Here is a 72,089-nt window from a genome sequence, read left to right as displayed (position 1 = left end):
TGGAACTTCAAGGCAACAAGAGTGGAAACAATCCAGGTGAGATAAGAGAGTGGCTTGAACCAGGCTGGGAGGTGGTGAGAAGTGGGTACATCCCAGGTGTATGTGTAAGGTAGACTCAGTGGGATTTCCTGATGGGTTGGATATGGGGTGTGAGACGAGAAGGTAAGGATGACTCCCTGTTTTTCTGTCTGAGCTCTGGAAAGGCAGGGAAGAGGGGAACTGGAGCAGCGCTGGGGGAGGGGCAGGGATCACAGTTCGAGCTGGTGAAACTGAATGTTAAGTATTGGGGAAGATGTGGAGAAATTGGAACCTTGTACACTGTTGGTAGGAGTGTAAAATGCTGCAGCTGCCATGGAAAATAGTATGGGGGGGTTCTCAAAAAGTTAAAAAGAAAATTTTCATATAATCCAGCAATCCCATTTCTGGGTATTTATCCCCCAAATATGGAAATCAGGATCTCAAAGAGATTGTTAGCACTCCCCTGTTCATTGCAGCACTATTCCTAAAAACCAATAGTTAGGCTGTGTGGATACAACCTAAATATTGCCTGACGGATGAATAGATAAAGAAAATGACTCTACATACAGTGGAATGCTATCAGCCTTGAAGTGAAGGGACTCCTGCTACAGGTGACAATGCAGGTGAACGTTGAGGACATTATGCTCAATGAAATAAGCCAGTTACAAAAAGACAAGTGCTGCATGATTCCACTTATATGAAGTGTTTAAAATAATACTATTGTAAAGTATCATTTTTAAATTCTTAAAAACGGCATTTTAAAACTAATTTAAGATCACATTTTAAGTAATAACATTTTAAAAAGTGGTCATAGTTTATCATATACTACTGTGTGGGCTGGTCAAGGTAAATATTATCAACTAGAGTTTATCATTTTAAGAACAAGAGTACAGGTGTCCTCCCTGGAAGGCAGTGCTTTCCCCATGACACAGCACAGGGAGCAGACCAGCTGTGCCTCAGAGCTCAGTTCCCCCAGAATCCACTTTGTGCCCAATTGATGTAAACACTGCTGGTTAAGCTGTTATCAGGAATAGTAATAAAATGTGCCTAAAAGAATATGGGAACCAGGTCGATGTATAAACTAAATGTTTTATATAATAAAAGAACATTTCAACATGCATAACTAAAAGATGAACCACAGACATAAATACAGACATGTCCTGACTATGCAAAGTACAATGATAATTTTGACTATTTATAACATACCTACAATCTGCTCAGAAATTTACATACCATGCTGCTCATTATCGCTAACCACCTGCATAGCTGGGGCTATTGCCCTGATTATGCAGACCTTGAAACTGAGGTTCAAGGAGGTTTGTAACTAACTAGCTAGAAAGTGGTCATGGTGGATTACTGCATCTGACAGCAAAGCACGTGTTTTTTCCCTTTGCACCTTGATACTTTACAAAGAAAAAAAAACAAAGAAAGAAAGAAAAGACAAAAAGAAAGAAAAAAAGAAAGAAAGGGGGAAAAAGAAAAGAAAAAAAAGAATAAGTGACTTTCTATTCACTACTCACAAAAATCTTCCCGGGAAAATAAGAATTGCTCACCTAAAGAATATTGTGCTGCTTAAAGGAAAATGGATAAAGGTGGTTCAGCATCTGCAGTGTTGAAAGCATTCTGTTCATTCTGGAGAGTATGAGACAGCCCAAAAGAAGTCGGAGAAACAGTGGTCGACAAGAGGTATGTTCAAACACTTTATGAACTCAGCAAGTAACAGTGTAGCTATTTGAACAGTTCTCTTCAAAAATCACTACCAAGTGTTACTATGTAGTAGCCGAAAGAGTAAAGCTTGGCCTTGCTGTATTTTTTTTTAACAATTTGCACAATTCTGTCATCTACCCAGAGAAGTTAGCGTAGGCAATATTCAGTCAGCAGGGTACCAAAATCTAGGCGGAAAGGGTCAAGTTTCCATCATGACATTATACCACATTATATGGCTCTTTCGGCCATAATGTCAGTGATTATATATTGGCTACATGCCTAAATGCTGGTTCGCATCTATAATGTAAGCACATATCATACTAAATAGTGTCTTTGTGCCAACGCCAAGAGGTATTCAGTACTTGATGCTTTTCCCTTCCTGAGACACAAAGAGCCTGATTCTGTTCTCCAGTCCACAGGTGTAACATTGGAAAATGCCTTGAAAATGCCACCCGTGTGTTTGCCTGGGAAAATAACTGATTTTTTGAGCTATAAAAATATACTGGCTTTTCCATATGAGTGGGTGGATGGAAATGTATCTTTTCCAGCTGATATGTTTATGTTCTTGAAACCTTGAAAACATTTCAAAATAAACAGCCCTAAATACTTAGGCTAATAGGCTGAAATGTTTGTCATACTGATTGTTTTGCATTGAACCTTCACTGGTACACATGAAGGTTAGATTAATCCATTTCAGTACATTTTTCAAAATGTCACTGGCTGTGGATGCAAGGCCAGGGAAAACTCAAATATATTCTTAAACTCAAGCGCAATGATTTCGTGGCAACGAATTTCAAAAATTTCAAAAAACATGGATGGGAGATGGTAATCATGCTACACACGCCCCCTCTACCCACTTGGAGCGTCACACAACTGTGAAGCATTACAGCACCTGGCATTCACTATGTGTAGTTGAACTTGGACTTAAACTTTATCACAAAAAAATGTCCTTGGTAACAGCTTGGGTTTACAGAAAGCTTATTTCACTTCTCCGGAGCTCAAATGAAACAGTTTTAGAATACTGTACTTATGAAAGGAAACAAAAGGCCTATTTATTATTTGATACTGTGAACCGAAAAGAAAAGATATAAGCGGCATTTAATCGCCCATCTTTCTTTTCTCACTCTCCTCCACCAAAGCAGCAGTGTCATTATCTGGGCATTCTTGGTTGTAAGTGGTCAAAGAGGTGATGTCGATGACCTCTCATATGGACTGGTTTGGCTGTGACTTATCCTCTGTCTTCTGTTATGTGTCTTGTTCTCTCAGGAAATTGACAGAAAGGCATTTACATCTTAAAGCACTGTGGTAACTTACTAACTGTAGCCACATGTTATTTGTAACTCCACTCACCAAGAGGTGGAGCCTATTTCTCCTCCTCTTAAATTTGGGATGCTTGTGACTTGCTTTGCAGAATAGAAGGCAGTGGAAATGCGTTGTGTGTGTTCCGAGCCCAGTGTCAAGGTACCTTACTGCTTGTTCTCCTGCCGCTAGGAACAATTTTGCCACCATGTGGACAAGCCCAGGCTGGTTTGCTGGACGATGAAACACCACATGGAGAGAGGCCCAGCTGTCTCAGCCTTCCCAGCCGAGGCCCCAGACATGTGAACGAGCCTTGCCAAGAAAAGCCAGACTGGGAACGGCCCAGAGGGTACTCCAATGAGCTCTGCCCAAATTGCCTAAGTTTGGGGTAGCTTAGTACCTGGCAGTAGATAACTGTTACAAGCACCATCAGAAAAAGCAGGGATGCCCCAGCCCAGCTCTCTTACGGTGATTCCCTCTCCTCAGTCATCCTTTCCATTGGAGGGAGACTGTCTGTAACAGGTTCGTATCTGCCACAGGTGATTATACCGGCAACTGCTTTATCTCCCTTAAGGAGACAAGATTAATTGTGATAATCCAAATGTTTCTCTAGATAAGGTGTGCTGGCCAACAAAAAATTAACTCTAGTCTGTTCTACAGATTAAACCAAAAGGAAAGCATTCTCCTGGGTTGAAAGAACTACAGATTAAGGGTCCCCAGTAATAAGAATCTCCAAAGAATCAACAGAAATGCCTCACAAAATAAAGACTAAGTGTTAAAACTGCCAGGACCAGAGAGCACAAGGCTCTCCTAGGAAAGGACCAGGAAGACTTTGCTCCCCCCCTCCCCCCAAACACTGACTCACCACACCCTGCTTCGTGCTCCGTCCGATTTTGGATGCAATGGGGAGCAGAGCTCAGAGGAGAGGAAAGGCTGGCGCTCCATTTCCTTAGCTTCCGTGCAGAAGACTCCGGTTTTCAATTAACTCAGATTTTAAAAGGTGGTTATTGTAGCGAGGATGTGGCATATTTGAGGAATCTGGTCCTCAGCCTGAAGGTGTTCCTCTGCTTTCAGGCAGAGCGCCTGAGTTAGAGCGTGAGGCAGTGGCTGGGGGCGGTTTAGCACTGGTGTGCTACCCACTTTGGCTCAACGTTTGCTTTTGGTGTCCTGAAACTGCAATTTAAAAAGAATCACAGAATCACCTGACTCTCAGAGACGGTGAATTCTTTCTGAGCTTACTCATCTTGAAAATATTCCTAGGAGCTATAGGTTTTCTGACATCACATCAGTCCTATATGTCAGAGAACCAGGCAGTAAGAGGAAGAAGATATTATAGGATGACACCCAATACATTCTATTCGCAGGACCGGTGGTGGCCTGGGCTTCACTCAACATCAATGCTACTTACCTTTAGAAAGAGATACAAATAAATCACAGATTTAAATGTGAAAAGTAAAACCATAAAACTTTGAGAAAAAAGATGACATAGGACAAAATCTTCAAATTTTTATACTTGACACCAAAACTGTGATCTGCGAAAGGCAAATTTAATATATTAGACCTCAACAAAATTAGAAATATTTGCTCTAAGGACCCCATTAAGAAGATAAAAAGACAAGCTATGTAATAGGAGTAAAGATTTGAAAACCACGTAGCCAACTTATATCTGGAATATATAAATAAGTCTCAAAATTCATCATGAAAAAATATCCTATTTGAAAATAGGTGAAACACATGAACGTTTGACAGAGATGACAAATGAACACATGGAATACTGTTCAAATCTGTCAGTCATCAGGGAAATGCAAATTAAAATCACAATGAAATACTATTACACACCTATCAGAAGGGCTAAAATAGACAATAGTGTTAATGCCAAACGCTGGTGAGGATACAGAGAGACTGAATCACTCATATATGTCTGGTGAGGATGTGAGACGGTCCAGGTGCTCTGGAAAACAATTTGGTAGTTTCCCCTAAAACTAAACCTGCAACTACCATACAACCAGTAATCACACTCCTGAGGAATGAAAACTCATATCCACACAAAAATACGTACACAGATGTTCATAGCATAATAGCTGAAAACTGGAAACGACCCAGATGACCATCCGTGGTGAGAGAGAAACTTCCGTCCACAGAGTACTACGCAGCAGTCGCAAGGAACAAACAGATCAAAAGAATCTCCAGGGACTTATGCTGAGTAAAAAAAAAAAAAAACTCAAAATGTTACATATGGCATCATTCCTTTTATATAATACTGCCACTGTGGACTTTAATAAGCCTTTGTGTCCCGAGTAGAGTCCAGATTTTACTCTCCAGCCAGCATCCCTTTTATCTACCCCTCCTTCTCAAATCTTTACTTCCCTCCTTCTGGATTGCAGCCACCCAGTATCAGTTGACCTGAAGACTGCGGTCAACCACATGGGTAGTCAATTAGCCATGCCTTGTGATGAAGACCTAATAAAGACTCTGGACACTGAAGCTCTGTCGGTACCTCTGGTTGACAAAGCTGTGCACATACTGTTTCTCATGGATGCTGGAAACCAGTGCCCCCTGACCCATGGGGAGAAGACAACAGAAGCTCTGCATTTGGTACTTTTCCCAGACTCTGCCCTATATGCTGCTTTTTCCCTTGGTTGACTTTAATCTGTAGTAAATTAACTGTGAGTATAAGCTTTGGGTGAGGTCTGTGAATCTTTTCAGTGAATTATCAAACCTGAGGATGGTTTCGGAAACTCCCACACTTGCAGCTGGTATCAGAAGTAAGGGCAATCTTGTGTGGAGGCCTAAACTTTTTTGTGTTCAATGCCACTTATATTTCTTTTAGACCTGTTCAAAAGGAATTTGTCCAAATTTCTTCAGAAGAGGGCACACAAAATAATAAGAGGGATACAGTTAGAAACTGGGATGAGGTCTGAGGGGAGATCTCTAACTTCCCTAACCCCCTAACTTCAGAAATAGCATCATCACTTGCCATGCAATCACCCTGTTCAATGCAAAGTGTAACCAGTACCTAACCCAGAGGCCAAAGAGAGCTCTTAGATTAAATTGATAAGTCTTTAGCCAGACTGATCAGGACAAAAAGACAGAAGACAAATGTAAATAAATAAACAATACCAAGGATGATTTCTTTCTCTACTAAAGAAATTACATTTGTAGTTAAAAACTCCAGGCCCAGATGACTTAAATTTTGGCAAAAATTTCCAAACATTTAGGGACAAAATAACACCAATTTAAAATGACTTCTTCCAGAAACTACAGAGGAAGGAATACTTATCAACTCATTCTGTGAGGCTGGGATTACCCTGATACCAAAGCCAGACAAAGACATCACAAGAAAATTACAGATCAATATCCTTCATGATCATAGAGTCACAACTTCTTCACAATTTTTTAGAAAATCAAATACAATTTCCTATCTATCTCTTGACCAACTGGCCTTTATCCCAGGAAAACAAGGATGGTTGAAAAGTCAAAAGTCAATGTAATTTACTGTACTATCCAACGAGAATGGAAAGTTATATGAACATTTCCATATAGGCAGTAAAAGGATTTGAAAGAATCCAACACCCATTCCTGATAAACTCTCTGCAAACTAGAGGTAGAAGGGAACTCCTTCAACCTGATACAACACATCTGTGAACAGCCTACAGCTAACATTGTGAACGATGAAATGCTTCCCCCCAATATCAGAAACTGTGCAAGAATGTCCACTATCAACTCGTCTATTCAGTATCATACGTGAGGTTCTAATCAATGAAGTAACTCAAGAAAAAGAAATGGAAGACATCCAGATTTCCAAGGCGGGGAGAAAAAAGATTTTAAAGCCTGTGCACTTAGAGAAATCAAAGAATACCTAAATTAAGGAGAAAATATATTTTGTTCATAGATCAAAATAGTTAATATTATTAAGATATAAATAAAAACTTCAAATTGATCTATAGAATCAATGAAATGGTCAACATTTCTACTGGTTGTAGAAATTGAAAAAGTTCATTTAAAAAAAAAAGAAAGAAAAAGTTCATTTTAAAATTTATATGGAATTGCATGGGCCCTAGAATGTGATATTGTGATAATGTGATAAAGATGATGGACTTAAACTGTTTTAGCTTTATGATAATTAAGCCACAGTAATCAAAATAGTGTGGTATTGATGTTAGACAAACAGATCAATGGAATAGATTCTAAGAACAGACGTACACATACATGGTAAATTTATTTTCAGCACAAGTGTCAAGGTAATTCATCAGGGAAAGGATACTCTTTTCTCCAAACAGTGCTAGAACAACTGGATAGTGATATGCAAAAAATAACCTCAAGCTTTACTTCACACCACATGAAAATGACTTTAAATGGATCGTATATGTACATAAAAGCACAAACCCCAAAAACACCCAGAGCAAAAATTAAGAGAAAACTTCGTGACCTTGGATTCAACAAAGAGTTCTTAAGCGTGACACTGAAAGCATGAACTATAAAAAGAAAAATCGAAACAATCGGACCTCATCCAAATTTAAAACGTTTGCTCTTCAAAAGACAATGTTAAGAAAATGAAAAGGCAAGCCACATACTAGAAGAAATTATTTGCAAATTATTCTTGTATGTATAAAGAACTTGTATGTATGTATAAAGACCTGTAAGTATAAAGAACTCTTACAACTCAGGAATAAGAAGATAAACCAATTATTTAAACAGGCAGGAGATTGAACAGATACTTAGGCAAAGAAGATATACAGATGGCAAATAAGCACATAAAAAGATGCTCAACATCATTAGTTATTGGGGAATTGCAAACTAAAACCATGAGGCACCCCTACATACCCACTAGAACGGCTAAAACTAAAAGGATGGACTATACCAAGTGTTGGCAAAGTTCCACAGCAAATCTCACGCACTGCTGGTAAAGGTATAAAATGTCACCACTACTTTGGAAAACAGTTTGACTGTTTCTTAAACAGTTAAACATACATCTACCATACAACCAGGCCATTCCACTCTTAGGTGTTTATCTAATGAGGGGAAATGAAAGCACATGTCTGCCCAAGAACTTGCACATGTGTTCATAGCAGCTTTATTCATAATAACCAAAAACTGGAAACAACCCAAGTGCCCATTAACTAGAGAATGGATAAATCAATTATGATTAACCTACACCAAGAAATGTTACTCAGAAATAAAAACAAATGAACTATTGATATAGAAGTGTATGGATGAATTTTTGGATAATTGTCTGGATTAAAGCAACCAGGACCTTGCCTTGGAAAAAAAGGGTACATACAACATAATTCCATCTATACAAAATTCTAGAAAATTCAAACTCATCCATAAGGACAGAAAACAGCTCCGTGGTTGCCTGGGGCCAGGACTAGATGGAGGGATGACAAAAGAGCACAAGGAAGCTTTTGGTCATTATAGAACTGTTCATTATTGTGATAGTGGTGATGGTTTCACAGCTGGACATATGTGTTAAATTTTATCAAATGCACGCTTTAAATATATGCAGTTTATGTATGTCAGTTATACCTCAACAAAACTGTAGAAAAAGAGAATTATTAGTCACTATCTTTGAGTAAAAAATTAAAATAAATACATGCATCACGCATGAAAATTTTAAAAAGATTATAGCACATTGTGGTGGGTGATGAAGGTGGCTGATTTTGCCTGTGAAAACTCTCCCTTGAGAACGGACTCGGCGAGAGGTACACTCCCAGTCCAGAAGACAGGTGAAGCCAGAGGCCAGTCAGTGTGGTAGAGAAGGTCAAAGAGCAGAGGTAGGGTCAAGGAGGAGAATGCAGACCTCTTCGTGGACTGAGGGGCGAGGTCAGGCGAGAAGCAACATTCGAAATGAACCCTGGAAGACTGAAATAGATCAGGAACGAATACCTGATAGACTGACCATATGAACAAACGCACAGGTGTGGACGTGCTTTCAAGAAAGGGTTTAAAAGCAGTATCTGTCCTCTAGGTAGCATAAGCTTTGCTCTAGGGATATTTAGATCTGTAGTCATATTACTAATCAAATATTTATTTTTGATTTATTTTTTAACATGAGCCTATGTGTCCTCATTCTTTGTAGGATGCTGGTCCTTTTATAGGCACTGCTATGTATATGTTGCAAACATTGTAGTATCTGTTCCTATAGCGATAAGAACATAGTCCCTGGGGAAGTTCTTTCTAAATCCAGGTCCTTTCAAGATAGTTAAGTAAGACTAGTGTTCCCTTTGGCTGTGAAGGTACCCTTGTAGCTTCCTTTAAGTACTCAAAGCATTTTAATATAAAGTTCATTTTTTCAATTATATAAGAATTGCTTGTCCAAATAAAATATTTGCAATATACAGGAAGAAGGAAAAATCTCTCACAGGCAGGCCACACTAAACGTCCACTGTTGATATTTTGGTGTTTACTTCAAGGATTTTAATGCACTCCTTAACACAGTGGTGACTACAATACATGTCCATGTTGTTTCTTGCAAAGAATATTTGTATGTCCATAAGGGTAATTAATTAGGTGACTGGGTTTATCTCCACTTTAAATCTAGGAATTACATCCGCTCCAGTACAACGGACTAATCAGTGCATTATATTGTTAAGAGACGATTTTCACATGGATGTTTGCTGGCTAAAGGACAAAAATTAAAGCAGTATTAGTTACAAATAGCGTTCAATATTAACTTATTCAATAGTAACTATGTAAAATCAGCTAATGGAGAGTTAAGCATTAGCAAGACCTGTTCTGAACTTGACAAGAATCATCAGCTTCCTGATAGTCAACTTTGGGCTGAAGAGGTTTTTCAAAGGAAATGTGCACATTTGACGAATGCTAATTACATGGTTCCAGATCTTCTTTAGCCAATCTACTGGCAGCTGTTACCCAAGTTATTTCATAAACATCGGAAGCAGCTGTCAACATTCTGAGGGGGAAGCTCTTCAATCAATGAATTGACAGAAATGCAATACTTAGATTTTTCTGAGCAGAAGGCAAGAGAACATAATATACATCTATTTAGTGATGTAGCCAGCAATGAAAGGGAAAGATTGATACTGCCATTGTGTTTTCAAGTGTTATAGAACATTTTCATGTTCGTGGGTGTGGAAAAGACATTACGAGATCACACAATTTGGGGGAGACCCGCAAAGTCAAATGTGATGTTTGAATGTCCTAAGGACACAAAGCAGTGCAATCTTACTTCCCATCAATAAGAATGCTTCTAGTGGTATAAAGCAACACAGTAAATCATATTTTAATTAAAATTTTAGTACTTGTTGATGTTATTTGTTTATTGTCTCAATAAAACATTTTTAACAGATGACATCTGGACACTTTGCTTAATTTCTCTCTCTTTTTTTTTTTCTCTATAAAATTCTTTAGTAAATCTCATTGTCAAAAAAGGCATCAGAGTGACAGCTCTGGAAAATGAAGCCTTTTTTTCAGCCTCAGAGTCCGTGTGTTCAGAAAGGAGCTGCTTTCATGCTGCTCTGGCCTCAATTCCAGGCTAGAAAAACGACTGCTTAAGAGAAGTTTCGGGTCACTTTTGGCCTTGATCTAGCATTTGCTTCTTTGTCAAGTTTGCAGCCTTAAGAGCAAAAATGAGTGTCTGTTATAGCAGTGCTTTCTGGAGCCTCATGTGTCTGAAATTGGATTGAATCCACTTTGTCTTTCCATTCTCAAGTGGTCCAAAAATGATTCTTGAACCACCATGACTTACTTAAAAGTAACCCAGTATTTTCTTTCCAAGAATGGAAGAAAAACCCTGTCTGCTTGCATGGGCATGTCATAATTTGTCCCATGCCAGTAGCCAAAGGATCTAATCAGGGTGTGTCAGTTTGCACAAGTCTGCCTGGTTAAGTCATCCTGGCAGAATACATATACCCACCCATCTCTGCAAATTTGATACTGATGATCAAATATATGAAACTGTTTTGCTGTTGGTGCTGTCCCTTAATAGATGGAAATATCACTCATGGCATGATATCTCTGGGTACTTTTTATGTATTTATTTATTTTGGGCTGTGTTGGGTCTTCGTTTCTGTGCGAGGGCTTTCTCTAGTTGTGGCGAGCGGGGGCCACTCTTCATCGCGGTGCGCGGGCCTCTCACGATCGCGGCCTCTCTTGTTGCGGAGCACAGGCTCCAGACGTGCAGGCTCAGTAGTTGTGGCTCACGGGCCCAGTTGCTCCGCAGCATGTGGGATCCTCCCAGACCAGGGCTCAAACCCATGCCCCCTGCATTGGCAGGCAGATTCTCAACCACTGTGCCACCAGGGAAGCCCCTCTGGGTAGTTTTTAAAAACACACAGAATAATCTTTTAACTTTCAAATGAAGATTAAAAGTAGAAAGTCCTCTTTGGTGACTCTGTGCCTTCTTCAAGCATTGCTGAATAAGTTTATTTGTTTTCTTCCAATTAATGTTTCACTGTGTTATTTTCTCTTTCATTTCTTATCTCACGTTCTTGTACCGATAGTTACTCTATGGGGCCACCAAGGAGCTGTGACCTCATTGGGTTCCTAGAAGCAGATCCTGAGACAAGAATGTATGTGCGAATGATTTTTTCAGGAAGTGCTCCCAGGGGGAACCAACCAGGGATGAGGTAGGGGTGGGGAGAAAGACAGAAGGGGCAAAAGGAAGCAAGAGTGTGATCTCAGGCCAAGTTTGCTGGAGAGAAGAACCAGCCTGACCTGGCAGGAGAACTGGACTGTAAGTTTTACTTCAGTTTATCCCAAATGGAGGCAAGAGAGCTGGGCTCTCATTGGCCCCACCAGTTAGCCGTTGGTTAAGTCTCCCCTGAGGAGAAGTGAACTCCCAGGCTTTTCCTGCCTTCTGTACTTGTGGCCACAGTGGCTTCCCCAGACCTGGGGCAGACCTCCAAAGAAAGGCACAGATGTGAAGAGGTCGAAGCAAAAGCATACAGAAGCCAGGGGATGGGGGCAGAAAAATAAAAGAGATCCAGTGAATCTGGCCAAGCCCCAACAGGTACAATACAGGTAGGAATGTTAGGCAATGTGCCTGGGATTGTAAAGTGAGGGTAAATGTTCATTCCGAAATCATGAGCTGGTCTTTGAAGAATATTAAAGTGTCTCAGCAGTCTTTTTTTTTTTTTTTTTTTTTGCGGTACGCAGGCCTCTCACCGTTGTGGCCTCTCCCGTTGCGGAGCAAAGGCTCCGGACGCGCAGGCTCAGCGGCCATGGCTCACGAGCCCAGCCGCTCCGCGGCATGTGGGATCTTCCCGGACCGGGGCACGAACCCGCGTCCCCTGCCTCGGCAGGCGGACTCCCCACCACTGCGCCACCAGGGAAGCCCTCAGCAGTCATATTTTGAGTAGCACGTTCATTGCCATGAGAGGACGAAGCCATAGAGCAGAGATTCCCATGCTCGTGAGAATCACCCGGGGGGCGTTTACAAATCTCAAAGTCCAGGTCACACCCCAGACCATTCAATCAGACTCTCTGGGCCTGGGACTAGACACCAGAGCTTTTTCCACATCCAGCCAACGTTAAGAGCCTTTGGGATAGAGCGTGATCTCCGTGCTGACGGCACCTGCAAAAGAATGTGGTTGCCTTTTTCTTTCTTCTTTTTTTTTTCTTTTGGCTTGTGTGGTACAGCATGCAGGATCTTAGTTCCCCAACCAGGGATCAAACCCGCACCCCCTGCAGTGGAAGCGTGGACTCTCAACCACTGGAGTGCCAGGGAAGTCCCTGTAGTTGCCTTTCTTAAAGTGGTTTTTGTTTGTAATCTGTAAAACAAAACATTCTGTACCTCAATACGACAACATGTTACTGGGAAAATGCCTTGCTTTTGGCAAAAACATCAGCCTTTTCCCCCATTATTATACTATTTGGTATTTATTTAAACATTTTTTAACAGGTGCAAGCTATTAACAATTTTGCAGAAATCGACAGGGAAATTTCTATTGTTTTAAAAATACAAAACAGGACTTCCCTGGTGGCACAGTGCTTGAGAATCCCCACAGATACAGCAGAAATACATCTACACGTGGAACAACTCCTACAGAACACCTACTGATCGCTGGCAGAAGACCTCAGACCTCCCCAAACGCAAGAAACTCCCCACGTACCTGGGTAGGGCAAAAGAAAAAGGAATAAACAGAGACAAAGAATAGGGATGGGACCTGCACCAGTGGGAGGGAGCTGTGAAGGAGTAAAGGTTTCCACATACTAGAAGCCCCTTCTCAGGCAGAGACGGCAGGTGGCGGAGGGGGGAGCTTTGGAGCCGCGGAGGAGAGCACAGGCACAGGGTGCGGAGGGCAAAGCGGAGAGATTCCCGCACAGAGGATCGGTGCCGACTGGCACTCACCAGCCTGAGAGGCTTGTCCGCTCATGCATCAGGCCAGGTCGGGCTTTGGTCGGAGCACAGGGAGAGGACTAGGGCTGGAGGCGTGAACACAGCCTGAAGGGGGCTAGTGCGCCACAGCTAGCCAGGAGGGAGTCTGGGAAAAAGTCTAGACCTGTCGGAGAGGTAAGAGACCATTGTTTTGGGGTGCGTGAGGAGAGGGGATTCAGAGCACCGCCTAAGCGAGCTCCAGAGATGGGTGCGAGCTGCGGCTATCAGCGCAGACCCCAGAGACAGGCGTGGACCGCTAACACTGCCACCAAGAATCCTGTGTGTGAGCGCAGGTCACTACCCACACCCCTCCAGGAGCCTGTGCAGCCTGCCACTGCCAGGGTCCCGTGATCCAGGGCCAACTTCCCTGGGAGAACACACGGCGCACCTCAGGCTGTTGCAATGTCACCATGGCCTCTGCCGCCACAGGCTTGCCCGGTATTCCAATTATGACTACTGTACCCCTCCCTCCCCACTGCCTGAGTGAGCAAGAGCCCCCTAATCAGCTGCTGCTTTAACCCCCTCCTGTCTGGGCGGGAACAGATGCCTGAGGGCGGCCTACATGCAGAGAAGTGGCCAAAACCAAAGCTGAAGCCCAGGAGCTGTGAGAACAAAGACGAGAAAGGGAAATTTCTCCATGCCGCCCCAGGAGCAGCTGATTAAATCCCTACAATCAACTGATGTACCCTGCATCTGTGGAATACCTGAATAGACAACGAATTGAGGTGGTGGACTTGGGGAGCAACTGGAGACTTGGGGTTTACTTTCTGTGTCTGATTGGTGTTGGTTTTATGTTTATCTTAGTTTAGTTTTTAGTGCTTCTTATCACTGGGGGATTTGTTTGTTGGTTTGGTTGCTCTCTTCTTTTTTAATTTTTAAAATGTTATTATTTTTTAATTTTTTTCATTTTTTCTCTTTTTGTGTGTATGTGTATGTTTCTTTGTGTGATTTTGTCTGTGTAGGTTTTCTTTTACCATTTGACCTAGGATTCTGTCTGTTCTTTTTTTTTTTCTTCCTTTTCTTCTGAGCCGTGTGGCTGACAGGGCCTTGGTGCTCTCGCCCGGGTGTCGAGCCTCCAAGGTGGGAGAGCCGAGTCCAGGACATTGGACCACCAGAGACCTCCCAGGCCCACGTAATATCAATCGGTGAGAGCTCTCCCAGAGATCTCCGTCTCAACATTAAGACCCAGCTCCACCCAACGGCCAGCAAGCCCCAGGGCTGGACACCCCATGCCAAACACCTAGCAAGACAGGAACACAACCCCACCCCTTAGTAGAGAGGCTGCCTAAAGTCATACTAAGTTCACAGACTCCCCAAAACACACCACCAGACGTGGCTCTGCCGACCAGACAGACAAGATCCAGCCCCACCCACCAGAGGACAGGCACCAGTCCCCTTGACCAGGAAGCCTACACAAGCCACTGAACCAACCTCAACCACTGGGGGCAGACACCAAAAATAATGGGAACTACGAACCTGCAGCCTGAGAAAAGGAGACCCCCAAACACAGTAAGATAAGCAAAATGAGAAGACAGAGAAATACACAGCAGATGAAGGAGCGAGGTAAAAACCCACCAGACCAAACAAATGAAGGGGAAATAGGCAGTCTGCCTGAAAAAGAATCCAGAGTAATGATAGTAAACGTGATCCAAAATCTCAGAAATAGAATGGAGAAAATACAAGAAAAGTTTAACAAGGACCTAGAAGAACTAAAGAGCAAACAAACAATGATGAACAACACAATAAATGAAATTAAAAATACTCTAGAAGGAATCAATAGCAGAATAACTGAGGCAGGAGAACAGATAAGTGACCTGGAAGATAAAATAGTAGAAATAACTGCTGCAGAGCAGAATAAAGAAAAAAGAATGAAAAGAATTGAGGACAGTCTCAGAGACCTCTGGGACAACATTAAATGCACCAACATTCGAATTATAGGGGTCCCAGAAGAAGAAGAGAAAAAGAAAGGGTCTGAGAAAATATTTGAAGAGATTAGAGTCGAAAACTTCCCTAACATGGGAAAGGAAATAGTCACCCAAGTCCAGGAAGGACAGAGAGTCCCATACAGGGTAAATCCAAGGAGAAACATACCAAGACACATATTAATCAAACTATCAAAATTTAAATACAAAGAAGAAATATTAAAAGCAGCAAGGGAAAAGCAACAAATAATATACAAAGGAAATCAAATGAAAACATTATCAAATATAATATCTACATGATAGCAAACAAAAACCAGAGAATAGTCAATATGTGGATCTAGACGCCTGAAGAATAATGGAGACAGGAGAAAGTGATGACTTACATTTCACATCATCAGTCATTCAACCAACAAGAGTTTATTGATTGCTAGTATTGTACCAGGCACAGTGGAGCTGGGGTACCATGTGAACAAAACAGACATGGACTCTGTCCTCAAGGGTTTTGAAAAAGACTCGAAATTCATCTCATCCAGGTATCTGTAGATGCTTAAGCCTCCTTTGCAACATCCCCACTGAGTGGTTGTGTCGAAAACCATGGATTAACTACCAATTTCCTTCCTCAACAGACATTTATGTTCCAGGTTCTAGGTACTGGGGACTGTTTGGAAAACTGTTAGGAATAGAGCAGCAAGCAAAACTGTGAAACAAATTACATCCCTCCTGTATTGCTCCAGTTGGAAACGTAAAGACTCCTTGCATCTAGTGTTCCAGATATGATTTAGCTTCTGCCAATCAGACGCCCCCATGTGAGGCTTAGATTGGTAACTGGATTAAGTGCTCTAGATGGGCTCTAGATGGGCAGGGCGTGAGGCGTCCACTTGGCGGGTGCACAGCATTGCATCAGCATCATCAGTGTAGTTCCAGGGGAGGCGGCGCTTCCACGATTTTGTAAGTTAGTGAACACCAGGTAATAAATCCCTGCCACAGCGGAGCACAGACTGATACAATGTTAATAACCCAGTGCTTGTGCCTGTGGTTTAGCAGGAATCCCTCTCCACTGCTGTTCCCAGTGGGATTCTACAATATCGATTGTGCAAGTACAAAAAACAGAAGATGAAAACCCAAATCCTATTTCTTCCCTTCTGCTTTCTCTTTCCAACAATAGATCAGATGTATAACATATAAAATCTGGAAGTCACGCAGACTCGTACTGTCAATTTTATCTTCCCTGTTGTAAACTTCACGAGTGGTTGAATTATTAAATTAAAGTCTTGAATTCTGACTGCATAAAGAGACACATTGCTGTGATTAGATACGAAGTCATAAAGAACATGAATATTTGACATGTGTGTACCCTGAGGTCAGCAACCTATATCTAAAGAGTGCCGGGCACATAAATAAAACAACAAGAAATCATGGCTTTACCGTATAAGCAGAGCTATTTCTAAGCTTCAAGGTTATTAAGAATGGAACTCTAATAGCTTCGTTTGAAAATTGACATGCTTATTTCAGGTATCTACATTTCCCAGGATAAAATGTTCTTTTGAGTCTAAAGTTAAAATAACAACATGCAGGTGTTTACAATCTAATCACAGCAAACTTTCTTCATAAAGAGATGTGATGGTTTAGTCATTCACTAGGCTGTGATCTGCTCAGTGAAATTGGACACAATTTCAGATTTCAGATATGATACTTATTTCCGAAAACACTTGGAAAATGGGCCGGGAATGTTTCTTCAGCGGAAATAAGAAAGGTGGCATGCAAATGCTTGAGAGTCATTTAGGGATATTGAAGAATAATTTTTAATCACCTGATCTGATAAATTGAGAAAGAAAATTCCACTTTGTCGGATTTATAAAAAGGGGTAGTTTAATTGCTTTCAGAGAGAGTTTAGATGTGGTTCTGTATAATGGTAAAGAAATGAGTTTGATGGTTTCCTTAATTTGACTTGCAGCTCCATAAAACATTTAGGAAATAAAACCGTCTTGATCCATTTGACAGGCAGTAATGTTTTCTTTCTCAGACTCCCAAATTACTTTGCGATTCTTTCATGACTATGTCACAGTCTCTTTAGAATGATCAAATTGGTGTAAATATCTTTTTCTCCCTATACGTTTATAAGCTCCTGAAAGACAGGTATCATCTTAATACCCAGATAGTTCTATCACAGAGCCTTGCAAAGTATGTATCAATAAATAATGGGTGTTCAAGATAAAATAGTCTTTGTGTAGATTAATTTCGTACATTAATTCTTAAAGTACCGAGACTCCACTTTCCAGCTGGATGGCAGAGTCAGCAGAGATGCTGGGCAGGTTTATCCAATGTCTCCAAATCATAAAGTATTCGATGTCCAGAAAGGTTGGCCTTTCTGGAAAAATCCTTTGTGTCCTAGAGCCTGAACATTCCTAGCTATCTTTGAGTAGACAAAACCTGAATAGTTTGGAGGTTCATGTTTATATGGGGAAGCATTTATCAGGGCGTGTGTGTAGCGTTCACAGTGCACTCTGTAGAAGGCAGGGTTGTAACGCGAACACGGGAACAGCCCGAAGCAGGCCGCCAAGAGTGGTGGGGACATGAAGGAGGGTGTGTATCAACCTAAGGCATCTGCATTTAAATTTCACACACACGCACACATCACTGTGCAGGCCAAAGAAAACCTGTCTGAAGGGCAGCCAGTTTTTGACCGGCGAAGAGCAACCTAGCAGATGTAGCCTTGTGTCCTTACATAGATGGTGGGGTGGGTGAGGGGACCATAAGACCAGCAGACGGAGTTAAGTGGGTTGGTGCTAAAGCAGGTGGACAAGTGGACTGGGTCCCGGAAGAGAACGGTACCAGGAAGCAGGTACAATGGAGAAAGGTGAGAATGAGGTTCTCAGGACACCCTTGGTAAAGACACCAGTCCTGCCCAGGACGGGGCGTGATACAGAGAAGCACGTGCTCCAGTGCACGTTGTCCGGCTCCCTCCCTTCCTGGTTGTGGGGCCGGATCAAGGCATCGAACACGTCCAAACGGCACCTTCCTTATGTCTCACAAGAGGGTAGTAACAGCGTCTCCCTCATAGGGGTGTTATGATTAAATGAGAAAAAACTTAGAACAGAGCTCAACTCATGCCATGTTATGTAATTCTCTTTACACTTTGTAATGTCTTACATGTGCGTGTGTGTGTTCATGTGTACATGCGTGTATAATTTATACAATTCTTTTTATATTTCTTAGAATCATACCCCGCGGTCCGCCTAAATCGATACTTTCTCTAACACAGACTCTAGAGATTCGTTGTTAGCTTTACTTCTGCAAAAGAGTGAGACCACACTTCAGTACGTTTTTGAACGAGAACACTCCCATTTTTCAGGTCTGGGTCACAATCTGCTACTTATTTACATTTTCAGACTGCATCCACCTCTGAGGAGCAATGCACTTTTTAAGTTGCCTCCCTGCTGTGTAAAGTGGTACTTCTTCTATCGGTCCTAAAATAGTCTCTTTTATGCCTCAAGACGTTCACTTTAGTTCTAGTTTTCTGGAATTTGATTATTAAGCCTGTTTATTTTAACCATGCCCTTAGTGATTTTATTGATTCCAATTTCATTTCATTCTGCAAGTCCTAGACCCTTGACTATATCCGGGCTAAAATCTTGTTCATTTAGTTCCTTTTTTCTAGGTCTGCTATACCTTCACTCAGCACCCATCAAAGGAGTCCTGGATTGAGCCCAAACTCATGCCTCGGACATGGGTGAAAGAGACACCCATAATGTCACAGAACATTTTCTACACACTACTATTTCGAGCAGGGAAACCACTTATAATTCTACCATCCTATCCGGATAACTACCTTTACTGTCTAAATTCACTTTAAAAATGACTTAATCTATGCAGAGTAATTGCAAACATGGTCAAGGAGACACTGGCCCAAACATATTGCCGCATGAACTTGTGTGCTTTTGAAGTCATTGTCAATGCACAGCAAATCGTGCGATTAATCCACATTTATGTTCCATGTAAATTTGTTTTATTTTTGATAATGAAGCCTGGAGGAATGATTCTTGAAGTATCATAACAGCATTGACTGACAGCTCCCTAAGTGCCGTCTCTCTTATAGCAGACATAAATGACAGCTCGTAGGTAAAGAGCATATGCAAATGGATGGGGTTCACACTGAACACAGTGGGGTAAAAAGCCAAAGCAAATACTTGTTCTATTTCTTATTTATTAAAATTCAATCAATATGATAAAATATATGAACTTTGGGAGAATAGATTTACTTGTGGGCTGAGACAGATTCAGTTCTTAAACTGTTAGAGAAGCTTGATATATAGTAATTATGTACTAAAACTACCTCATATAAACATTTTTAAACGCCAGTGAAATTTACATTACTCATTTTCATACCCCATGTATACTGTTTGTTTAGCTGGGAGTGGTCTGTATAACTAGAGCCTTTTTATATTGTAGATTTAAATTATCAGGTTATCTTTTGTGGGCAACCACCTGTGTAGATTAAGTTAAAAATCTGGCCACATTAAAAACAAGAATCCTGCAATGTCACTTCTAGGTATACACCCCAAAGGATTAAAGGCAGCGACCTGAACAGATACTGTACACTCATGTTCATAGCACCATTATTCACAAGCCCAAAGGTGAAAGCAACTCAAGTGTCCCTTGACAGATGGATAAACAAAATGTGGTCTATGCATACAATGGGATATTACATCGCTTTAAAAAAGAAGGAAATTCTGATGCATGCTACAACATGGATGAACCTTAAAAACATGCTAAGTAAAATAAGCCAGTCATAAAAGGGAAAATGTATGATTCCACTTAGATGAGGTAAATATAATAGCCTAATTCACGGAGACAGAAAGTAGAATTGCGGTTACCAGAGGCGGGCAGAGGGGGAAGATAGGAATTGTCTCATAGGTTCAGAGTTTCAGCTGGAGAAGATGAAGAAGTTCTGGAGGGCTCCCCTGGTGGCGCAGTGGTTGGGAGTCTGCCTGCGGATGCGAGGGGACACGGGTTCGTGCCCCGGTCCGGGAAGATCCCACATGCCGCGGAGCGGCTGGGCCCGTGAGCTATGGCCGCTGAGCCTGCGCGTCCAGAGCCTGTGCTCCGCAACGGGAGAGGCCACAACAGTGAGAGGCCCGTGTAACGCAAAAAAAAAAATAAATAAATAAAAAGGAAGCTACTGGATTTTTTAAAGACCTTTAGAAATCAAAATAATTTATTCACGTAATTTTTTTAACTGAAGCATAGTAAACTAAAGTCAAAGTAATAAATCTTCCGTGGTAATGGTTTAAGGGCAAGCGATGCTGGCTTTCTTCACATCCTGTCCTTCACTCAGAGGAAAGGCAGATCACCTGTTCTGGAACAAGCCGGTGCAGCTCTGCGGGCAGGAGACTGTAGTCTCACAATCTGCAGGCAGGAGGTCCGAGATCAAGGTCAACAGGGCTAGTTTCTTCCCTGTGAGGGAGAATCTGTTCGAGATCCTCCTTCCTTGTCTCTGGTGGCCTCGGGGGTTCCATGGCTTGTAGACAGCCATCCTCTCCTTGTATCTTTATGTTGTTTCTCCTCTGTACATGTCTGTTTCTGTGTCTAAATTTACTTTTTTTTAGTAAGTAGTGCTGAAGTTCCTGCTCTGGGGGCTACACTGCTGAGGATCACTGGTCTAATACACCCTTGTTACGCTGATTAGAAATGCAGGTTTTCCATAAGCGAAATGACCACCAAGGGTCAAGAGTGAGTCCGTGGCAGGGCTCAGAGGGGAACTCTGATTTCTTGATCCACATTTTATGCACTTTCCCTGAAGCATACGGTTTTTGGTCATCTTTTTTTTTTTTTTCTTGTGCTGTACAGTAGGACCTTGTTGTTATCCATTCTGTATATAATCGTTCGCATCTGTTAACCCCAAACTCCCACTCCATCCTGCCCCCACCCACATTTGGCAACCACAAGTCTGTTCTCTATGTCTGTGAGTCCGTTTCTGTTTGGTAGATAAGCTCATCTGCGTTATACTTTAGATTCCACGTATAAGTGATATCGTGTGGTATTTGTCCTTCTCCTTCTGACTTACTTCACTGAGTAGGATCATCTCTAATTCCATCCATGTTGCTGCAAATGGCATTATTTCGTTCTTTGGTCATCTTTGATTCAAAATTCTCTGAAGATCTCCATCGTCTGTGGACCTATCAAGCCTTCGTGTTTTTTCTAGACTGAAGTTTTCCATAGTGATCGACAAAGCTCTGCAGTTCCAGGGATGCTTTCTAGGAATCCTTTAAAAATGTGTGTAGGTTTTTTGTGTTGTTACAAAAGAATTTGATTCTATGAACATTTTTATACATGTACCCTGATATACTGTGCAAGAATTTCTGCAGGGTATATATACCTAGGAATGTAATGAATAGATTGTAGGGTGTGCTCATCTTAACTTTAGATCATTGATTCATGGATTTCAGGAAAACTATATCAGTTTACACCCTCACCACCAGCATCTAACACTTCCTGCATTCTCACAACTCGGCAACACTGGGTGTTGTTTGTCCAACATTTCGACTTTTCTGATATTTACCTTAGAAGCTGCTCTAGCACCGAATCCTCTCATTTACATGACTCCACCATGTCGGACTGTTGGTATTTTATGATCCTGATATGGGACCGAGGATGCCTGTTGCCTCTGACATAACAGGTGCTCAGTAAACGAGAGAAAAATTAAATGAATCTAAGATGTAGCTGTTTGGTAAAATGACATTTTTTTCATATTTTAAATGTTTATCAGTACATTCCTGATTCCAATCTTTCCTTCTGTCTCCAAATTATGCAGCCAGTGTCAACCTACAGTTACATATTTCTTCCCAAACTCAAAGGCTACACAGGAAATTCAAAGCAGCAGTCCAAGGGTTGCCCCTAGAGGTGGGAGATGTATTACATTTGCTTTACTGTAATCTAGTAAAAGATCATAACATGAATCTTACAGAAAAAAGCTTCCACAATTCCTAATCTTAATTTCAGTACTTAATGTATTTTTCATATGCTCCAACATGTCATTTTAAAAAAATGATATAAATTCTGCTTCTACATACTTATTTGATTGTCTTGGTGAAATTTCCACAATTAAGTTAAAAAACTTTTTTTTTTACAATGTGTAGGAACTGCTGTTTAAAGACATCTATTTTAATAAGTTATAAAGTCTTGGTTCCCGAATACTAGCTCATGGGTCTCTGCCAGCTTTGTTCGTTTGTTTGTTTGTTTTGCGGTACTCGGGCCTCTCACTGCTGTGGCCTCTCCCGTTGCGGAGCACAGGCTCCGGACGCGCAGACTCAGCGGCCATGGCTCACGGGCCCAGCCGCTCCGTGGCATGTGGGATCTTCCCAGACCGGGGCACGAACCTGTGTCCCCTGCATCGGCAGGCGGACTCTCAACCATTGCGCCACCAGGGAAGCCCCTCTGCCAACTTTTGATGAAAGTCTCGCTAGCCTAAAAGGTAACACCAAAAAGAACGAGTGCGAGCTTTGCGTACACATAAATGCACTCCATTTGAAGGACCACACTTCATTCCAAGATTATGTCACTTTTACCTTCTTAATATTAACATGTTCTGTGTTTTACGAAATAGTGATGATAGTAGATGACATTTATTTGCTTGACAACTTGACCTCAGATTTTCCATATGCATGTGTGTATTTGCGTATTAATTTTACTGATCCTTCGAATCTAATTGTTTGGAAACCCTTTAAGAGCGGCTTACTACATCCTGTAATATGTATTTCGTAGAAAGCGCCCTTGGAGTTACTGTCTGGAGCAAACAGTAAAAAAGCCCCAGAAGGCAAGCCATGCTCATCTATATTCATACCCATTTATTTAGTTCTGATTGAGTTTCCAGGGAGGTTTAGTACTAACAGTAAGGGGGTGACAAGCAAAGACAAGTGTCTGTCCTCGCAGGTTTAAGGGTTAGCCTGCGCTTCATACACTTAGGAAACAACCAGTTTCCGGAGGAGGGTGGAGACACTGGACCCCGATACACGTGGGAAGGAAGGAGGAGGTAAAACCCATGCCAGGAAGGGGTCTACTGGGAGCAGAGGCACGGAGCTCGGTCCTACTGAGCGGAGAGAGGAGCTGGGTGATGATGGAGCGTGAAGGCAGGGCTAAGCAGGGGAGCCGGCGCTAGGGCAGGCTGGACGTGGGGCGGAAGGGCTGGCGAGACAGCCACGTGGCAGTCGTTCCAAGGAGACTCGGGTAGCGACCGACTACAAGACGCGCAGAAGATGCGCGAGGCCAGGATGCAGACCCACTACCTTTCGCGCGGTCAACACCTGCCCCGGGCCGGGGTCGGACACGCCCCTCGGGCTCCCGCACCCAATCAGCGACGAGCCGCCTCTGGCCGCGGGACGCGCCCCCTGCTCCAGCGCCTCTTCCCGGCAGCCTCGAGAACCCGGAGCCCATCAGCGCCTGCGCAGTCCGCAAGCCCCGCCTTTTCGTCCTACTGCCGGCGCCTCCCGCAGCCAACATGGCGGCTCTACGTGTGACCTGCGGCGCAGCTGCTTCATACGGGCTCTTTCTTGGGGGTAGGGTTAGCTTTGCTCGGGGACAGGGCCTCTGGAAAGCCGCGGCTGCTAAACTGCAGAGAAGTCCCGGATGCCAGGTAAGGCCTGAGAGAGGTGGGAGTGCTGGTCCCTGGAGCACGCGGATGTGGAGCCGGCTCCGTCGCGGTCCTCTGGCGTCTCCACGCCCTCAGACGGGGCCCTGGGGTCTTAGGTGCTCAGCAGCGGTCTGAGGTAGAGAGAGGAGTGGGATTGCCGTCTGGTTCCCACCCTGGACGTTGTTGCTGGTTTTCTCAGGGTACAGTGAGGGGGAAGTTACCTGAGACGGAACTAGAGCGACTCCTGCCTTGACCCGCCGCCCGGGTGGGTGATGGGTCCCGCCCTGCCCACGAGCCCCGCGGTCCAGAGGGCGGAGGTGGATGAGAACTGGACCCCTGCAGGGACCCGAAGACTGAATGCAGAAAGTCGCACAGTGGAGAGGAGAGAGAGTGACAGTTTTAAAGTGTCTTGCATCTGTGCAGTTTTGGTTTTCTTAATTTTCACGGTACTTTGTCTCTGATAGATGGAGATCACAACTTCTAAATTAAATTTAATCCTGAGGGCAGTGGGAAGCCAGGATTCTAGCTTCACAGCTGATTGGATGATGATGCGATTTACTGACATGGGATCTGAGTAGGAGGAACGAGATTTGAGAGGGAAGGAAACGAGCTTAGTTTTGGATATAATTGTGTTTATTAAATAGTTATATTTGGGATGTCCCAGTGTAGATTTCCAGTAAACCCACAGAAAAACAAGTTAAAGAAGAAAGCTGATTTACACGTCCTCTGTTACCTTGTAGATAGTAATTGAGGTCTTGGAAATGAATTAGATCATCTCGGGGAGGTTGTAGTGAATGAGGAATAAGCAGAGGGATCGGACCCTGAAGGACAAACAGCAGAGGAAGAAGAGCCACCCAAGAGATTGAGAATGACCTGCCAAAGAAGTAGGGGAAAACCCAGGCAGTGTGGAGGCATAGAAAACAGGAGAGTGTTCCAAGGAGGGAGAGTGCCTGACAGTACCAGACACTGTAAAGAAGTCAAGTACTGTGATCAAAAACTGTTGGAAAAAGAGTGCCACCTTTTTAAAAAATCTTCTTTCTTTTATGTTTTAACTCAGATCAACTGATCCATCCATTTATCCATCAAACATTTGTTTTTATTATTTTTTAGCTGGAAAATAGGTTGGAAGTTTTTATCTTTCTCATGCATCTCTTTTGAGTGTATCCTTTCTGTAGACGCATAATTTCCTATAAAAGGGACTGGAGCATACAGAATGTTCTTATTGTTGACAAAAGTGGGGGAGGTGACAGAGAGTTGTTAACTTCTGCTCCATGCCTGGAACTCCCAAACCTTTGAACGTATGTATCCTTGTGTGTCTTTCTCGATGTTCTTCTAATCATAGACATGCATTCATATGCGTGCTTTCAAAAGACGGATCCTGTTCTACTTCTTGCTTCTAACTTACACGTATAGCAGAAATCTGCATAATATTCTGTGGTATGAATGTATCAAAGTTAATTTAACAGTTGATGGGCATTTGCTTTGTTTCCTTTTTCTTCCCACTAATAAAGTGTTCAGTAAGCATCCTGGTGTAATTCTTACTACATCAAATATCTCGTATCTGATGCTTTTATTTCTGTAGGAGAGAGTCCCAGTTGTGAGGTGATTGCTGCAAATGTCAGTAGACATTTAATAGATGTTTCCACATAGTTCTCCAGAAAGGCTGTAGCAATTCACAGTCCATCGTTGACGTAAAAGCATGCCCTTCTTTCCACGTGCATTAGGTAGTATTATTTTTTCAGTAAGGTGGGTGAAAAATGATTTTCCTGTGTTACTTTAACTTCACCTCCCTGACCACTCCTGAAATAAATAAAGCTTTTCTTTTTTCCCACCCCTATGACAGGTGTTTACTGAGCAGTTCACTTGAGCCAGGCACTGCGAAGTAAACAAATCATTGAAGTCAAACAATCCCTAGATGGTGTCCACCCTTAGCACTCTCAAGGGATGGTCCTGAGATGCTGAATCCCCAAATTCCTGAATACCTCCACAGCACATGTGTTAGCACATGCAGTACAGCTTAGATACAACTGAAGGACCTAACTGACCCCATCAGACCCTTAATGGTTCCTTCTATATGGCTAAAGACATTTATAAAGCTTTTTTCCTGGCCCAGAGCTTATCTGTCTTAAATATTAGCATTTCTTCACTTCCGTCTCCAATATTAATCATTATATTTCTTTTAGGGGCCATGTTTCAGAAAACAACAAAGTTTTTAATCACTTTATGAGTTGCTGAAACACTACACCTGTTTTTTGTTTAGTTTGGGTCATAACCGATTAGTTATGAAATCTCATAAGAGGTTAAAGAAGGGAGTGGAGAGAATAGAATAATTATAATAATCAGAGTCCATCTTATACAGGGTATTTTTGCCTTTTGTTTATGTATATATATGTGTGTGTGTGTGTCTGTCCTAGGGGGTGATATAAGCAGTAGCTATTACTGTGGGTCACAGTCAAAAATGTTTGACACTGATGCAAAAGGAAAAAGAAACAAGTTCTGTTAAGCTGTGGCTCCTGGCTACTCAGTTGGGAAGCTCTCCAGGTTTTCTCCTGCATACCAGAATTGTGGCATACACGTTGCATGTTAATGGCTCAGTACAAGTGCAGATATCTGAGTGTCCCAAATTTGGGGTGGAGGAGGGAATATTACTTGGGAATGGCCAGATTTTTCTGGTTTTAAACCCGTGAATATCAAGGATCTACACACAGTGTACTGTGAGATTTACAAAGGTAAATACAGAAAAGCACAGAGTGCAGTGCCTAATACAAATGAGTTGTGATGGGTAGAGTGGTGGGCAGCTTCTCAGAGGAGGTGTTGGGAGAGTCAGTTAGGAGTTATGTGAGAAAAGAGAGGTATCTGTTCTAGGAACATGTAATAGGTCCACAAGGGACAGAGATGTACAGAGTCAGTGGATTCTGGCAACAACAAATAATTGGTTATAGCAATTATAATTGGTATAATAATTGGTGAGAGAGCGGTGGGACAGGATTAGAAAGTGTATGGCTATGTGAAGATACTTGAATTTTTTTTTTTTAAACTATCACAAATGAAAGTAGTTTTGGCTTTATTATAAGCAGTTTGACAGTCATGGTGTGATACAAAGGTTACCCATGAATTCTTTTTTTTTTAATTCTTTTTAAGGGAGTGGCGTTTTACTCTTCATTCGTTGTGTGTCAAATATCACAGCAGCCGACATTGACCAGTCGGTATCAAATGTGGATGTTTGTAGCAGACACGGAGGTAGCATATCACTCACAGTTATTTTTTTTATTATTATTTGTAATGTGTTGAAATGCTAGTAGTTTCAACTTTGTAAGCAGAAGCTTTTAAAAGCAAGCTTTCTAGCAGGGACTTTCTAGCAGGGAACAGTTGTCTTAACAAGCCTTTACCTTGTCTCCAGACTCCTGCCAGTTGAGTACCATAATAAAAAGAGAGTTATTTGAATGTCTTGTTTTATTTAGAGACAGTGGCCTGTAAGATCATTGTTTAATTTAAAATCTTTTCTTTCCATTTGTATTTTCTCCTAGATATTAAGGTTAAGACACACCACAGTTGTAACAACAAGGAAAAATGTTGCAGTCTTAAGACGTGAAACTTACACAGTGGATTTTATTAAAAAGCAGATTGAAGAATTCAACATAGGAAAGAGACACTTAGCCAACATGATGGGAGAAGATCCAGAAACTTTTACCCAAGAGGATATTGATGTAAGTACAGTTACTCTGTTGGAAAAGTAATTGTTGTAGAGTTTTAAATACCGAAAGCTGTCAGACTGTCAGAATAAGGAAAAATGCCACTCTACTATTTTGCAAGTTGGAACTGTGGTTTCAGAGAGTTGCTACTCTGTATTCGAAGCATTATAAAGTATAGTGAGGTTTAGATTTTAACCAGAAATGGATACTTTTCCTTGATTCCAGGTCCGTGTATTCCGTGTATAAACAATGAATGTTTATACACGACTTAGAAACATTTATCCTGTTATGTAGTCTTAAACTCAGCTTTCTTACAAAATGATAAAACAAATGGTAAGTTTATAGGAAAAATCCCGTAAGTAAACCCAAGCCCAGAGTTTTTATCAACCTAACTATATATTTGAATTTTCAAAGTGAGGGCATGTTCTGAGTGATTGGAGAGTAGGGCTAAAATTCTGTTCCTGTTCCACCTAGTGCTAGTACTCTTACTTTGTTCTTCTTTTTCAAGGTCGTTTTGTCCGTTCTCTGCCCTTTGAATTTCCATCTGAATTTTAGAATGAGCTAATCAGTTTCTTCAGCGAGCCGGCTAGGATTTTGATAGGGATTATGTTGAATCTCTAGATAAATTTTGGGAGTATTGCCATCTTAAATCTTCTGATCTGTGATCATGGGATGTCTTTGTTTATTTAGATCTTCTTTAATTTCTTATTGTGATGTTTTCCAGTTTTCAGAGTTTGTTTGGCATTTCTTTTAAGTTTATTTCTGAGCATTAATTGCTTTTTGAAGTTATTCTATTGTAAATAGAATTGGTTTGTAGTTTTTTGGTGGATTTCTTAGGATTTTCTACATATAAAATGTTGCCACTGACAAATAGAAATAGTTTTAGTTCTTTCTTTCCAATCTGAATGCCTTTTATTTCTTTTTCTTGCCTAATTGCCCTGGCTAGGACCTCCAGCAAAGCTGAATAGAAATAGTGAGTGGACATTCTCACCTTGTTCCTGATCTTAGGGAAGAGCCTTCGTCTTTCACCATCGGGAATGATGTTAGCTATGGGTTTTTATAGATGCTTTTTATCAGGTACTGGAGATTCCTTTCCATACCTAGTTTGCTGAGCATTATTATCATAAAGGGGTTTTGGATATTGTCAACTTTTTTTTTTTTTTTTTTGCTTTTACTGAGATGATATCTTTTATTGGTGTGGTATATCACATTACTTGATTTTTTTTTTTCGTTTTCTTTATCTACTTTATCTTTTTTTCTTTATTAATTTACTAAATTAAAATAGGGATGACGATCTCCATGTTGTTCTTAGGACTAAGGAGACAAATACAAACCCCAAAAAAGTTTATGACATAACAAATCACAAAGTCAATCATAAAGGACAAACTTGTTTTACCTGTAATTTGTTCTGGGAATCATGGAAGCAAATGAAGATTTTTTTTTTTTTTTTTTTAACATTATTCAATGAAACATTACTTCTTAACAGCCAACCTTTTTTTTTTTTTTTTTTTTTTTTTTTGGTACGCGGGCCTCTCACTGTTGTGGCCTCTCCCGTTGCGGAGCACAGGCTCCGGACGTGCAGGCTCAGCGGCCATGGCTCATGGGTCTAGCCGCTCCGCGGCATGTGGGATCTTCCCGGACCAGGGCACGAACCCGTGTCCCCTGCATCGGCAGGCGGACTCCCAGCCACTGCGCCACCAGGGAAGCCCCAGCCAACCCTTTTAAACAAAGTGTTAGATGTCAGTTAAGACTCACAAGAATCAGAGATTTTAACTATATTTTAAAGGATATGGGTTATTTATTTATTATTTTTTGCATCAATTGACTTAGATGTTAAACCAACCTTGTGTTCCTGGAATAAATCCCACTTTGTCAGGGTGGGTCATCTTTTTTATGTGTTTCTGGAATTGGTTTGCTAGTGTTTTGCTGAGGATTTTTGCATCTAATTAATACTTATCTGTATTTTTCTGTTCTTGTAATGTCTGTGATTTTGATATCAGGGTAATACTGGTCTCACAGAATGAGTTGGGAAATTCTCTTTTATTTTTGGAATTGTTCGTGAAGAATTGGTATTAATTCTTCTTTAAATGTTTGGTTGAATTCATCAGTGCAGGCCTCTGGGCCTGGGATTTGTGTGTGTATTTCTGTTTTTGATTTTTGATAATTACTGTCTGCTTTTAAAAATGGTCCTCCCCTCTCTCCTTGTGGTCTGTGTGTCCCTGAGTAACTGTTCTCAGGAAGAGGATCCCACTACCTAACTGACTTGACCACTAAGGCATTTTGGAGCATCTCTTCACTACCTTTTTAGGTGTACATGGAATATATTTAGCTCAGTGAGAGAAACAGAATCATTCAGCAGTTTTGTAAATCTATCTGAAGGGATGAGCATTTTCACAACATAAGTATTACGTATGAATTATGTTGTTTAGAGTGGTGTGAGTTCATTGTTTGGCTGTTTAATCAGAATGCTAGTTTGAGATGTTAAATCCTCATGAAAATAGTTTTAATTTTTACAGAGTAGACATGACCTATAATTTAATTCAATTACCAAGTTAAAAGTCTAGGCTTGCTGTATAATTTTCACGTAGGTAAATTAAGTGCCATTGTATTCAGATTAAACCATTCGTTATTATATGAATTTTAGAAACTGGTTTTTCCTTGCTACTAACCAATTGCTAAAATAATGATTGCTGCAATCATCTGTGAAATGCATTTAGGCAAAAATATGGAAGATCTAAAACAGTTTTTTTCATATATTAAAATACTTAAAAATTTTTTTCTTTAAGGGGTTTAAAACAGACAGACATTGGTGTCTTCATCTAAAGGATCCTTTTTGTATTATTTAGAGAAATCTAAAAGATTCTGTCATTCAGTCAGGTAAAAACAATATTTTTAGTTCTGCTTCTTAAAATATTGAGTTGTTTCCAGAGAAGGTGTGTTTAACATCACACAGTAAATGTGAGGGGTGGCAGCTTTTCTTTAAAACTCTGTGTGTGTGTGTGTGTGTGTGTAGTGAAAGTAAGTTGATGTTATTTTGTGTCATTGTGCTAATAGAACATAATAAAAATCTTCCTTAGATTTAGACAATAAAATAATGAAATCATGAATTGTTATGAAAAAAGTCCAATCACTTCTTTAAAATATGTAAAATGTTTTAAAATGAAGCTGGATTTCTTGTGAGGAATATAGATGCAGAACATGTAGAACTTTGTGGTTAAATTAACATTCTTTTAAAAGATAAATTTGTTGTAGTTGAAGTGACGTTGTAGAAAGATGCAGAACCTGGCATTAGGAGAGTCCTCGCAGCATCACTAACTCACATTGTAATGTCTGACAGGTCACAGCACGGTCACTAGGTTTCCTCATCTCTAAAATAATGATACCTGCTCGCCTACCTCAGAATATAACTAAGGAGCGTGAGATTAATGCGTTATGTTATTGTTCTTATGGCAGATTTTATTGTAATAAATAAAATCTACCATGACTTGAATCAGTCACTAGTTTTCTGATTGCCTTGGTCATACAAGTCTTCCATGAGACAGAATGTTGGGGAGGAGAATCTGCAGTCCTCTTGGGAACATTGATTTATCAGGAGCCACTTCAGCCAGAGTTTGTATTGTACTGTAGGGTGGTGTGTGGTCTCACCTCGCTCGTGTCTGAAAGCCCTGTGGAAGTGTGATCCCTTTTCCTTGACGTGGGCCACTTGGTTCTGCTGTGCTCGACTTTCCTACAAATGATTGATGTGCTTCACTCAGTCTCACGTTTTATGTCAATTACCTCTTCTGGCATTTTATTAAATTAAGAGGACCTTCTTTGACATCTGAGTAGATGTAAAAGCAAAAGAGGACGATGACAGCCACTGTTTCCAAAGCACTGAAAATATATGGGAATTTATCATTTTATAGTTCCTGTTTTCATTTATTTATTTGAAACTATTATTTTTGTAACAGGTTTGGCTGTGTATATAACCTGAAAGAGAGACAGTATAGCTAAGTCCTATTTACATTTCCATACTGACAGAATGCTTGGTTATTTCTAAAGACAAAAATAAATAATTTGATATCCAAAATCAGGAAAATATATTAAGCTTCCAGATAATCTTCAGAAGAACATTATGGTTGCTATTACGTATTTAGATATCGTTAATGCTTTTTATAATATGTTGACTTTTACTATATAAATTAAAACTAGGTATTGTAATTTGTCTCTTAATAATATGATCAGGAAATTAGATAGTCTACAAAAGGGAATTTCCTAGATGAGAGAAACTTATTTTTAATTGTTATTTGAAAAGAAAAATACCACCACTTACTGAAAACCTCGTATGTATGTGCAAGATGCTGTCTGGGAGCCTGATACACATTCGCACATTTAATCTTCATAAAAACCTACAGAGTAGGTATTTATTGTTGAGGAAGTCAAAGCTGTACACGGCGTTTCTGTATCCAAAGTCTGTTTTTTCCACACTTTCAAAGATTAAATTTTTTGGTAGCACTTTCTAAAATAAATTGCAGTCTCCCCAGCCTTACTTAGTAGAATATAGAGAGTATAATTTAACCTCAGGATGTTCCTGTTGAGAGTGGTTGTTAAACTGCGGAGCCCCGTAGTGTGTGTTTGTCGCTGTACTGAGTGGCCTGGCTCTGCCCTGTCTCCTTTCCTATCAAGGTGTCTGTCTTTGCCTCTTGCCGCTCCCTTTGCCTGCTGGCCTTCTGGCATAGCTAAGGTTGTTAGGCGTGTGGATTAAAACTAGGAGCCACTGGACTCAGCATGAGGAAATCATGAGTTTATAGTAGCTACTTCAGCTCTTCATAGGCCTTTTTCATTGATTTCTAGGTTTACAACTTTATTCCAGAAGGTTGAGCTTGAATAGAAATATGGCCTCTGGCCTCACTGAGTGAAGCGTATACAACTTATGTGTGAAAATTACACCTGGGTAATCTTTTATGCTAGTGCACCCTTAATTTAATAAGCCTTTAAACAAGAGTACTGTTGTGGATTAGTGAAAGAAAAAGAAATATGACAGGTAAACTTTACGGATAAAAATAATTCTGCTGGGCTTCCCTGGTGGCGCAGTGGTTGAGAGTCTGCCTGCCGATGCAGGGGACGCGGGTTCGTGCCCCGATCCGGGAAGATCCCGCATGCCGCGAAGCGGCTGGGCCCGTGAGCCATGGCCGCTGAGCCTGCGCGTCCGGAGCCTGTGCTCCACAATGGGAGAGGCCACAGCAGTGAGAAGCCCGCGTACCGCAAAAAAAAAAAATAAATAATTCTGCTTGTCACTGCGGATATTTAAAGGTACATTATTTAGAAGGTTTTTTTATTAAAGCTACAGCATTGTGTATCTGCTAGAAATTTTGTTTTGCAAAATGTTTAATGCTCATTGATGGCATTAAATTTATATGAAAAAATATCCTTTTTAGTTGGTGAAATAGCAAATTAACTAAAAAGAAATTAGGTATAGATTTTCTCCATTTCAAAATAGTTTAATTTTTGCCTAATTTCTTAAGTTACATTGAAAAGAAAGGAACCGCCTGCTGCTCTTTCTCTGAATCACTGGTGCTGCTGGTAACCCCCAGAAAATCTGATAGGAGGACAAACAGGTCCCTCTGACAAGCAGTGTAGTGCATGTGTGTTTGGTGTCTTGCTGAAAGTACTCAGATGCATGCTAAATATTTTGAAAATAGATTTTAATGCCGTGTTTCTCAACTCCTGTGCCATAAATCTTTCCCAGGTGATTTCCAGATGTTGATCAGTGTGTGAAAAGGACTCTTGTCTGAGACAGTGTATGTTACTCCATGGAGGACTCTGTCCCATGAACATTGAGCTGAACGGAGTTTGTAATTCAGTGTAAAGCAGTTATAGTTTGGTCAAAAGAAGAGTCTGTGTGTATGCGAACTGTAAGAAATAGCCCCATAGTGTGTAACAGAGGTGGGCAGAAATGTTTTCCTCAAATCTTGACCGAAGGCTCAAGACTGGCCAGTGGTCAGGGCCTTGGAATTCCATAGGCGTTGTCACACACCGCTGTGCTGGAGTAGACGATCTGTGTAGTGTTGCTCACCCTTTTCATCCTCTCACGTGTACCATCAAAATTCTTTTTCTCAGAATCATGCTGTAAACACAGAAAGGTTGAGGACCACTGATATTTGCATTTTCCTTTTTGAATTAAGCTTATAAATTTTAAGTTGGAGACATTTCGGTTATATTAAATATTATGGATACAGAATTGCACTTGCATTTACTAATGTCTTTATTTGGGAATTAAAAGTTAAGTTCTACATTACTCTAGAATTTCAGGAAAAAAGCCAGCAAATTGATATATAATACTGCTGAAGTCTACCAATTACTTTTTTTTTTTTTTTTTTTTGCGGTACGCGGGCCTCTCACCGTTGTGGCCTGTCCTGTTGCAGAGCACAGGCTCCGGACGTGCAGGCTCAGTGGCCATGGCTCACGGGCCCAGCCGCTCTGCGGCATGTGGGATCCTCCCGGACCAGGGCACGAACCCGCGTCCACTGCATCAGCAGGCGGACTCTCAACCACTGCGCCACCAGGGAAGCCCTACCAATCACTTTTTAATTGGTATTATAGACCTCCTTCCGAAACCTGAATGTTTTGTTCTCCAGAGTGTGAATATGCTGTGTGAAGTTTCTCTAGTTGATTTGCTGTGCCCATTCCATTTGATGTATCATTTTTCACAATATTTCATAATTTGTGCTCACTTCTAATGAACAGAGTCGTTAGGACAGGCATGTCTAAGTACAACTGACAGCTAACATTAGGTGCCAGATGCAGTTTATAAAGCTGTGTAGAACTGTAGAGAACAGTTTAAATAAATTAGCACCTGTACATTAGTCTCACTTGCTGGTAATTTATAAGCGAATCAGTAGAGATGACATTTAGGTAAGTCATTGATCAAGTTAACAGCTGCAGACCCACTGCCCAGCTGGGATACCTAATTAATAGAGATTGCATTCCTGACCCAGTGCTTCCTTCTCCTGGATTGAGTTTGCAATCCTTTTATACTTTGACATAAGCCTAAGAATATAGTTAAATACTTTGCCTTCATTTTAGGGAACACTTGAATTACCAGTATTCTGGTGAAAATCCAAAGATGTAAACAACATGTTTACAAATGAGAATTACTTTATTCGGTGACTTACTTGGATTAATTTTTTTCTTTAGTTTACATTCTTTTTTTTTAATCAGTACTTTTTTTGTTTTGGATTCAGGTAAGCCATGCCATAGTCTAATAAATTTCTGTCTGGGAGCAGACAGATCTAGTGTAACAGTTACAAATTTTTTTCTTTTGGGGAATGTATATGTGGTAATTTTATTATCCCATTTAGAAGATTACAAGGTGAGATAATGTATGTGAAACTCTTGGTTCGATATCTGGCACATGGTAAGCACTCAGTTACTATTAGTCATAACGTGAACTTGTTTTTATAACAATTGTTAATTAACCTTTGTGTGTATTTTCAGAGAGCGATTGCTTACCTTTTTCCCAGTGGTTTGTTTGAGAAGCGAGCCCGGCCAGTAATGAAGGTAGTTATCTTCATTAATATTTTCACAAATTTCACTTAGGTTTATATCTTACAGCAATTACCTAATGCATTTTTAATTTATTTTACAGCATCCTGAAGAGATTTTTCCTAAACAAAGAGGTAAGTTAGTTCAAGAATAAAACAGATAGTTCTTTCTTTCCTACAGTGCTGTGTTATATATCAGCAGCCACTCAGGTGTTATGGAGATGCCCTCCTATGTCTTGGTAGTCGTGAGATAAGTCAGCAGTACTTTATAACTAATAATGAATGGAGTTTACAAACTGTTTCTTTTTAATTAAATAATATTAAAATTAGATCAGGTTAGAGTTTATGCCTATACTAATGTCAGTTTATTTGCATTCTAATATGCCTTTTTGAAGAAGAGCTGGGTACCGATCTGCTGGAGACCAATTCAACTTTTTTTAATATGAAAATTTAAAAATTTTCTTCAATTTGTAAGCATATTTTCACTGAATATAGATTCCCTCCCCTCTTTTTTGACTTTTATTACTTTATTGATGTGATTCTGTTGTCTCTTGCCTTGCATTGTTCCTGATGAGCAGTTAGCCAACATTCTTAGCTGGCCCCCTGTTTTCTCTGGTTTCTTTTAAGATTTTTCTCTTTACCTTTTAAATGTGTAAACTAAAATCTTGAAAACGTAGGACAAGCTTTAAGGTCACCAGAAAATAACATATTTACTATTTTCTAATTTACATTAGAAGCTTCTTGGATAAGTTTGGGGGGAGGCATTGTCAGTTACTTTAAAAAGTATTAAAGCCAGAAATCATTTCTTTAAAACACTCAAATATAAATTTATATTCATCAGTCTTTTGCTATAGCCCTAGAGGGTTTTTCTTTGAGGATGTATCTGTTCCTCCTCATTTCTTTTGCGTGCCTCTGCCCTTGAGATACATCATCAGAGGTTTTTAGTTTTGATTTCCTTACAGTGGAGTGAAGAACTTAAACTTCCTAAGGAATCTGAGTGCAGAATATTTTTATATTTCTACCAATTTTCCCCTGACTACACAGAAGTTGAACAGACTTTTTTTTTTTAGTAACTTGCCTTTGAATCTTTCTAAAGCATTCAACTTCGTTTTGATAGAAGCATCAACTGTCTTTTCTGTTTCCACCCATGTTTCATCTGTTATGGAATACTTGATTCATGTAATTACAGAAATAAGTACAATTCTAATAAACAGGTTTTGGGAATAAACACAGTTGACTCTTAGTAGGTGTGTAACTCAACAGCGAAAATGTGTGGATACATTGGAGGGTCACTTGCTGGCCACAGATGCTCAGTTTACAGGCAGCATTAGGGTGTTGCAGAGCTGATAAATAGAGATTGGTGAGAGAGCAGATATTTTTATTAAAAATGTATTTGTTTTGCATTGATGTTTTTGCTGAGTCACCTTTGTTGAAAGCTAGGCGTTCTGTCATTTTTCTCTACTTCTCTTTACATGATAATTTTTATTTTGAATCTTGTTATAAGTATTTTGAATCTTTTAATAAATATTCTGTCTTTTGTATTTTCTGAATTCTTAGATGTGGTTGATAATAAACTATGACATCAATTCAATTAATAGCTTCTGGGAAGATAATAGATGAAGGCTATATTAAAAGTACACATCAAATTTAAAGATGCAGTTCAGTTTTCTAGAAATAAAACTATGCACAAGGCACAGTAACTTACACTTAGTGACTTTTCTGTAAATGTTTGTAATGATAGTGATTTTTTTCCCCTTTTTTTAGTGGGAAAAAAAAATTACTTTTTTTCCCCCCATTTTTCAACCTCTCAGTCTCCTCACTTATGTCTCTTCCTCTCTTTGTTCTGTATATCTCTGCTAGTTGCATCTGTTCTTGTATATCTGCCCCTCTGAGACTGATTCTTTCTTTCAGATCATACCAGCTTCTGAATATTAGAAAGTTGTTACTACTATCAGCTGGAATGTAAAAACTGAAATGTCCGTGTGTCCCTGCAAAATGCCTGTGTGTTATTTTGGAAATATGTCAGTGTTGATAGGATTTTCTTACAATTCAGTGAAGTATATTTAACTCTGTTTAAACAGTATGCCTTTAGAATCAGCAGAGTACTTTTTGCCATCTACCTACCAATTTTGCTGTACTTTGTAAATAGGACAAATTGATTTTTTATGTTAAAAAAATCAGTGAACTTTAGATTTGAATAGATTATGGCACTTGTAATGTGCTGCCACTTCCCATATTAAAAGATGGAAGCTTCCAGATTGAGTTAACATAAAAAAGCTGCTCTACTTTTTAAAGTAAGTGATAAAAATATTGGGAAAAACAAAGATATGTACCCGGTTGATGACAGAAGCAAGGAGTAGCACCTAATGCCAGACAGAATGGAATTCAGGGAGGTTCGGGAATGGTTCAGTGAGACAAGAATGTTAATCTATATCGATAAAACCTAATATCCATTAAGTGGATTTGACGACCATGAACCTTTTTGCACCAAGCATTTAGTGTTGAAATGTTTAAAGCAAAAGCTGTTAACTAAGGCTGTAAAGAATTTGAATAACACAGCATGATTTTATAGTTACAGATACAAGTACAAAGAATACATTTTCTATGCGGATGCCAATGGAATATTAATAGAATATGATGTAATAGGTTGTAGAGAAAACCTAACAAATTATAGAAATTTTGTAGATTAGATATTCTGAATTAAAATTGTAGAACCATAAAACTTTTGGGTTAAAGAGAAATCAAAATTGAGATTTTAGACTATTTAGAAGTATATGACAGTTCATATTAAGCCCTATGGGATATGGACAGTGTTTTATGCAGAGGCAAACATATATTTATTAGTTATTAAGAAAGACTAGAAATAAATGAACTGTTCAGTATTCAGTTCAAGAAGGCAGAAAAGGGCTTCCCTGGTGGCGCAGTGGTTGAGAGTCCGCCTGCCGATGCAGGGGATGTGGGTTCGTGCCCCGGTCCGGGAAGATCCCACATGCCGCAGAGCGGCTGGGCCCGTGAGCCATGGCCGCTGAGCCTGCGCGTCTGGAGCCTGTGCTCCGCAACGGGAGAGGCCACAACAGTGAGAGGCCTGCGTACCGCAAAAAAAAAAAAAAAAAAAAAAAAGGCAGAAAAAGAATGAAATGGCTGAATGAAGTAAAGATTTTTAAAAGAAGGGGTAGGACAATAAAACCAACTAACTCTTTGAAAAAGCCAGTGGAATTGATCAAATTCTAGCAAGTCTGGTTAATGGAAAAAGAGAGAAAACATAAGAGGACAACGTTAATAATTTTACATAATAATATTCAGAGGATATTTAAAAGTGTACGATTGTTATGGGTAACTTGATTCTTATTAATCTGAAAAATATCCTAAATAATATAGTAACTAGTATTTATTAAAACTTAGAGCAGGCCAGGCACAGTTCTCAGTGCTTTGCATGCATTAACTCATAATCTTCCCAGCAGTTTTCATAAGTCTATAATATTGTTTTCCCCATTTTTCAGATGTGTTGGGTAAACTTGCCCAGGGCACATAGCTGGGAAGTGGCCGAGGCAGAGGACGTAGGTGGGCCCAGGCAGTTGTGGATCCAGAGTGTAGCTCAAACCCCACTCACACAGTTTAAAGAAAAACAGCATTCCCAAAATTGTCTTAATTAGGAAATGCTAGTTAGACTAAAAGCTGGAGAAGTCAAAGGTAATCAAAGACCTAACCAAAGAGGCACACAGCCCAGAAAGTTTTGTCGGTGAGGTCTGTCATACCTTGAAAAAGTTTCTAACTTTTATATTATGTGAACTGCTGCAGAGCAGAAAAAGGATAACATAAACTTCTAAGCTCACCTTAAAGAAACCTACACTGTATTCTTACTAAATTAAATGATAGCAAACCAAATACAGCATTATAGAGAATAGGATCTCTCCCCGCCACACCCCAGGAATACAAGGGTGGTTTAACATTAGGAATTTATTTATGTAGTCCTCTGTGTTAACTGAGTCAGGGAAAAAATATTTCTGAAGATGAATAAAAAGTTATTTAACAAAATTCAGCATTTATTTTTTGGTTAAAAACTCTTAAACTAGAAAGAAAGAAATTTTCTTAGTTTGAGAAAGACTATCATGAGAAACAGAAACACATCAGATTAAAAAACATATCATTGGATTCCTTTACATTAAGTTCAGGAAGAAGACAAGTATGCCTACACTTGCCTCTGGTACTCATTTTTATTTTGAAAGTCTTAACCAGTATGATTAAAAAAGGCAAGAAATTAGGAATAAATCACTTAATATGCACAGGTGTTATGAGTGCCCACTTAGAAAATACAAAACTAAAAACTATATAAGCATTACAGTAGAATATCATTATTTGGATATCTGAATACAGGAAACATTCAAACTGAATTGTTCTGAAATTTGTTAAAATGATACTCTTTTATAAAAACATGCCAGAGTATAGGTGAAGCTGAAATGCTAGTCATGGAGAGATCCTGTGAGCCTCCTGCCAGCTGATGACAGCATGGTGGCCAAATCCACACAGAGAAATCAGTGTGGCATGGAGTGTACTGATGACCTCAGTAACGTGATGGTCTCCTCGGTTACAAACAAATTGTGATCTTTCTCTGCCTTTATGTATTTTGGTGGACAAGAACTATTTTAAAAACATTGAATTTCAACTATACAAATATATACCTACATACACGCATACATACTTGTGGTTTTATAACATTTTCTTCTGTGCACTTCTTGCTTGTCTTTGTTTTAGTTTTAAGTCTACAATTAGCTTATTAAATGCTGTCCATAACTCCTTCTACTAAGGTCTCCCTGGTCATCTCTTGGTTGAATGGAGTTCATTTTCTAGTAGATTCTTCAAAAAGGGCTCATAGATACAAATTCCCTGAGTTCTTATGTTTTTAAAATTCTTTTTTATAGCCTTGATACTTGAAGGACAGCTTGGCTAGAAGGGGAAAATCTTTGGTTCATACTTTCTTTTCTTGAGTTTCTTGAAAATGCTGCTCCATCGTGGCCTTGCCTTGTCTGTAGTTTTTGAGAAGTTTCGTGCTAGTCTGGTTATCTTTCCCCCTGGTGATCCTGAGGATTCTTAATCTAAACCTATCTAGTAGCTTTATGAAAATATGGCATCAAGTTGATTGTTGAGGGTTAGATTACAGTGGTGACAGTGAGCTCTTTAAATAGGTAGGTCCAAGTCTTTACATCCAGAAATAGTTTTTTTTAAGTTATGAATATTAGTTCTGTTCCACTGTTTGTTTTTGTTCCTTGGGACTCCAATTATGTAAATGTTATTCCTTCCTTGGTTGTCTTCCAAGTCAGTCACCATCTCTCTGACTCTTAACTTCTTTATGTCATTTTCATTTTTTTGGTTGTTTCCCTACTTTATTTATTTATTTATTTTTTTCCTACTTTATTTTTAAATGTCCTTTATTATGTTTTTAGGCTGTTCTTTTTTTGGTTACTTATAAGTTAGTCTACATTTCTGATTCTTCCAACTTTTTCTGTTTCTCCCCTGAATTTAATCAAGTTGTTTCATTTCTTTGAGCTTTTGTCCATTTGTTCTCAGTTTTGAACTTTTGATTCAGAGTGTTCTCCAAAAACTCCAAATGGTTGTTTGAGGATATTTAATTCAGTTTGGAGTGTTGTATTTCAGTTTCCTTCTGTTCTGCCATTGGTTTTGGTGAGGATGAATTTTCATCAGCGGTACATTTGGATTATTCTCATTTTCTGTTTTAAATTTGTGGCAACCTTAAAGAAAAATTGGTGGAAACATGCTTCTGCATTTCTGTGGACAGAAATCTCCTATTTCTTAATCCACTTAATGGAATATTAAAAAATAGATTGTATCCAGAAGATGACAGAGTTGGGTCACGACTTAAAAGTACTTTATGATTTTGGAATTAAGAGATTGAAACTCTAGAATGGAATCAGATAAAGTGGCCAGTTGAAAGATAATCATACAACTATCAATATTTTTAAGTAACAAATATTATGCCCTTAAGTCACAAACAAAGAGGACAAAGATCAATAAATTTTCTATTTCAAAATGTGAAACTTCTCCCTGAAGAAAAAAGATACAGTAAATTTAAAAAACAAGCAACAGACTGGAGAAAATTTGAAACACAATAGAGGTCTAATGTCTGGAATAAATTATTGTTAAAATTAACAAGGAAAACAGCCTCATAGAAAAATGGGCAAAAGGGAAAGAAGGTAATTCATAAATGAAGAAAATAAAAGTAGCCAGTAAACATTGGAAAATATCAGATCAGAAATAATGTCTGTCAATTAAGGATAAGAGATCATAATCACTCATCAGACTGGAAATTGTGAATAGCCTGTGTCAGCAAAAAATTAGAAACAATTTAAACGTTCATCAGTAGTGTAGCTAGATGAACTGTTGGAGAATCATACTATGGAATAGCATGATACTTACACAAGAAGTAGACAATGTGAATAGGCCTGTACCTATTAAAGAAACTGAATCAGTAATTAATAACCTAGAAGGCTTGGGTTTCACCATAGCTTTTTAGGTAAAACACCAAAGTCATGATCCATGAAAGAAAGAGTTGATAAGCTGGATTTCATTAAAATTAAAATTTTCTGCTCTGTGAAAGAGGTGGTCAAGAAAATGAAAAGACAAGCCACAGGATGGTAGAAAAATACTTGGAAAAGACATATCTGATAAAGGACTGTTATCCAAAATACACAAAGAACTCTTAGAAGTCAACAATAAGAAAACAAGCACCCGATTTAAAAATGAGCCAAAGACTTTAACAGACACATCACCAGAGAACATACGCAGATGAAAAATAAGCCTTTGAAAAGATGCTCCATGGAAATAGAAATTAAAGCAACAATGAGATACCACTACACACCCATTAGAATGGCCAGAATCCAGAACCCTGGCAACAGCTAGTGCCGGTGGGTGTGGAGCAGCAGGAGCCCCTGTTCCTTACCGATAGGGGCTCGGGGGGTGGCACCGCCGCTCTGGGGCTGGCTGGCTGGTTTCTTACAAAACGAAACCTACTCTTTCCGTATGATCCCGCAGTTTGGTATTTGCTTCTTGGCATTTACCCAGGTAAGTTGAAAACTTACGTCCACGCAGAAACCTGCACGCAGTTGTTTATAGCAGCTTTATTCAGAATTGCCAAAAGGAAAGTAACCAAGGTGTCCTTCAGTTGGTGAATGGATAATTAAGCTGTGGTCCATCCGGATAATGGAGTATTGTTGAGCACTAAAAAGAAGGGTGCTGTCACACCCTGAAAAGGCACGGAGGAAACTTAAATGCATATTACTAAGTGAAGGAAGCCAACCTGAAAAGGCTACACACTGCATGATCCCAATTCTGTGACATTCTGGAAAAGGCAGAACTATGGAACTGGTGAAAAGGTCAGTGGTTGCCAGGGGTCGTGGGGGAGGGAGGAAGGAATAGGCAGAGCTCAGGCTTTTTAGAGCAGTGGATAAATGTTACTATACATCTCTGCAAACACATACAGTGCCCACAGGAGTGAGCCCTAATGTAAACTATGGACTTTGGGTGATTATGATGTGTCAGTGTAGGTTCGTCTGGTGGGGATGTTGATAATGGGGGTGGTAGAGGTATGCGGGAAATCTCTGCACCTTCCTCTCAATTTTGCTGTGAACCTAAAACTGCTCTAAAAATAAAGTATTTTTTTTAAAAAGTGTATTGTGTAATTAAAGTTGATTTTACAGAAAACAGATAACTGAGGGGACAGTATCAAGAGCAACAGAAACTAAAATGCAAATGAAGCTCCAAAAGTATGTAAGGGATTTATATAGAAATTGTAAAACTTAAAAGATCATAAGTGTTAATCTGAATAGCTGGAAAAAAGATTTCACTTTCATGTAAGGAAAGATAATATTGCAGAGTTGCTACTTTAAAAATTATTAATAAATGTAATATAATTTCAAAGTCCTGATAGGACTTTTGGAAAAAACTTTAAAAAGTTTATTTTGAAAGAGTAAATGTACAAGAAGCAGCGAGAAATTTTTAAAAGAAATAAGAGTAATGAAAGAAGTTACCCTACCAAGTATCAAAATGCAGCAAAAAACTGATTTTAATTAAATGGTGGTAATGGTGCAAACAGACAGACCAGTGGACCAGATTATTCACAATCAGCATATGTTTGTTTTTGCCATATTTTGCGAATTCTAAGACACAGTTTTTCAGATTTTAACACCTTTACCAAACAGGATTCATTTTACAATTGATGTAAACTATATTGCATACCATTTGCTTTTTTTCTTTCTTTCTTTGTATAAGATACGTGATGGAGTATCTTAAAATCCGTGACATCTTAGATTGAATGAAATTATATATATACACACATATACACAGACACACACACACATGTAAATGCATATTATAAAATCATGTACACACATATTCACACACATGGAATGAGACCCAACTCCAAAATCCCTCCAAGCTTTTCAGTAGAGTCTTATCTGCAACCATGATATTTGTCTTTCTTGATCACTCTCTGACTACTTTCACAATATACTGAAAATTGCATAGCAGAGTTATAAATACTGGAAAATATACAAGATTTCATGAAGTCTTTGAAAGTGGTGTTGGGAGAACCATTTAATTCATCAGTAAGCCATTGGCGAATAAGAATGTGTTTTTATTTTTCAAGCCAAGCACTGTATCTAGACATTTTTCACTATTTGTTATGAAATTCGGTCTTCATTTTAAATGTATGCACTTAAAGTGTTCTGTGTGTAATCCAGTTACCCCAGAAGAGGAGGATACCCTACATATTGTACAGGTAATGTTTTAAAAGAAAAAAGGGTATTATTCAAAAAACTGTAATGGAGTAATGACTCTCTTTGTTGGACAGAATAATGCGTGTTTGGATTTCTGCCTCACAGACATTAACTTCAGATTGATTAAATTTCTGATCATGAAAACATACAAAAATTCCAGAAGCAAATATGGGAAAATAGTTTTTAGAAAGCCCAAAGTCTTAAAGCAGGTTTTCTCAATGGGGGTGATATTGCCCCCAAGGGGGTGTAAATTGGTTCACAGGAGGTGAAAAAATCTTAGCTATTACAATGTTTGTGGCCCTCCAGAGGGCCACAGTATATACATCAGTGGATATGCAGTGTATCTGCGGTATTAAGATTTCATGGGGAGGCAGGCAATTAGGGAGAAAAGTGTCTGAAGAGGTGCCTTAGTAGGAATGATAATGAAAAAACAGTTGAGAAGCACTGCCATAGAGGAAAAGTGGCAGAGTCTACTGTACACATACACTTTAAACGTCTTTGAGTATGAAAGACACCACAAACAAAATTTAAAGGCAAGTGACAGACTGGGAGAAAAGAGTTTACAACTCATGTAATAGAGGAGTGTAGCCTTCGTGTTTGGAGTTCTCACACATTGTTGACAGAGAAACAGCTCAGTACAGATACAGGAAGAGGACGTGGAGTTGGTGTTTGCTTTATTTACTGCAGCAGCTCCGTTTCCCAGTTAGTTGGGTGGTTATTAGATGTGAACGACCATCTGTTTTTCAAAAGGAATTACACAAAGCATCTTTGTGGGGCCCCTTCTGTTTTAAACGTTTCAAACTCGGAGGTGTCTCACCACAGAGTTGAAACATAACTGGGCACGGAAAAATCCATTTTGTTTTTTTCTTTCTTATAGTATTCCTGTCTCTAATTTCCTAACTATATTACATAATTGACTTTATCAGTTTTGCTTTTTAAGAATATGGGAGTGCGTTGTATTTACAGCCAAACATAAATTTTTTTGTTCTAGCAAGATGACTTCGGTATTTTGTGTGTTTATTTAAAACATTACAGAAATTCTCATGGTGAAATATTTAGGAATGTTTTATCAAATATAAACGTTGCTTTGTATTAATGGGTATGAAATATTAAATATCCTAAATATTTACATGCTAAACCTGCCAAACTAAATTCTAAATATAAATGCTATTTTGTTATTTTAAAAGTTAATCAGAATTAAAAATGTGTCTTATTGCAGAATTATGAATTGCAATTAAATACAAGCTATTTGATCTCTGTATATTTTTATTTTTGTTTATTTGTTTTCATTTGGTTTTTATTAGCAATCCAGTGGGGAGAAGATGGCCGCCCATTTCATTTTCTCTTTTATACTGGCAAACAGTCATATTATTCATTAATGCATGTAAGTATATTACATTTATGGTAAATAATATGAACTGTAAGCTAAGTAACTAATGATAGCAGAGATTTCCCTCAGCTTCAGAATTTACCTAGTGTGTTTCATAATGGACAAAAAATAAGACTTCCAGAGACAAGACAGTATGTTGAAAGGCTTTATATTTTATTAATTCATTTTTGCTAAAGGTAAGCATTAGAGAATTTATGTCAGAATGGTTTGTCCTTAAAATGCTTTTACTTCCAAACTGAGGTCATATTGGGAGATAGATGCTCAGCTCAGTATCAATGCGTGGGTGTGCGTCAAGGCGGGACCTGAATCAGGAAAGGGGCTGTCAGGGCGATGGGGTGCTCACCTTGGGGGAGAGGCAAGTCCTTCTCTCTACCCTTTAGTTATTCCTATACGATTTTTGCTTTTCATAGGTCAGTGTAGTGTATGAGTCTAGAATTTGGGCTCAAAAGGCCTAGGAAGTGATTTTATTACTTGTTGCCTTCCAGCTGCGTTCGCGTGTACTGGGAACAGGTTTTATTTTCTTTCAGAGCTGTAAGTTGGTTGATGGTGCGCGCGCACTGGGGAGTTCCCTACAGTTACCATGACAAGAGGCTGGATGCTGATGCCCAGTTTTAAACAGCACAACCCACTTTGTTTTTAGAACACGGTGTCGTTTTATTTTATTCATATATGAGTTCTACAAGTTACAGACATTGTCCCTGGGCCTTCCCGTCCCCAGTCAGCTCTCGGGTGGCTTGGCTCGCGTGCACACGTGTACTCTGTCGAGCTGGCTGGTGTGTATTTGTGCTCCGCAAACCCAAAGGACAAAATCCCCACTTGTCAGGTACATTTATTTCTTGGGGAAAAAAAGAAAACCTTCTTTTCACTTTTTGTTGACCTTGGGCAAATGAGCTTCTTGCCCTGGCAGAAATGAAATGAATGATGGATGCGGAGAGTGTCTTTGCTGAGTAATGGAGCTGGGCTTCTGCTCTCCGCCCAGGCTCTGCGTACAGCCCGAGGCTGCCCAGGGACCCCTGCTGCTCATTTAAATAGGTATGTCAAATCTGCCTCACGACGCCGCTGGTTTGATCTGTGGTAATATTTGTGAAGGTTCCATATGGACTCGAGCCCCCTGCAGTGCTGAGAAATAATGTACAACGCTTCATGGTGCAGACGCAAATTTCCCCTGAAAAGGGATGCAGCGCTGCGTTTTAGCTGTCGGAGGGGATGATGGAGCTGGCACGCTAGGCCTGTCAACTTGTTACACGGATGGGTTGCACGCAGCGAAGCTGTGGAAAATCTGTGCCTTTTAACTTTTCTACTTAATCACGGTTGTAGCATTGCCTTTAGACTGTATGCTACATTAATTCTCTTCCTGCCTTCTGCCTTTCATCCCGAGTTTCACGGAAAAAAGTAAAGCATGCGGGTCTTGTAGAGGAGCCTTACCAAACAGCTGTCATCTGACAAGCCATTTGCATTTGTTTTGGCTGAAACTGAGCAACCCAAGGGCAAGATATTTTGTTGCATTCCATCATAACGAAGAAATTACACATTGTATAAGAGGCCTAACTTTATTTATGAGTTTTAAAAGGGATTGCTCAAGAAATTGGTCAGTTTCTCAGTGGATAAAATACTACCCCACTCTCGACTAGAATGTCAAATTACATCCAGTTTATAAAGTCTTCCTTTTGCGTCATATAGTTGCTTTGCATATAGGAGAGTTCTTTGGGCTTCTGTGTGTTAGTTAAATTCAGTAATTTAGGTCTGTCCATTTGTTGCGTAGTTTGACCCCCAAACACTGTGGGTTTGGTATTTGTTTTATTGTTCATCAGAACAGTTTATACATGTAAATTACAGATATTTTGGTTTAACTTGAGCGTGTTAATTCAGGTAATTAATAAACCCTTGTATTTTCAAAAATGTATCGTACGGAACTTTAAAGTAATTACATGTATGGAAAAAGGATAAATGTTTTCCTAAATATATACCAATCACTTGAGCCTCACGTACGGCAGATGTTATTACTCACAGCTGTGGTCATTGCCTGGCTGATGCAGGTCAGCGTCATGCTAGGTGCTGTTTGTTACTCTGAAATAGTATGTGACTAATATTCACTGTTCAGCTCACAAGAGTGGTTTCGTAGTGAATCAGGGATCGCACATAAAATAAGACGGTAAAACCTGAAACTGCTGCACATGTTGGCTCCCTCCTTTGTTCTGCCCTCTCGGTGCGCGGAGGGGTCCGTTCCATTCTGTGGGAGGGTGATCCCCCCCGCCGCCATCCCACCGTAGCAAGGGAGCCAGCCCCGCAAAGACTGTGGCAGGTGGGCGGGAAGTGAATCATTATTGCTACCGTTTCATTTTGTTGATGCAGTTTCTTCCCATGTGACAGGGTGAAAGACACTAAGGCAAACTCTGTTTTCCATGTCCTGGACCGGCTGTGATTGTGTGAGCTGTGGCCGTCACGGCCATGTGTCTCGTCAGAAAAGCACAGCTCTAAGCATGTTTGCAGTTCTGCCCGGAGGTCTTTGTGATGTCCCTTAACCTTTTTTATCTTCGGTAATAACATCAAAGCTGCTTTTAGTATTTGGTCACTGCTTGCATGTTAAAGTTGTATATTACATTAGAGCAGCGAATAAAAGATGGGCCTGATGCAGCTTCCAGTTAAGGGTAATGTGTAATGCTTAAGTGAACACTGTTTCCAGTTAACCTGTAGTTAGTCCATGCAGTTGTTTTTGTGGAGAAGTAGGAGGATTTTGAGGGAAGAGGCGGATGAGAAGAAAGAAGCGGCTCATTGTTCCCGCCCAGAAGTGAAGCTGTTGGGAAAGCACAAGGTGAAGGGAAACTTGCCGATCCACGGGGGCTGGGGCCACAGACTTTGTGAGTGTGTTACCTTCTAAGGGCTCGTCATCAGGTTGGCTGGAATTCCCACCTTCCTGTGGCCACAACCATACACCTGTCTTCAGGTTCCTGGGAAGGTCCATAAAAACCATTTATTTTACAAAATAGCGAATAGGGTGTACATACGTAATGAATGAAGTATGAAACAGTACTAATAAGTAAATTCTTAAACAGTGAGAGGTAGTTTAAGAAGAAATAAGGACTGTACGGAGTTTCTTAAAGGATCGTTGAGGACTGAGGGGGCTCCAGGCTGAATGGCCCTGTTCATCCATCTTTTTTACCCCAAATGGATGACTTTCCATCTCCTTAATGGCCACATAGCCAGTGGAACCTGTGTACTTCTCAGACGTGAGTTAGAGTTTCAGCGTAGCGTTTTGGGAGCAGAAAGAAGAAAGAGAGAGTAAAAGGAGTTTCCAGAAACAACTGAACCGAAATGTAAAGGAGAGGGAAGACTTTTTAGAGGATGTGTGCGTCTGAAGTGGAGCAGGTGCTGCACCAGAGAATAGCTGAGCAGCGTGTCCGGGGGTGGGGGAGGAAGCCTGCCTGCGCAGCTAAGGATAGGGCGATGGCTGTGCCCTTGGGTCCCAGCTGCCCTAGGCACCCCTGCCCGCCACAGCTGGAGCTGCCCAGTCGACCGGGCGGGGCGGGCAGGCAAAGGGGCTGCATTCATGAACGGGGCGGTCACAACCTGGGCAGTTGTGCAGGTCCTTTAATCCTAAGACAAATGTTAATTCCCGTTCACTCCTATCAACACCTAGGTTTCTGAATATCTTGAAACTCACTAAAAGTGAGTTGAAAATTATTTTAAACTCATTGTGGGAGGTGATTATTTGACTCTGAAGTGGGAATCCTTTTGTAAAATATGATTCATTAAGACAGGGCATGGCTGTAATATAGCCTTTCCCAAAGTGCTTTCTGAGGAACCCTGGTTATAAAAGCGTCAAGAAAGGGTCTCTGAAATTAAGCTCGTTTGGGAATGCTGCATACTGTATACAGCACTAGGAAACTAATAAGGAGACACTTAGCGTGATAAAAACTCCCTGACGCCCTTCAGTAGAGAAACACTGCTGCTCAAATATGTTGGATCACGGAACTGTTTCTACCCAAAACATCTTTTAACATCCCGTGAAACCAGAGCTTGGGAAAAGCTGTATAAAACATTGGAAACACTGTGAGTTGTCAGAAACATCAAGCATCTATTGACATTTTACGTCAGCTCACCTACCCCAACGTTTAAGATAAGGTTCTGCATGTCTAAAAACTATACTGGGAATTTAGCATCTTATAGAAACCTCATGTATATTTTAGGACTAGTTTTACAGTAAACATTGGAGTATTTTCAGAGTGTTTCTATAAATTGAAGGAATTATATGGCCTTGGATGAAAGTTTTACCCTAAAAAGTATAAAATTAAGGAATAAGTAGATCATTATGCACTTAAACTACTCTGCTGAATTGGGGGAGAAAGTTTAAAATATTAAAAAGTACGAAGTAATTCTAATCCTAATAATGTGTGTATAAACAGGATTCATTTGCCTGGCTTATTTAGAAATTCTCCAATTTATTTTAAGCGACTTAAACCTTCTGTGTTCACACGGTAGCCCAGGGAGGGGTCTGAGGCCTCAGTATATGGAGGTTCCAGAGTCAACAAGCAGAAGTTCCGGAGGCTCAGTATCACGGTTCTGTGCATCCTCCTTGCCACCGGGGGGTGAATATTGAAAACTTGAAGCAGTGCCCTTGAAAAATGGAATTAAAGTAGTGACCCTTCTCACAGTGAGGTACCAAATAACTACTTTATGACTGTGTAAAGTGCTTCTTTCTAGAAAGCTACAGCCCAGTGCTGACATGTTGTCTGTGTGCTGTTTTAAGTTCTTTCTTGACAGCAGGAGTTAATTCAGTAACTAATTCAGCAACAAACTGCTGTTCTAGAAGTATCTTTAATATACATTTTCTCATATTGATATATGAATAATTACCATTGTGTATCTTGTATGTTCCAGGTGTAACAATTGGGAAAATTAATTTTTAAAAACTGATTCAACTTATTGCCTCTGTTGACTTTAATCAGATTACTTCTTTTATAATGGTAAAATTGTTTTTATAATATATGGTAGAGCTTTCAGTAGTAAAAATATATGGTATCCGAGTCACAAGCACTTCTATGTAATTACTCCCAGGTGCGTACTTTCCCAGAGTACTTGTCTAACATGACCTATATGTGAGATTATTTCCTTTTTTTATGCCGGGTAGCATTACACGAAGTATACGCTGTATAGCATAATGTATTTACAAAGTGATAGCTAGGATCTACCGTAGAGGTATGTCACTTGGAGCTTCAGATAAATTGCATGATAAAAGCCATGATAAATGAATTATATGCATATTTACTCCAGTTGGTTTTGTATATGCCAGTAGCCAAAAAATTGAGAAGATTGTTATTTAGGAAATTTATTTTCTGTGATTTTTTTTTTCCAACAAACACATATTTTAAGTCGCTTACTTTTCTGTATTGAACTAGTATCTAAGATGATAATTACTGTTAGTTATTACATATTTTGTATATCAAAATACAGTTGACTTTTTCTATACCACCCTCCTAAGAAATGTTGTTTGTTTACCCTTCCTAAAATTGGAATTTCAACATGGTTAATACAACCAAAACAGAATTTGGTAGACTAAAGATGACATTGCTCATGCTCTTGGAAGAATTTAGTTGAAGCATTTCTTTTCTGTACCCTGAGCACCTGGTATTTCCAAATTAGGCACCTTCTAAATTCGATTCATACATTATGGAAATCTGATGACATGAGGGGTAGATAGACTTGCTTTGATTTTATGAAATATTAATCATAGCTGTGATGAATGATTCAGCATTTCACATCTGGGTTATTCCTGTCATATTTGAAAATTATACTGTTAAATACAGTATATAAACTTAGTGTAGGTGGGGTCATGCTAATTCTCTAGGGTCCCTTAAAAATTAAGTGGAAATTTAACAATATACCAGAAGCTAGCACTGATAATCTGTGATGTTGACAGTTCCTGGCATATTTTATACCCTCAAGGATTTTTTGATGTAAATTAGTGCACCTCTCTTCAGGGAGTTGAAGCTATAGAATGTACTTTCCAGAGGACTGTAGTCTCTGACTAACCAAGATAGAACCTTTAGAATCTCAGGAGTGGTTTTATTATCTAGAAAAGAAAGAAAAATAGAAATGATGCACCAGTAAAACTTTTTCGACTCTTTGACTCCTGAATGCCATACCTCGCCGCTGCATCATTTCTTGACCACTACTGTAGGCCAGGCAGTATGCCAAGTACTTTACATATATTTTCCTATTTAAAGAAGTGTATGAGGGGGCTTAAAGAGCATGATATAATAACTTGATGAATTACAGCCATCAAAGCATGTGCTGTAAATGAATAGAACTTACCATGTTCTAAATTTGACGTGCACTCTTCATGGGTGGTTTTCTCATATTCCACATTTTTTCTGGTGAATTTACTTACACTATTTATACATTATTATGGAGCTAAATATAGTAGTAGTAGCAGAGTGCAAGAAAGTTTTAAGAAAAATATGGACTTAAAAATTGCTCAGAATCACTGGAAAATGATGACACATTTAGCACCCCAAATTTTGACTTGAAACTTGACCTATGAAGCAGATCGGTTATTTTTGTTTTAGTTGCCTTGGTTATTCTAGAAAATTAAATAGACCCTTATAACCAGGTAGGGTGTCTTACTACCGTTGTTGGTATTCTCTTGAATTCATATTTTTAAGATAGATTTGAAAGATACATCTCTGACTCAGGACTCTCAGAATCTCAGGGCACTGGAGCAGCCCAGCGTGGAGACGTGGAGACTGATGCCATCCTGCTCCCACAGACCCCCAGCTGGGGCAGGCTTCCGGGGGCAGGGGCAGGGCGCACGGTGCAGGTGCACAGCGAGATGCTGCTTGCACACGTCTGTCCCCTTCGTACAAGGCGGGGAGGATTCATTTTGTGGGGTTTTATTTTCCCTGTATTTTACCTGTTCAGAGCACTTCAGAATTGCTTTCTAGAAATAGGTACATAGAGATTTTTCTGATACACTATTCAGTTGGGCTTACAACTCACTATCTTAGCCTTTAAATATGAATTTCAGGTACCCGAACTACAGTCAAATGCGGCTTACCAATTCTCGGGAGACAAATTGTATGGTTTTAAGTTGCATAGCAGGGACACGTTCTGTATGTGGATGGCTTCTATTCTTGCTTTCTTTAGAGTGGACAGTTTGTTTTGAATTGTCAGGTACATTTTTCTGCTGCTACAGGTGACGGATTTATACTTTGAGTATAGTTGTAGAGATAGTTAATCTGTACCCTAAAATTGAATTAAGCTCATTTGTCCCCAGAGTTCCAGTGTTTAGATCCAAACTTCAGGGTGCGTTACTTGGGGGCATCATTCAAACAGATTACTTGGCCCCCCCTTCCAACAGGTTCCTCTTGGGAAAGTCTGGGTTGGGGCCTGAGAATTTACATTTCTAACCTAGTGCTTGGCCTAGATGCTGCTGCTGTCTGCTTCTGCTGGGAACTTAGCTTCAGAATCACTCAACTATTAATGGTGATAGTTTCACTCTGTCGGAGATGCTCGGCCCAGTGTTACTGTTTCTAAGTGCTGCTGCTTTTCTTATTCTTTTCTAAGGTATCAATCCTACTACCCTTACTGAAAACAAACAAAACAAAACAAAACACACTCTTACGAGTCTCCCTACCACAGGAAATGAACTTACCCTTTTCTCACCAAGAAGTCCTGGCCCATAGAGCATAATCTCGGCTTTTCTCATCTATGTTTATGAAACTCAGAGGCTCAGTCTTTACATCCTTTTTCCTCCCTCCCTCCCTCCCTCCCTTCCTTCCTTCCTACATTCTTTTTCCCCTTGAGAGAAATGGATTCCTGAAAAGAGGTTGCAGAATGAAGATAATAAAATGCAAGCATTGGTAAATACAAAGGGAGTGACAGAGGGGCACGTGTATTCTTAGAGCAGACTCTATCAGCAACATTTTGATGTAATATGATGCTCTAATCAGCACCCACAAGAGGTCGTCCCCAAAACTGGAAATTATGAGGACTGTTTTAAATATGGATAGACATCTCTATGAGCAGCAAGCTGTGTCTTCTGAGATTAGCTGATGGTATTGGACGGTGTCATGATTAAGCAAGAAAAAATGTTTATATCATCTCTAGCTCATCCTTTGAAAACATCTGTTCCTTAGGTATTAGTATGGTAGGTTATGTGTACATTATAAATGAATACACATAGATTGGATTTGAGTCCTCAAGTTTGCTCAGTCAAAAAAATTGGGAGACAGTTGCATTATTCTGCTTACTGTAAACTCATTTCCTGGAAATCGTATTTCATTGATAACCTTTAGGGCTTACAAAATGGTAAATTTTCTCCTACTTGCATTATGATTTAACAGGTGACATACATTCACAGACTTTGTTAGAAAGTAAACTAATAGAAATCAAATAATGAAAAATAAATATTAATAGAAAACTTTTTAAGATACAAACTACATGGTAAAGAGAAATCTTATATAAATGTTAAAATTTTTTACTGGTAACTCTCTAAGTTTAAATGCATATTGCTGTATAAATTACGATTTTTTTAAGGAAAAGTTTTGGTTCTCTGTGGAACTCTTAAGGAAAATAAATAGCTTGTATCTTCATTTCGTTTTTACGAACCTCACTGAGTTGTAAACCTTCTATAGAGTTTTTAAAAAATCATTTGAAGTTAAGTGTGTTACTATGTATGATACTAAATTCTCATTGAAATTACTCCACCATTCTTTAGTTTGAATGAGAAATAGCGTTGTTAAAGAGCATTTTCAGTAATCCTTGCTGTGCAGCTGTGACTTGAGGAGGACGCTTCTGAGATGAGGTGCTCATGGGAGACATAAAGGGAGGTAATGGTTCGCCGTCTCTCTTGGTTTAGTGTATGTGTGTGTTATTTGCCACAGGAAGCCTATGGAAAGCTACTAGATGTAGAAAACCGTCAAGACCAGCTGCGAGCCAAAGGTCTGTTTTCAGAAAAAACTAAAGCCAAGTAAGTTCTTTTTTGCATTAAAATATATGAGAAAATTAACTAAAAACATACCACTTATCATTGGTGTATTTTAGGCATACCTAAAGCCTAAAAATGTGTTCATTATTTCAGCATTAATCATTAAAATTCCAAATAATAGGTGATTTTTTTTTTGTTTGGGAGGATGTAAGTATTAAGGTTATTATTTTTATATTACTTCATTCTAGATTTGTATGTTAAGTGGCACTTACTGTATTTGAATATTATTTCTTTAGAATTTTTGTGTATGTAACTGTGCATTTATATGCCCGTAGATATACATATATGTGTGTGTGTATGTGTGTGTGTGTGTGTGTGTGTGTATTTTGTATTTGAAGGTTTGTGCTTCCATTTAGCAAACAGTGATAGATTAGATCCATCGACCTGACCAACCAGTTTTAAATTTGGGGCTGTTTATTCACATATTTCTTCCTATGCAAAAGACACAAGTTTTTGAATATACCTAGTTTTAGTTGTAAATACTACCCGTAGCCTTTTATTTGGATTTCATTACTACTTTAGTCCATGGACAGATTAACTCTGTTTCTGTAATATACCCTTTAAAGTAAATTATGAAAAGCAAGCACAGTTTTAATTTTTGAGAAATCTAGTGACTTGAATATCATCAGATGGGTTCCCCAATGCCATGTCTAACTCTGCGAATGGAACATTTGCTAGACTGGGTATCTTTTCTAAAGTAGATTGAGGAAATGAAATAATGTGTCTCAAAAATCATTTACTTGGATGAAATTTCACAGCTATATAATACAAAAATGTGTTTCCCAATCAAGAATCGCTACTACTTGTGGGATCTTTCGTGATATAACTCATTGTATGGTTAATTTAAAAGAGAATATAATGTGATATTTTAACAGAGACCCGATTGGCAGCAGATGGCTGATTAAGGAGGAACTGGAAGAAATGCTAGTGGAAAAACTGTCAGATCAAGATGTGAGTAATTAATCTTTTTAATTTAAGGGGACCTGTGCCGTAAGATTGTAGACATTTGCTGTATTTAGGATCCTAATAGTAATGTTCCTCAGAGGCAGGTGTTCATAAGACGGTTTTCCTTTTAAAACATGTGGAGCTGATTTCTGCCCTGGGAGGGTCAGGAAGGTGCCTGGTCCCCAGACCCTCCTCCACAAGTGCGCTTGCATCCTCTGCCCCTTGTTCAGGGGCGCATGGCAGGTGTCATTTTTCACCCCCTTTAGTAAAGTGGGTGCTAATTTTACAGGCTAATGATAAGTGTAAGGGGCTGTTACAGGTTAAGTAGAAGAGAAATGAAGCGCATGGTTACCTTCCTGACTTACCAAATGCAGTATCCACACGGCCAGTATGTTTCATCTTGGAATCGGCAAAACTGCCTGTATCAGAATCACCTGGAATGCTGGTTACAAAATGCAGTTCCCAAGGTTCAGACATCACGCAGAATTTCCATGGGTGTCACCCAGGAATCCACAGTTTCAGCAGGCTCCCCCAGTGAATGTTAAAGCCTGGGAATGTGGTGACCCCTGCTTTAGGTCTTAGTCTGATTCTTTTTTTGCTCAATGTTCTAATATATGCCAGTATTATCACAGGAAATTTGATGTTTTAAATGTGTTGGTGTTCTAAATTTAGATTATTTCTGGAAGATTGGAGTATAGAAAAATTTCACAAATTGTTCCAAGAAAGGTTTTTTCCTTCCATGGCAGTGGGTAACATTGTTAGTACCTTGCTGCCGTGTAGATTTCAAGTCATATGCTTAAATTGCTCTTTTCCTCATTTAACATATTGAAGAAATTAATGTTTTGGAAAAGTTGCAATTTGCTTAACTAAGGTGTCGGGCATTTGGTGAGTTAAAGATCTGAAATTAATTTCTAATATCCTAACTGCCAAGTCAGTATCACTGCACGTGGATCCAACTGAAAAACCGCTCTTTGCTCCTTCATTGAATGAATCATTTCAGTGTTCCCTGTTTTCTGGCTGCTTTTATTTTTATAATACAGGTTTGTTTGTTTTCATTTTGAAAACATCCCAAGGACTTTGTTATAGGTGTGCAGCTATGAACACAAAACAACCAAATATATAGGTATCTTTGTACCTTGGGCAGCTGGCTGTTGGAAGAAATCCTGAAGCTGATGGCTGGTGTCAAGATGAGGAAGGCAGGGGTAGTCAGTGATGTCTTGAGCCATGATCCCAGTTCACAAGCAAGGCTGGGTCATACCTGTAGTTGCCTCCTTGTGTGTTCAAGGGTATTACAGCCGGTGCAGAGGAACTGAGAGCAGCTGAGGAAGGACAGGCCTGTGAATGAAGGTGATGGAGCTTTACCAGGCTGGGTACCGCAGGTGGCTAGCAGTTCACTCTTCCTCAGACAGTTGCCTTCTCCAGTATTGTAACATCACAGGAAGCAATAATTGAAGCAGCCCTTTTAATCTTACTTGTGAGATTTTTATACATTTCAAATTATTAATGGTAGATTTTCACTGTAAAGGCAGTGGTAACAAAGATGAGTATGATTTTTAGGGTTGGCAAAACATAAATAAGGTTATCAAAAACTGGGTTTCACACTCCATGCTAAGGATCTCAAGTATCAGTTGTTTCCTTCTGCATAAACACTTTAGAGTGATTACTCTGGCTTCTAATTTTAAGGGGTTAATACCAAGTTGTTTACTTTCTAATCACATGTTCAAGAACTATTTAAAAAAATGCACTGAGTAGCAAGGGTAATTTATTTCAAGAGGTTGCCCTTTAAGTCAAGTATCTCTTGAATTTTTAAATAGCTTGATTGTTCGGTTTTAAAGGAAATCATAAACATTAAAGTAACACAGCTTGAACAGCTAAAGATACATTTGCCAAATGTATTATGAAATGTAGTTTAAGAGGTATGTTTTCTCAAAATCAGACTCTTCCCATTTTACTGTACGAAACTTGCTGGAAATTATTTATGAAGCGCCTCTTGATACAGTTCTAATAAAAGAGTAGAAATTATACTTAAAGATCATCTAAGTATTTTTTTGAAAGTGAATTTAAATTTCACCTTCATGTAATCCTGATAGAGAGAAATGGATTTTTCTTTGAATGATAGATCTCTTTGTTTCTCGGAAGAAAAGATTGAGCACTAAAGGTACACAGGGGAAGTGCTGCATCTGCACGCTGTTTTAAAAGCAGCATGAAGTTGCGGAAGTGTCATCCTGTCAAAATTCATCAGGAAAAGCAACATTGGAAAGATCAAGTATATAAAAATAGAAAAAATTTAGCAAATGCAATTACACTTGCATCTCCTAATGAATTTTTATTGTCTGCAGTACGCACAGTTCATTCGGCTGCTGGAAAGGTTATCGGCGTTGCCGTGTGACGCGGCTGAAGAAGAATTTGTGGGCAGGTTCCGCAGGAGTGTAACCATTCAATCGAAAAAACAGCTGATTGAGCCTTTGCAGTATGACGAGAAGGGTATGGCCTTCAGCACAGGCCAAGGTAACGCACCCATGGAGAGAGACCACCCCGTCCCGCTGAGGATTGGGAAATAGCCGGATGTTTATTTGCTCTTGCCCTTTGGTGTTCATTTTGTTTGTTTATTTTTGCTGCTGCTATGCTGGATTTCCAAATATTAAGGTTCTGTTGACGTTTTTAAAAACTGAACTTTATAATGTTGCAAGAAAAAAATGTGGACACATACCTACACAGTCATATTAACACTTTGTATTTTCATATTTTCAACTGGTAGAAACAACAAAATATAGGTTTCTTATAAAGGTTTAGGTTTCTAAATAAAGGTTTCTTATATTAAATGAAAATTTTCGGTGAATCTGCACGTCAGATGCTAAAACTACAGAACGTTAAAACTTTAGGTCCTCGACACACATCTTCCTTGTAGGTGTACAGAGACATTTGACATGATGTAACTTTAAAGAATTGAGTTATTAAATGATATATCTGCAACTTAAAAAAATTTTACATCATTTCATTTTCAGTTAATATTTTCAAAGAAGTGTGACCTTTCCTAAGGATTCCTTTTATTTCTACCAATTATACTTTATTATACTGTTCATATATTTTAAAAATTATACGATTAAGATATACTCTTATTAATTTAAAAAGAACACTATGTAAATTGATTTTTTATATAATATAAATAAATATGAATTACTTTGTTGAAACTAAAATCATTGTAGTGTTTCTAAAATGGGATTAAGGAATAAAATCACCCCATAGTAAGCTTTATTACGTCAGTTATGGTGTAGTTTGCCTGTTCTATTTTTGTTTGACTTGTATTAATTATAGAACTTTCCTATATAGAGTGTTACATATTGTTATTCTGGGGGAAAAAATTTAACGTAGTTTTGCCTCTGTCAAAGCATTGGGCCTCAAGATGTTCACTAATAGATGTCTTGTATTTTTAAAGGTAACAGAAAGACTGCAAAGGCAAAAGTGACTGTTTATGACCATGGAAGTGGGAGGATAGAAGTAAATGGGGTCGACTACCTGCTCTACTTTCCGGTGACTCAGGACAGGTGAGGTCTTTGTTTTGGTTTTGTTTTTAAAGAAAATGTACTTTATAATATGTCACGATCAACTAAGGCTTATGATTTTCTGATTATATTTGTCTGCATGATGATTTCTTTTTACTAATAGAATATAACAAACTAGCTAGAGGGATGCGGTCACTATTTTTTATGTTGTTTTCCAGATCTTTAAAAAGCATCTCTAGAATTCCTCATTAATTGAGTCTTCCTCCCCTTTCATCAGATCATACCGGAAGTTGAGTGTCTCGGGGTCTTGTGTTCTGAAATGCAGGCTATGCCACCTCTGCTTCCTGGGTTTGGGGATGGGCAGCCACAAAACAACGAAGACCAACCTTGTTTGGCACTTACCGTCGTAAATATTAGAAAAAGTTCGCTTTATCACTTTGGATGTTTTTCTATTCACAGAAAATTTTATATATATATTTTGAGCAAGCAAAGAAATCTGACATTTATATATTAAAATAAGAGCTCATCAGGCTTTGCTTAGTTCCCATGGCTACATATGGCCGTTTTATTCTTTGAAATTTGTATCCCGTGGAGGAACAGACATTAATTATAAGTAGGTGTTACAGCCCAACTCCACTAAATATGCCCATCTGAGATATGTTCCTTAGTCACTGTATAAGGCCTCTTCTTGAGATGGTTATGATTTTCCCAGTCGTTACTGTCATTATCCACAAGTCACAGCAGTTCTGCATGGTTAGTTCCTCTCTTCCTAATCTTCTCCTGGTTCCTGTAGTGGTGTTTAGGGTCAGAAGGGTTAAGGGTCTTATGATCCCAATGCTTATGTCAGGAAAGAGGACCATGCCAGTGTAGTGTAAGCTTCTGGACGGAATAATTACTTCAGGAAATGTATGCTTATTTTATGTGTGTGTGTGTGTGTCAAGAAGTAGCCCGCTCTAACTCTGTTTAGTAGGAATTAAACTAATTCTGCCATCACCCTCCCAGGGAAGGCGACGGAGGAAGCTATTATTTGTCACACCAAAAGCCAGAGAGACCCGTAACTTCAGCATTACGACTGCTGTAAGGAATGGCATTTGATCAATAACTGTCTGTTAATTTGTTTTCAGATATAACTCCTGATGATTTAATAGCAAGTCTCGATTTTGGCTTTATCTCACAATTAAGTTGCCCCCTTAGAACTTACTCTTCAGTCTGATTCAGCAGGCGTTTGCTAAGGGTTGTCTGTGTGCCCAGTCTTGTTCTTGGCATTGCGAAGATACAAGAGCTATGTGAGATACGGCTTCTGTTGTCAAGAAACTCCCTATCTGATTGGGAAGCCTGAGGCTAGTCTTGGTGGGATAGGCGCCCAAACCGCCTCACTGTCTTTCAGTAGTTGTTGGGATTCACGGCAGCCGTGCTATCGAGGACTGGCCTTTCCTCCTGCACGAGTGGCTCACGAGCTTACAGATGAGCAGGGAGGTGACCACTGACCAGTGGTAGGGAGACGGCCGAGCCAGGAATGGGTGATCTTGATTCTAGGTGTGTTTTCCAGCTGTGTGAACTCAGCCGAGATGTTTAAAGGTCACCTCCCTAAATGGTAGGAGGGAGTTGGACTTGATCTCTGAGGTGCTTGCCTGAAGGTCAGTTTGAACTGCTTGCTTTTCTTTCCAGCGTCCTTTCTTTAGGCTGTTTTTACACAGACATAGCAAACAGGTCATTGGGAGTGTCGACTGTGTTCCTTCCTCGAGCTGTCAGAAATTTTGTGTTTATTCATTCACTTAGCAGACATTTACCACGATGCTCCTGGTGCTGTGTGGGGTACACAGAGCAGTGCTTTCTGATTTGGAAAGGCCTTTGCCCTGTCACTCAGCCAGGGAAGCAGCTCTTAATTGATCACCTGTACAAAGGGAGTACATTCCTCACATGGCACTAACCGTGTGATAGAGGAGACAAGTTAGCATCTTAAGCAGTCACAGAAAAATAAGAGTACGTGATTTTATATATGTACCAGGTTATGGGCTGTACGATTGGTGCCGTCGGAGTGGCATTCAGAGAAGATTGAAAGGAGGAAATTTTTTTTTTCAAAATAACTTTGATTATATAACAAAGAGCAAAATAAAATTGATTCTTTAGCTCAGGATTTCATCTGAGATCACTGAGAGGAGAGATTTGTGAAGTATTTTCATGCTGTGTAACTGTTTTTGCATGTACTAGTGTGAGTCCAGATTAATTAAAACCAATAGGTGTGTAATGGTTTTCAACTGTACCCTTTGGATGTTGCTGTCTCTCTTTATAGACTTAGTGTCGTGCTCAGTGTGCACCAGCTTCCTGACTGTGCAGACTTCTTCCTCAGGTCCTTTCTTGCCTTGACCACCCTGACTCAAGTGCTCTCACAGAGCCTGAATTTTTTCCCCAAATTTTAGTCTCAGTTTTTTAATCTATATAAGCATTTGTTAGGGAATCTTAAAGTTTTAAGAATTAAAACATATAAACGTTTAAGCTCCCAAACGAGTAGGTGAGCAGGGCTTCTCTTAGTAACATCATCACTCACGTCACTCACCTGTGCAGTCGTGTCAGGCAGCGTGGGCCTGTGATGTGCCAAAGACAGTTCCTTAGGTTCCATACTGACCTCGGTGTCCTTGCTGGAGATGGCGGGGTTAAATTATCAGCCTCTAAATTTTCTTTAGCTCTTATTATATAGCTATGATTTATAATATCGTTGACTCTTGAACAATGTGGAGGTTGGGATTTTCCCAGCACAGTGGAAAATCTGAGTACAACCTTACCGATGGCTCTTTGTATCGACTTTCCTCATCGAGGGGTCCGACCACTGTGGATGGTGTAGGTCTGTAGTATTTACTGTTGAAAAAAATCCACGTGTCAGCAGGCCTGCACACCTCAAACCCATGTTGTTCAAAGGTCAACTGTAGTACTACTTTTGTAGCATCCCTGTTTTTTATTTGGTTACTTTGGAACATTTGTTCAAAGAAAACAATATTAGATTTAGGTCGTTTCATACCTGTTTTCTACTGTAGGACTTGTTTCATTCCTGTTGGAACAGCATCCCTGTTGAAGCAGTATTGTTACAAATTCCAGTTAACTCTGCCCTTCCGAGCTCTTGTTGTGTCCATCCACACCAGCCTGGGCTTGCTCCGCTAGTGTGCAGTCCAAGGGGTAACATCCACCTCTCAGCGTCACTGTGTGACGCTAACCTTTACTTGGGGGGTCCAGAAAGCTGCAGTGTCAGACCAAACAAGCAAACGCGATATTCAATATTCATCAGCTTTTCTAAGTAAAATTCATAAGAGCTATGAAGGCAAAAGCAGTCCCTTGTTTGTGAGTGAGAAGAAGGTCCAGGGCAGTCTGCCTGCTCCAGCCTCTGGTTCTGGCCCTGCCCGGACCGCATGGGTGCTCACTGTCTGTGGAGGGAAGCAGGCCTGACTGGTCTGTGGGGTGTCACCTGGCAGGACCCTGCAGCCGAGGGAACTGCAGGCAGAGTGCGTGTCTCAATGGGAAAATGTCGAGTGTGGTTTCAGTGACTCTAAAACTCACGGCGTCAGGACGAGCACAAACCTCATACAGATACAGCAGTACACTTTGCTTAGTGACCCCAACGGCGCTTGATAGTTGCTTGGGAAGACCTGTTAATATTGCATCTGATCATGGAATCCGGAGAGGTGGATTCAGTGGGTTAAAGGAGTTCTCCCAGCTTTGACTTCGTTATGAGGTTATGTTCAAGCCTCACAAAATTCTCGGGAGACGAGCAGGGTCAGCAAACAGCTGGGGTGTGCCGTTGTGCCCGAGCAGAAGAGGCCTGACCCTGCTTTCACAGCATCTGAGTGGCGGAGACGCTAGCGTTTCTCACACACGCCCAGAATGTGAGCAGCCTGTAACGTTGTGTATCTTCGCAGTGAACCTAACTCCACCTCTCGTGCTGTGCCTTAGAGAACAGCTGATGTTCCCTTTCCACTTCCTCGACCGGCTTGGAGAACACGACGTGACCTGCACGGTGTCGGGGGGCGGGCGGGCGGCGCAGGCGGGGGCCATCCGCTTGGCGACGGCGAGAGCCTTGTGCAGCTTTGTCACCGAGGACGAGGTCGAGTGGATGCGCCAAGGTGTGAGTTCGGGTCGGGGGGCGGGGGGACGGGGGACCCTCGAGTCTGCATCCGACTCCGTTTTGTGTCGGGCACGTGAGCGGTGGCTTTTGTTTTATTACAGAAATTTGTAATCGTTAATTCGATTTAATGATGGAACCCCTAAGGTGTTTCTCTCCAAAGTTATTGGAGATTCCTTTTCCACTGTGATATTAGTTCGAATTTTATTTCCCTTACTCACTCTGTGTGACCCTGTCACCTAGCCGTGAATTCCGGAGTCTCTGCACAGGGGGAGAAGGGTTCTATGATCAATATGTTCGTTAGGGCCCTGCGTCCGCATTTCACAGTCAGTCGGGGCAGCTCTAGCTGAGGAGTGTCTTCCCACCATTTGTGAAGGAGGAAAGCACTGCGGGCACTGCCGACCGGCTGTGTGGCCTCAGCAAGGCCCCCGGCGCCTCTGGGTCCAGGAGCCCCTCTGGGCAAGTGACGTGGGCCCTGCCCCTGCCCTCCCACTGCACTGCTGGGGTTCTGATCCCACGCTGCAGATAGGGCCACCTGTAGCTTAGGCAAGTTAATATTTTTAAACCTCTAAAAATCCATTTGCTTATAAACAGTTCACCATTTTGTAGGGCTCATATCTAGTCATTAAAATCATTTGAGAGGACCTCACTTAACAATTCTGCTAGTTTTGAGTTTCTGTGCATATTGAAAAGTAATAAAGCATCATTACTTATCATTTAAACTAGAATGTAGACAGGTCTTGTTTGCCTTCCGCACAAAACATTGTGTTATTCCACACCCCCTAAGTACAAGTAAATGCGAGAGCTATGGGTATATGACAAGCGTAAAATGTGAATTTTGCCTGTGCTGTGTGGCCATTGAAAGTACCTTAATAAAGGACACAAGGCTCGCATACAGTGAAGAGAAGCGCTAGTGCTGGAAAGGTGAAAGAGACAGAAACTCCGGTCTGTTTACGTATCTATAAACACAGTTAAAGAGTTTTCTCGTCGCTGGTGTTCTTGTGGTAGTTACCAACACCCCACACGGGCCACCACTGGGCACTCCCATCGGGGCCGTACGCTGAGAGTGACTCGTTTATTGCTCAGAAGCTGTAATTACTCCTGATGGTGGGAGACCGGGAGCTTCCAGTCTAAACTGACTTTACTCTTCTGGAACCAACGCCTTGTGCTGAGAACACAACTCTAAAACCTTTTTTAGGTTCTGAAACAAAGTACCAAGAAATATTATTCTCACACAAATTAGAAAAGTAAGTTTCTTTTCTCAGATATGTTTGATAAGTCATATGTTACGTGTCGGTATATTCACGGGCACTGTTACTGTGTGGTGTCTGTATACTTCCACACACTTCGCCACCCAGGAAGTTTTGCTTTTCTCCCTCTTAAAACTTTCACATCTGTAATAGTAAGTGTGCCGGGCAAGTTCCCTGGCAGTGAGTAGCGACTGGCACACCAGAGCAGCTTTGTCTTAAGTTGAACAAGTTTAAAAACCAAAAGGGAGTCGTATCTCTCATAGGAGAGGAAAAGCAGACTCAAGCAATGTGCCTGGTGTTTGTCTCGGAAGGTGGGAAGATAGCTTAGGAGAGTGAAAGCGGACTGCTGTCCTGAGTTGTACATGAGGCTGGGAACTGCTTGTGGGCCTGGGCGCTCTTCCTCTGACGGCAGGAGCTGCCGGTTCAGGCGCTTCTCCTGCCTTCCTGCGCTTTCCGTGGTTCATAAAGGCGTCTCTTTTTATGCTGCAGCGGGACTGCTTACTGCCGATCCCCGTGTCAGAGAGCGGAAGAAGCCGGGCCAGGAGGGAGCCCGCAGGAAGTTCACCTGGAAGAAGCGCTGAGTGTCTGGGCGGGAAAGGAGGGGGCCTGTGCACCTGGCACGCGGCGGACGCGCAGGAGGCAGGCGCCGGCCGGGTCAAGCAGCACCGTCGCACGTTGGAGTTGGGAGCTGATTTATGCTAAATGCAGTGTCGTAAAGGTTACCTTCTCAAAATCATTATTTAAAACTGTTTAGCTTTGTTTTGCTGCTTTACTTTTAAAACTTTTTCAGAAGAGAGCTTTAGAAGCATAACTCAGAATCTTGGCACATTCGACCTGAGAGGAGCATGCAGCAAAATCCAATCAAGAGACCGCCTTTTGCGGACGGAAAGGCCCAGCCCCACACATCTGACCCAGCAGAGCCGCGCTGCTAACTTAATGACAGGACGGACTTGGACTCACTCGTTTTCCCAGAGAGCAGTTGTTACAACATATCTTTCAAAACTGAGGGCTGAGAGTCCTTGTTGAGAAGAGTGAAGCCCCTGGAGCGTCTTTGCCAGGAGCCCAGCTGAGCCTCTGCGGAGGACAACAGGCCAGTCCCCCCTCCAAGCCCCCGGCAACCACCATTCCACTCTCTGTTTCTGAGTGTGACTTTTTTCAAAGAGTCTACGTATAAGTGATACCACGCCTGAGTTTGCCTTTCTCTTTCTGGCTTATTTCACTCAGCATAGTACCTTCCAAGCTGGGTACAGACTTGCGGTTACAGTATGAATTAGTTCTGAGGATCTGGCTTTAGCGTGTCTGTGAAACCTTGAAGTAGTTCCAGGGTTCTATACATGCGTCACTTTTCCTGGGCTACGTAGTTCCATTGCTCTCACAAGATGCCCAGAGGGGTCCCTCCCTATGATACTGAGAACCGCGGGCATGAGGAGGGTTTGGCGGGGGGGTTTAAGGACAATAAGTCTGCCCTTTGTGTGCAGCCCTAGATCCAGCAGGTGAAGCAGACACCATGGTGAGATCTTGGGCCTGACCTGGTGGGAGCAGGAGTCAAGGATATTGGTCATAATCTTTGTCTGGCTAGGAGGAGGGTTACATGAGTGTCCACTTTACTGTACCTTTCAAATGTGATACGTGTGATTTTTATTATGAACCATTTTATGATAAAAGTGAATGAAAGACTACCGTGAGTTGGGATGTAGGAGCTCGAGAACAGTCTCCGGGGCTTATGTGTGACCTCGGGCAGCTGACCTCCTCACAGCTGGGTGGTCGCTGGTGAGGAGGGGAGCACAGCAGCCCCTGTCCCAGGGTTAGAGGGTTCAGTAAAATCCACAGGAGCCGCGGAGCCCAGAGCAGGTCCCCTATCAGTGTGGGTTGTGATTTTCCTCAAGAAACCCCTCCTTAACCACTGTGATTTGCTTAAACCCAAGTGCACAGGATCTCAGTTGGACGAGGGAAGGAGTGAGGGTCATGGTGTAAGCAGGCAGTTTCCTGGAAAATGAATGACAGTTCACTACCTTGACTCCTCAGAAGAAACAGAAACACGATGCTGTACGTGGGGTAGCTGCGTGCTGTAGACCGAGTGTTTCCATTATCTGTTAAGGCGTCCAGGCTACACTCGATCCAGCAGCCCCACTGACGCACATGCTCAGCCCTCACACACCACGGGAGGCGGCAGCCGCGAGGAGCTCTCAGTGTTTGTAAGGGAGGGCCAGCACCTCGTGTTTGCACGAGTGTTGATGTCAAGCGCCTCTACCAGGAAGCCTGTGACCCATTCCTCCAAATTAACAGTCAAGGGGCCATAAAAATCATCATCATGTCACAGAAATACTGCCACCTTCTTTGGTGACCAACTTTGTGGGCTACAGAAGATGTTCTTCTTATTGTAAGCCTTTGGTTAAGACACCATGAACTCATTACTGAAAACTGAAAGTAATCTTTGAGCACTAAGCTATGAAAACTGCTGAGCTTCAACACTGAGCAAAATATTGTCAGAATTTTTTTCTGTCATTTCTCGGAAAATATAAATTACTATAGAGGTGCAAAATGTGGGGGAAAAAACAATTCAAGTCATATCAGTGTATTCCTTCCTTCAGAACAGGCCATTAGCTTTTTAAACTAAATAATAACATTTATAATATATATTTCAAAAAAGGAACCATAAGGTAGAATTAGGTATTTCATTAGAATCAGAAGGTATTTAAAGGCCATGATTTTTGGAGTGAAGGCCTGCTTTAACCATGTGTTTCCAGACGTCTTGGGGCCTTGCTGCCTGGAGGGAGGGCCCCTCCCAGGGTTAGCGGGTCCCTGGCCACAGTAAACCACATGCCTGCCGCGTGCCTTTCAGGCAGTCACTTCCTGGCCTGTTGGCCTCCTCATACCTGATCCTGATAAAACCTGGGTTTTACGCAGGGCCTCAGCCTTTCAGGCACTGTTCCTGCAGTAGCAGAATACGGGGTCCTAGTCTTGCTGTGTTGTGCTTTTTCTTACTCAATTTTTATTCATCAGACATTTATTTAACAAGTTATAAATACAAACCAGACAGATTCCTTCTAGGAAATTTTCTTTAACGGATGGGAGGAGACCCCTTTAATAAAGTGGTAAATTCCTGTTACTTTTCATGAAATCACTGCTACTTTAGCTTTAACAAAAGTTAGGACCACTTTTGGATCTTCTATGAAAACTGTTCACGAGAACTCCAAATTTATTCCTTTTTCATTTTCCCAAGACTTGATTGTACTTCTCTTAAAAATGATTGAAACCTCCGCGGGGGAGCCAGCCTCACAGTGTGAGGTCCTTCTCTCCAAGTCGAGAATGCGAGATTCACACGAACTCTCCTGATGGCGTTCGAACCCTGTAGACTTCTCCGCCGAGGACACCGTCGTCCCTGTTCCCGCTCGGGGTCCCCCACTATTACACTGAATTTTGTATTGCCTTGAAGTGAGGGGAGGGTGGTAGAGGAGAGGCGTGTTTCACAGCGATTTGCAGATAAAGGAAAGGGAGCTGGACACTGCACATCGGTAGGTGGTTGTGTTTGGCTATGTGAGGACCTGTCGGTGGCAGGTGGCAAGAACCCCAGACTTGGGCTGTCTTTACACTGAAAAGGGGGACTTATTGGGAGGCTCTCAGGATTTCTGGGCTGGGCGGACATCCTGCAGGATGGGGGCCGTGTCCCAGGTCTCCCGGGCGCTCGGCTCCCAACCTGGCCTCTCACTTCTCGGGGTTCTTCCGACAGACTAGCGAGCTGGGGCCACTTCGGACCAAGGGCAGCTCCCACGGCAGCAGTGGTGGAGCGGGCGCAGGGGCAGCCCTAGCAGACAGCAGGTCCCGTCCCCGAAGGTGGGACTTGTGCCCCAGGGTCAGGCCTGGGTCGCTGCAGAGCTGTGCAGAGTGGTCGCCGCCGCAGCTGTCGGGGCCCCTCACCGCTAAGGAACGCTGGCCTCCACCCGCCTCCCCAGGCTCAGCCCTGCCTGCAGAGCCCCCCAGCCGCGCCGCCCCTCCGCTGCCTGGTGCCCGTGAGCGGCCCGGCCGCTGTCCCCAGCACCCTTTCCTCCCCTGCCGTCTGTTCCTCCCCAGCCCGAGCTCGCGGGCGGTGCGGGTCTGTGCGTGTTTCTCCCCGCAACAGAGGCAGCGGGAGGATTCTGCTGTCTGTGCCCAGCGCCCCCTCACGCCAGGCTTGGGAGTCAACATTCCCCCTGGGAGAAGGACGCCACTACCGACCCCTCGCTCAAACGTTCCGATAGCTCGGGAGGTGGGGTCTGCCTGCTCATCTGCCTTGCACGTCTGGATTCTTCCATCAGTCCATGGCGTCTTTACTGCTGGCTCCTCTGGTTCCCCCAGGAAGGGGGTTACAAAAAGTAGTCAACAGAGTTTTTGTCCTCAAAGCTTAGAATTTGCGTCTCTAATTAGAAAAACAACAAACACAGAGAAAACAATTAGAAGGCAATTAGGTCCTGCTGAGAAGTGTTGACTGAGCAGTAATGACACGGAGCTGAGGACGGGACCTCACCTGGCAGGTCGGCTGGGAGCTTCTGCGAGGCCTGGGGTGACACGTGCTCCGGAGACCACCGCCCTCCACCCACACCGAGCCTCCGCCCTCTGGTCTGAAAGGTGGGGGCAGGATCCCTGCTTTCCAGGGCTCCGCGGACCACTGAGAACTGGGGTGAGACACCTGGCAGTTTCCGAGACAGCAGGTCCTGGTGACTCTCCGTTGCCAGCGTCGACCAAAAACGTCAAAACTGCCTCGAGGAGGACGTGGGCCCTGCCCGGCGGGCAGCATTCAGAGATTGCGCCCCAGTTACTCTTGGTAGCCGCCCCCCTGCACAGCCCCCGGGGCCTTGTCTTCCTGAGGGAAGAAGTGACAGGAAGGCAGTGCCAGCTGCGTTACGGTCTGAGCTGCGCCGTGAGCATCCCTGCATCCCTGAGACGGGCTGGCCTCAGCCAGCCTGGCTGGAACTCCTGTGGACGTTCCCTCTTCCAAGGGCCCTCCTGGACCTGGCTTCTCTTCTCCCCAGCCGGCTGCCCACGGGTGGTGACAGGAGCGTCAGCCAGCTGCAGCCTGACACCCGGGTGCTGGAGGCTTTCTAGAAACATCTCTGCACACGAATACCGTTCAAGCTAGAGGGCCTGTCATACATCATCAGCACTGGTTCTCTTTCAAGATGATGCGAATGTAAACTATGTAAAAATTCTCATCCATGTTGGAGCAATGGAATTAGGTGAAAACAAAGACTCCTCACCCTGGAAAGGCAGCGTATACAAGAGTGCCATCCTGTAACGCTGAGGGGTTCACGGAACCGCGGAAGTCCGTTCCTGGCCTGAGGGTCTCCACAGTGCCTCGTTGAGAATGCCCATTCAGTTCATGACAAGGATGGGACGAATTCAAAACTTTATGGTCATCTCAATTTTAGTGTCTGGGTTTCTTGTTCCTACCTTGAAATTACTTGTTTAAAGAGCATAGTGGGCTCGTTTTGGTCTTTATATATAGGCTTCCTAAACATAAGCTCCAGTATCCTCGTGTGGGATGGGATGGGCGTTTCTGACTGCCTGTGCGGCATCGCCCTCTGAGGTCTCCCCTGCCAACCACCCTCCTGCCCTCCCTGCCCCTCCTCTCCCTGTCCACCCCCTGCATTGGGATCTGCGGGGTCCATAGGGCAAGGGGCCAGCCCACCACCGTCATCTTGCCCTCATGTCCACATACTGCCTCAGAGACTCCCCGGCATGTGGGGAGAAATCACTTTGGATCTCAGAGGGTTTGCAGGGAGAATCTGGAGACCTACAATAAGCCACCCAAACTCCGAAGCGGATCTTTAAGTTACAAACTTAGCTGTCCCCACAGAGTGGAACCCACTCGTGGGTCACACAGATGAGAATTGAGATGTCCTGCTGGGCAGGGTGCATGACACAGGGCGGTTTGAGAGGTGACAGACAGGAGTGGCTCGGAGGGAATGGATGGGTATTTCTAAAACATCTAGTGTGTGGCTGTTACTACTCATTTCATCGTAGTACCAAGTCTTTCAGAATATTCTTCAATGATTTACTTAACTTCAGAGCTCAATAAATAGGGTAACAATAACTTGCTTGTGGTTTAGGAAATCTGTTTCCTTTAAATTAGAAAAATTAAAAAACTTGAACATTGAATAGTCTATACTTTTAATCTAATCAGGCGAGTGAATCCTAGCCTTAATGTTAAGGTGCTGCGGGCCACCAGAAAGGAATGCTGCCTGCCCGTACCCTGGTTTTAACCCAGTGAGGTAAACCCTCGGGGTTGGACCTCTAGCCCACGGAACTGTAAGGCAGTAAATTCGTGCTGTTTTCAGCCATCATGCTTGTGGTTGGTTACAGCAGCCATAGAAAAGTAATGCAGGGGACTTCCCTGGCGGCCCAGTGGTTAGGACTGCACTTCCAATGCAGGGGGCATGGATCCCTGGTTGGTTGGGGAACTAAGATCCCACGTGCCGTGTGGCACGGCCGAAAGAAAGAATAGGTGTGAGCATAGGTTATTGTCGGAGATGAGGCTGGCGCAGGAACTCAGAGGTCCCCGAGCGAGTCAGGAGGCAGGGCTTCTGGAAGAGATCTGTGCACTGAATCCCTGATGGAGCTCAGGGGACAGCCTTCCCTTAGGACGTTTCTGTAGCCAGTGCCCGAGGGAAGGCTCATGTGGGCAATTTTACACCGTCTAATGGCTCTGCCTGCGAAGACTTGCTTATTTGGGGAAACATATTCTGGGATGTGCGAATTCTAAACCAAAAAATGAAAGTTTATTTTCCCACACACGTTACTCTGTGCGCCTCTCTCCTGGACGGCTGGACTGGGCGTGGCTGCCTGGAGCCAGCTGGGTTTCAGGATGTGCCCTGCCTGGGGCCTTGGTAGCACTTCCAGCCTAGCTCCCGGGTGCAAAGCGGGCTCATGCCTTCCAGAGCGAAGGCGCGGGGTCCCTCGCAGAGCCCTGCGCTCTTCCTTTTACCCAACAGATGCTGATATACGCAGCCCCACGGTGAGCTGAGGAGGTTTAGGGACCAGAAACAAAAGCTTCCGTGCTGGCTGGGGGGACGATAAGGTGTTACGTGGCTGGCCTTGCGCGTGGTGGAGGGTGCCCTGGAGCAGGGAAGGGGGGTTGGGACTGGCACAGCGGGGGGGGGGGGGCAGCTGTTGCAGGGAGCCGTGAAGGCAGCAAGGAGTAAGCATCTTACACTTGGCACCGGAGGGCCCCCGGTCGAGGGGCTGGCCTAATGCCAAACCCCGGGAGCTGGCAGGTGTGGGTGGAGCAGAGGGAGGAGGATAGTGAGAGGACAGGGCAGAGCCGGGCGGGGTGACGGGGAGGGCTGGAAGGCCATGGTTTCCCTGGCAGCAGACGGGAATCGCTGCACGTTCTGAGCGGAGGCTGGCGCGCCCTGTGTGTGCATCCGACCATCCTCGTGTTCAGGGGGCCTCGGGTGGAGCAGGGAATTCAGGCAGGAGGCAGTGCACCGAGTCAGGTGCCGTAGCTGATGGCTGGGACCAGAGCTCAAGAAGCAGAGCTGGAGAGAGGACTCAGACCCTGGGTTTTGAAAGCTTAAGTCCAAGATCAAGTCCCTCGTGATGTATGTGAAGTGTGTGTCATCCCATCCCGTTACTTTGTCAAGGTGACCCGTAACTACCAGGTCAGTGAATAGTGTAACCCCTATGGCGGTCAGTTGAAGCGTAGTAACCCAATCCCGTGTGGAGGGAACATTTTGAAGGTTAATAATGAGGTGAGAGACAAGTGAATAAGAAAGAAGGGGATGTTTCATCAGTGTTCTAGATCGTGGTTCTCAGACGGGCATCAGAGTCGCCTGGAGGACTTAAGACACGTTCCGGGCCCGCCCCCGCCCCCCCGAGTTTCGGCAGGAAGCCTAGAGCAGGCATCTCTAGCTGAGTTTGCATGTCCAGCTAGTTCCAGGCGATGCGGCTGCAGCCAGTCCGGGGATCCCACACAGGGAAACCCTGCTCCAGGTGTGAAGTGTCCTCCGGAAG

At 41.5% G+C, this 72,089-nt stretch overlaps 1 protein-coding gene across 1 annotated transcript; it reads left to right on the top strand.

The window, feature by feature from the left end:
* The first annotated feature begins 23,747 nt into the window (after positions 1-23,747).
* MRPS9 (mitochondrial ribosomal protein S9) lies at positions 23,748-65,256 on the top strand. The gene is made up of 11 exons (XM_004277732.4): positions 23,748-23,914; positions 27,439-27,618; positions 35,080-35,142; positions 35,231-35,261; positions 45,220-45,299; positions 54,188-54,273; positions 55,167-55,242; positions 57,576-57,744; positions 58,673-58,781; positions 62,682-62,851; positions 64,590-65,256. Exons 1-11 carry the CDS (start codon positions 23,780-23,782, stop codon positions 64,679-64,681), a joined length of 1,191 nt encoding a protein of 396 aa, XP_004277780.1. The 5' UTR covers positions 23,748-23,779; the 3' UTR covers positions 64,682-65,256.
* Positions 65,257-72,089: the final 6,833 nt, after the last annotated feature.

This window comes from Orcinus orca, chromosome 13 (genome assembly GCF_937001465.1).
Source record: "Orcinus orca chromosome 13, mOrcOrc1.1, whole genome shotgun sequence".
Lineage (NCBI taxonomy): Eukaryota > Metazoa > Chordata > Mammalia > Artiodactyla > Delphinidae > Orcinus > Orcinus orca.
The sequence above is the reverse complement of the archived record's forward strand: the minus strand, read 5'-3'. Positions and strand labels throughout refer to the sequence as shown.

What these genes read in the sequence shown, in the direction of transcription:
- MRPS9 (XM_004277732.4), top strand. Translation starts at nt 23,780, where the DNA reads ATGGCGGCTCTACGTGTGACCTGCGGCGCAGCTGCTTCATACGGGCTC. An exon ending in TTACCCAAGAGGATATTGAT is followed by an intron (nt 27,619 to 35,079) that starts GTAAGTACAGTT and finishes GTGTATTTTCAG; the next exon opens with AGAGCGATTGCTTACCTTTT. An exon ending in GGTCGAGTGGATGCGCCAAG is followed by an intron (nt 62,852 to 64,589) that starts GTGTGAGTTCGG and finishes TTTATGCTGCAG; the next exon opens with CGGGACTGCTTACTGCCGAT.